The 72,089-nt window shown below is 45.0% G+C and overlaps 1 protein-coding gene across 1 annotated transcript; it reads right to left on the reverse strand.

Moving 5' to 3' along the window:
- Positions 1 to 24,290: 24,290 nt before the first annotated feature.
- Ankrd50 (ankyrin repeat domain containing 50) lies at positions 24,291 to 58,304 on the reverse strand. Its single transcript, XM_059265265.1, has 4 exons — positions 57,032 to 58,304; positions 35,667 to 35,896; positions 26,112 to 29,656; positions 24,291 to 24,712 (listed from the first exon to the last, which is right to left on the reverse strand). Exons 1-3 carry the CDS (start codon positions 57,541 to 57,543, stop codon positions 26,115 to 26,117), a joined length of 4,284 nt encoding a protein of 1,427 aa, XP_059121248.1. The 5' UTR covers positions 57,544 to 58,304; the 3' UTR covers positions 24,291 to 24,712; positions 26,112 to 26,114.
- Positions 58,305 to 72,089: the final 13,785 nt, after the last annotated feature.

Here is a 72,089-nt window from a genome sequence, read left to right on the forward strand (position 1 = left end):
CTCTTGTGTTCCCAAAGGAGAAGAATTCACACCAGGGCATGGATGGAACAGGGGAGCAATGTTTTTTGTTTTTTGTTTTTTGTTTTTTTTTTTAGTGTGAGAGTAAGCAGAAGAATGTACACATTCTGGAGTGGAGAACGGACTGAGTCAGTGATACAGAAAAGGTGGCCTCCAGCCCTTGGTGTCCTAGTCAGCATCAGCGGTCCACTTGGCATGAACCTGGAATCAGCTACAAGAGACATCCTCAACTGAAGAATTGCCCAAATCAGATTGGCCTGTGGCCAAGTCTGTGAGGCATTTTCCAAATAGCTAATCAATGAAGGAGGGGCCAGCACACCTTGGGCAGTGCCATCCTTAGGCCTGTAAACCTGGGCTGTATGAGAAAGGCAGCTGAGCAAGCCAGTAAGCAGGGTTCTTACGTGGTTTCTGCTTCAAGCTTGTACTTTCATAATCCTAATTACTTGGGACGCCGAGGCAGGAAGATCTCTGGAGTCAGGGATTTGGGGCCAGACCAACTTCTCGAGAAGCTGTTTCAAAACACAGGAGTTCCCATGCAGGTGGCTGATCCCTGGAGATTCTCCTATAGTCAGATGCACCCTGATCTTGGCTTCCTAGCCTGCTGTTGCTGAGGAATCCATCACCACAGTGGTTCATGGTCATCAGTGATGAGTTTGGGCTCCATGGTGCCTTCAGCTGCTCTATAGGTCTGACAAGTCACCCACAGAGGATGGAAACAGATGTGGGGTCAGTGCAGCGATCCAAAGAGGAAGAGTAAAGAACTCCATAAACATCTGAGGACACACTGGTCTGTTATTTGGTACTGAATAGTGGAAGCCAGTGGCAGACATCATCTTCCATATTCCTTTACCATATGCAGGCAAGAGAAGATTCTTATCTGAAAAATGAAAGTGGTCACTAAGCACAGGTGTGGAAGGAGAAATATTCTTTAATCAGAGACTGGAGAAGGCTGTGTTTAATATAAGAACCTAAATAATTAAAGAACTAGTCTTTCAAAGTATCTAACTATTAACATACCCAGAGCCTGTTCCTAATGTTCCTGGTATCGAGAGAGCAGAAGTAATTAATAAGTGAATAAATTCATACAATTGTCCATGTTTACATGGTTTTTATTAAAAGTCTAAACAATGACTTTTGTAACCTAATAAATTAATATATTTTAATATCCAGATCTTTTGATCAAATAAATAATAATTCCAAAGGAATCAGAAAAACTACAGACTATTCTTTTGCTCTAATAGCTTTGTTTGTCTGAAATATGGTATTCAAAACTACCAGCCTGTATGGACTAGACAATTCCACAGGGACCATGCACGGGGACACTCGGGGGATGGGGTCTAAACAATGCTCTAGAATGTGGCTCGTTTGCCACAGAAATTCAATCACTGCTTACACTGTTCATAGTTAACAAAAAACACTTGCTTGCTCACACACACACTTTGTTCTGTATTGATCATCCTCATGTGGAACAGGATCTGGAAAAACAATGGACCCCAAAGAATTCTGATTCCCCAGTTATCCTGATCCTGTACAGGGGAAGGGAGCCCGTGCCCTGGCGCCAGAGGAGGAAGTTGCCTCCCAGGAAAAGACTCTACACAGTTCTGGTGGTTAACTCTGTCTAACCCCTGTTTTTTACGTCATCTTTTCTGGAAAATTGTAGTGCCCTTATGAAAGGGGGTGAGACAGGGTCGGCAAGAAGTGTTTCTCTCTCCACTTTGGCAAAACTATAAATACCTCCATTTCTTTTGCCAATTTCTGTTTTCTATCTTTTGAAAACAGACAAAGAAAGGCATCAGGTTTATGTAGGAGTTTACAGACCTAAGCCCAGGAGTCACTTTACTGTATCAGCTATAGGAAAGCTTTCACTAAAGATGTTTAATGGTGAGAGGTTCTCACCCGCCACAACCGGAAAGTCAGTTACCCAAGAGCGAGGACACTATTCTCTTCTACCGTAGACTGGCCACCACCAGGTTCCTGAGTCTATGAAGAAACCCATTCCTTCCAGCTTTGCCTGCCATTCAAAGTGCTATTCTCAAATCAGGCCTGTGGTGCATGCCTGCAATCCCAGGGCTCAGGAGAGGAGACAGGAGGATCAGCAGTTCAAGACCAGGCTCATTTGCACAGTGTACTTCTGGTGAGATCTTGTCCAAAAAATAAAAATAATCATAAAATCTCTTCTTCCGAGTGAAGTATCCAGATGAGTTTTATTCTGTGGTCAATGTTGTCTGTGTCCTAAGAACATCAAAGAGGCACCGTCTGTGCTTGACGACACTGGGTTTAAGGAAGTTTGCTGGCTTCTCTGCTTCGAAGACTCTTTTTCTCTGAGTCATTGAGAATTAAAACCCACCTTCACACTGTCAGGTGTGGCCTTGCTGTAGAAAGCTGACTGCAGGCTGCCTTTGGTGCTGGGGGCTAGGGAGTATGCTGCCTGATGGGCCTGTGGCAACCTGGCCGTGCTCTGGGCCTCCATATGCAAACTTGGCCTCTCCCCTACTCTTCAAAATCTCATGTTTGGAACCCTACATTTTGGTAAGAACCGTATCACCTGCATATAATAGAAATACATCAAAATCAAGGAAAATGATCCAATTTTTTAAGCAGATAGCCATCTCTTTCACAGAAAACCGTTCTGCGCATTCCTTCACACATACAATTGTCCTTGCATGTGTTTAAATATTTTCTCAGGTGCTGCCTAGCGGCAAGAAAACCCTTGCACGTCTCAGGTAGAGCTCAGAAATAGTGAGCAAGCCTAAGGGGAAGAGAAAACTAAAGTTTTGACTTAATTAGCTCTCTAATTGTAAGGCCCAGCCTATTTGAAGTATCTGGAAACATAGTCAATTATGATTTATTTAAACTCTGCTTAAAATGCATTTTCTTTGCCTTCTAAAAACCCTGTCACAATTAAACCTTTTTTTTTTTTTTTCAAATGAGCAGTTTACTGGGTTAGTTTTAAGTTCAGATGAGTACAGTCTAGCTCGAGTCACAGTGTTGTAAGGTTAATCTCCAGAACTTGCCATTTTTTAGCACTCCCCAGTGCTATGAATGTAGGCAGACATCACATGGCCAGCTTTTAACATTTCTGCTGAGGATCTGAACCGGGAACTTCTTGCTTGTATAGCAAACGCTTTTCCCACTGAGCCAGATCCCAAACCTTTAGCCTTCCTTTTTAAATGAGATCCCAAATCTGCCCTGACTAGATCTTTGCTTCTTTCTGACTAGTTAACATGTCTACTGGGCGAGGTTTTACAGAAAGCATGGGAACCGAATGCATCACTTGTCCTGTGGGGACATTACCCAATGAGTAATGTCTTTAAGTTATTTGAAGACACAATCATCATCATTCTTTTCAGGGCTCGAGCTATACAGCTCAGTGGAAGAACACTTGCCTGGCTTGCACAGTGCCCTGAGTTCAATCCCCAGTTGCAAAAGAGGAGCTTAGAGCCAACATGGCCACTTTATCTATCACCCACTTTAGCAGGTCTCACTCCCACTCTGTACCCCCAGTTTGCAAAGAAGAGTGAATGCATGATACCCCATCTCTTCATCCCAAGATCCAGAGAGTAAGTCTGTTGGGTTCAGTGTGAAGGGGGCTTTTGTCTTCTTTCAAGCCTTGCAGAATTGATCCAAATTAAGTTATTCATCAAAAATCAGTTCAATTCTTAGATGCTCAGGGCACAGGCTTTAAGGATGAAGATGGGAAGGTATCTTCACAGCTTCTACGTGGAGGTTTCAGTGCTAGAGGAGTGTCAGGGCCACCAGAACCACTGTGGTTCATCACCATACCAGAGGTGAACACACACCCATGAGTGGTAGGACGGAACAGCAGCTGCCCAGTCTGTGAGGAGTAAGCTTCAGTGTGGAGACTGAAGCTCTTTTTTAAATCTGGGAACTGTCGGGGCTCATTTCACAAAGCTTGTCACAGCCTGATTCTGACTTATGGAGATATTTCAAATATCCTCTGAGAAAGAGAATCCTGTGTTGTTTGCTCCCGATGATAATGATGATCGAAAACACACAGAAAGATCCAGCTACCAGCTCTAGTCATGAACTGATGGCTACCTTATGCCTCAGAGTGCCCCTTTACCACCTAAACCCTGCAAGAATGCAAAATGTTCCTCAGCAACCACCAGTATAATGCAAGGAGCCTTTCTGGAGCCCACAGCTCCAGCCTCCTGTCCTGTGAACTCTCAAAGCCTGCTTATTTGCCAGCAGCTGGATCTTCTGATCTCAAAGATACATGTGCCCTGAGCTCAGCCTTTGTTCACATCAATTAAAGAGCCCTGGAGGGTCACAGGTTCCCCCTTCATGTGCTCTCCTGAGACATCTTCAATGTATTTACCTTAGAGAAACACGTGTGGGTATGAAAAGGAGTATGTGGGGGATAAAATCAAGGCTGCACAGCTCTAAACATTCTACCCTTCTCTCCTCCTTTTGTTTGTAACTGGGAAACATCACTGTAACTTTCTTTGGGAGATATGTGTTTTAGAAACTTGTTTCAGTCCCTAACCAAAACAGTACCTTGGCTGGGTGATGGTGGTGCGCACCTTTAATCCCAGCACTCTGGAGGCAGAGGCAGGTGGATCTCTGTGAGTTCGAGGCCAGCCTGGTCTACAGAATGAGTTCCAGGACAGCCAGGGCTACACAGGGAAACTCTGTCTTGAAAAAACAAACAAACAATCCAGTACCTGGATTCCATTCTTAAGAAAATAAGTATATTTAGCACATTTCCATTTCTTCTATACTCAAAGATAATCAAGTGTCTGTGGCAACCTCTTTTCTCCCTGTACATTAAAAACCATGGGACACTGAACTGACTGTCAAGAAAGGTCATACCTGTGCTAAAGTTGGACTCCAAACTTTAGCTGGAGAGCTGGAATGTTGCCAATCCAGAGACAAGAGATCTGGGGCAGTCTTTATCCCCTCAGTATTCATTCATTGCCCAACTCAGAGTGACCTCACATCCTTAACTATCTGTCAGAGCCTGTGGAATCCATCATCAGTAACTTAGCAACCCACCTGTATCTACTAGCCCCAAAGCTAAGAATGTCCTGAGCCAGCATCTGAGACATAGTGGAATTTTATCACTTTTTTGGTAAAAGCTGTGATTTATGGCTTTCTTTTGTTCCATGATCCTAAGACTCAGGAGCGCTGGTCACATTGGAGGGAGGCATTAAGACAACTAGAATGTGTGTTCCCTGGCTGTGACAACCAGAATGTGTGTTCCCTGGCTGTGGCCACTTGTGTCTTGCTCAGAGCAAACTCTTTCTTCTACCAAGTAGAAGATTTAGTTCTGGGTCAACAAAGCCAGGCTACTGCCTCAGTTTCTGGAACTGCCAAGAGCCCCCTAGAAGCTTTCCTGACTCCCAGATGTGTACCTGCAAAGAGCAGAAGACAGGAAGTCCTGGCGATGGGCCACTGTCATTGATCCTTTGTCACTTAGGGCATCTTTGATTCGCTGAATGATTCCTGTCTTGCAATGGCTCTTCCCATAGTCTTTCCCAGGATTAAATACTTTCCTTCTTAAAAAAACTTTCTAGGGAAATGAATGGGATGGAGATGCATGATGTGAAAGACACAAAGAATAAATAGGAAAAAAGTTTCTTAAGTTTTTGAAATGGAGTATTTAGCAAGGATTTAAAAAACATTATTACATTTATTTATTTATTGACTTATTTATTTATTTATTGTGTGTGCCTGTGCCCTCCCCGACACACACCTGGAGCTCAGGGGACCTTCTGCCACGTGGGCCCCTGGGGTTGCACTCAGGCGACCAGGCCTGACACCAAGGGTCCTTGTTCATGGAGCCATCACACCAGTGCCTCTCTGTGACAAAACTTAAAAAATAAGAAATTTAGCTGTGTCCATTTCTTTTTTTTCCATGTAAGATTCAGAAGAACTGTAACTTTTTAGTTGATTTTATGCATTCAGAGGTGTCGGAGGCCAGCTCCCACCTTTTTAAAGGGTGTCTATGAGGAGGAGAGAGGGATAAGAAACCGTTAGATAGAAAGATAGAGAAGAGGAGAAAGACAGAAACACAGGATAGCTTCGGGAGGACCTGGATCAAAATCCACTGGTTCCTTCTGCTGCTTCAAAAGGGCTTTTTATAACAATGCCAAGGGGTGGGGCAAAAGATCTCCCCCTTGCTAGATCAAAGCACACTGCACAGCCAAGTGTAGACCCTTCCAAACACCTGGTAACCATGCCGTAGTCAAATCATCCCCATATGCAGTCCCGCTGGGTAAAGCAAGCCCAGATTTTCAGACCCTGAGTAAGTTCTCACTAGGAAACCTCTGTGGGTCTCTACACAGAGGGAATACTAATTACCTTCACCTTTGCTTCTCACATTTTACTAGACCATTTCTTGAGACAGGGTCTCATGTAGCCCAGGTTGGCCTTAAAATCACTTTGTAGCTACGGTGGGTGACCTTGAACCTCAGATCCTCCTGTCCCCACCTCTCCAGTGCTGAGATTAGAGGGCTTGCCACCATGTCAGGTTAATATAGGGCCAGCAGTAGAAACGAGGCTTGGGGGGGTGGTGGTGGTTAAAATTCCCTGGCTTTGATCTGCCTGTCCTCTAATATAACAGTCAAGAATGACAAGTGCAGATAGAATCTGGCCTCTGATATGCAATGAACAAACTACCTTGCTCCTTAAGACATATTTTTCTTTTCTTTTTCTTTTCCTTTTTTTTTTTTTTTTTTTTTTTTTTTTGAGACAGGGCTTCTCTGTGTAACAGCCCTAGCTGACCTGGAACTGGCTCTGTAGACCAGGCTGGCCTCAAAGTCACACAAGTCCGCTTGCTTCTGCCTCCCCACTGCTGGGATTCAAGTCATGCACCACCCTTTCCGACTTCTTAATTTGTTGGAGATCGTTGCTAGCAGCCCCTTTGATGGCATTTTGTAAGGGTGAAATGCACGAGGGCTGTACAGTGCACCCTCAGCACAACACCTGGAACACAGCTCTTGGTAAATTACCTTCTTCTGTCCCTTACCCCTAGGCTAACACAGATGCAGACAAGAGAGTTCTCCTTTACAAAAGGGGAAGGGTAGAAAAATAGCAAGATCACTACATTAGCTTTTTACCAGAACTCGTGATTCTCCAAGGAAGGAAATTCTGGCCACCTTGGCAGGTTGTCAGGGGCTGAGCTGGGTGCCCTGGCTGTATTACCTGGGCCTGGTGCCGCCTATTCCTTGCAGACAGAGCCCTGATTGCCTCGAGCCCCTGCCTTCTGCCTGCTGTTCTGATTTCCCCAATTCCTGAGCCAATATTCTCCTTCTTCAAATCCGGGGCATCCTAGGAGGGAAACCCGCAGGGAGGCAGAACGGATTTAATTCAGTTGTCATTCATTTGCATTCTAAACTGCTCCTGAGTCTCTCTCTCTCCTGAAAGTGCTTCTGCCAAGAGCAAAGGAAACCAAGCTGGAAGAGCAGATGGCTCAATGGCCCATACTACAACGGAGTTAACTCCCTTAGTCTGGAGCCCCAGGGTAGCAGCTCCTGCTTCATACCCCCCTCTCCCGTCCCCCATGCATCACCTCGCTGTCTTAAAAGAAGTTTCCCTCTTGGAGAGTAGGCTTCCTCATTCTGTTAACAAGTGCCCAGGTGATGAACTTTAACGGAGAACAGATTTTCTTTGGCTCAGTTTTGGAGGTATCATTTGGTTGGTGTGCTGTCTGAATGAAAATGGCCCCCGAGGCGAGGCACACATATTTGAAAGCTTGGTCCCCAGTTGCTGGGACTATTTGGGAAGAATTGGGAGATGTGGCCTTGTTGGAGGAGGTGTGTCACTGGGGGGTGGAACTTGAAGTTTCAAAAGACATCGTGCCTATCGCATACACTGTCTGCTGCGTGGTTGTGGATCAAGATGTGAGCTCTCAACTGAGCCTTCCCTCTGCCACCCTGGACTTCAACACTCTCCAACTGGAAGCCAAATTAAATGTGTCTTTTATAGGTTGCTTTCAGTCATGATGCTTAATCACAGCACCAGAGGAGCAGCGAGGTTGGCTTGTCTGCTCTTGGGCCAGAAGAGGCAGCCCAATGCTGCTACCTCACTACAGTTAGGCCATCAAGGAGAAAGGGATAGGGCCCTGGATCCCTACAAGGGTGTGTCCTCAATATCATGAGGATCTGCCTCCTTATGGTGCCACCACCTCCTCACTGTGCCAAACAAGGGACTGGACCGTTTCCACAGAGCCTTCGGGTGGGGGGCATTTCAGATCCAAGGTACTACAGAGATAATCTCCTATGGCCAAAATCTAAACATGGGGTCTAACTAAATACACCTCATCAAATCTAAGTCCCACTCCTCATACCTGATCACTCTGGCACACCTGCAGCAAGACTTACTAATTCAGGTTCTCCCATCCTCGATCTTTTCATCTTAGCCACTTCTTATCCACCATCCTGAATCCCCAGTCTGCCAGGCCTTGGCTGTCAGTCTTACAGGTGTTATCATAACCTGAGGATAATGCCACATCTTCCCATTTTGAGAGTCTCAAACCTTAGTACCTCCTGAAACAGTACCAAGAGGTCTTTTTGCCCTCCTAACAAGGGTGCTCCTGGGGACAGAGCCAGGGCCTCACATGCTCTGAGCAATTGCTCCGCCACTGAGCTATATAGCAGACATCTACTCTTTTTCTTTAGCAGTTCATTCTTTAGTTTTCCAAGCCTCAGTGATCCATTTAAAAGAGCTCTCAATTCACCACCTGTGGCTTCATGTTCCCAAGCAGAACTCTTTAAGAGAAAGCTCAAGGTCAAAGTTAGTGTCGTTTGTCATCTGCTTTCATCCCATTCTCTTTTCACCCAGTTGCCTTCATCACCAGGGAGCTGACTAGTTTGGTCAGAAAACTCTAGCTTGACAGAAGCTAGCTTCATCAGAGAGCAGGGAGCCTGTTGAGAAAATGGCTCCCTAAGATCAGGCTGCAGGCAAGCATGTAGGGCATTTTCTTACCTAGTGATTGATGGGGGTGGTGTCATCCCCAGGCTAGTGGTCCTGGGTTCTATAAGAAAGGAGGTTGAGCAAGTCATGGGGAGCAAGCCAATAAGCAGCATCCCTCTATGGCCTCCAGGATCCTGCCCTGTTTGATCCCTGTTTGAGTTCATGTCTGATTTTCTTCAGTGATGGACTACAATGTGGAAATATAAGCCAAATAAACCCTTTCCTCCCCAACTCGCTTTTGTTCATGGTGTTTTATCACAGCAAGAGTAACCCTAACTAAGATAACCAGCATGGCATTCTTTAGTCATATAATTCTCTTCTCCCTCTAATTCCTAAATCACACATCATGTGATAATGTATCCTAAAAGCAATCCTAACTAGCAAAGGAAAAACTTCAGCATTTCCATGGAATTACCTTTCTCCATGAAATCTGTTGTCTTAGTGTTCCATCGCTGTGAAGAGACACCATGACCATGGCAACTCTTACAAAGGAAAACATTTAGTTGGGGCTGGCTTTCAGTTCAGAGGTTCAGTCTGTTATCAGCGTGGTGGGAAGCATGGCAGCACTCAGACAGGCATACTGATAGAAAGGAGCTGTGAGTTCTATATCCATATCGGCAGGCAGCAGGAAGAGAGACACACTGGGCCTGGCTTGAGCATTTAAAACCCCCAAAGCCCACCCCCGGTGACACACTTCCTTCAACAAGGCCACACCTATTCAAACAAGGCCACACATCCTAAGCCCTGTCAAGTAATGCCACTCCTTAATGACCGACCATTCAAATACATGAGCCTATGAGGATCATTCCTATTCAAACCACCACATCTGTCAAACAGCAGTTAGTGTTTTATGAAGGAATGAATGCTCCATTTAAACTCCTGGAGCTGCCTGCTGTGATCAGAACTATTACATCAGAAAGGCAACAGAAAGCCGGGCAGTGGTGGAGCACACCTTTAATCCCAGCACGCGGGAGGCAGAGGCAGGTGGATCTCTGTGAGTTGGAGGCCAGCCTGGTCTACAGAGCGAGTTCTAGGACAGTCAGAATTGTTACACAGAGAAACTCTGTCTTAAAACAAAACAAAACAACAACAACAACAACAACAAAAAGGCAACAGAAAACCTGGTGGAGTTAAATCAGAAGAACTTTGCTGTGGATATCGCTATATGTAAATAAACTCTGATTGGCCAATAGCCAGACAGGAAGTATAGGCGGGACTAACAGAGGAGAGAATTGAGGGAACAGGAAGGGAAGAGAGAGACTGCCTGGAGCCGCCGCCAGGAGAAGGAAGATGTAAGGTACCAGTAAGCCATGAGCCATGTGGCAAAGTAAAGATTAATAGAAATGGGCTAAATATAAGAGTAAGAGCTAGACAGTGACAGGCCTGAGCTAATGGCCAAGCAGTTTAAATAATGTAAGAGTTTGTGTGTTTATTTTATAAGTGGGCTCTGGGACTGGCGGGACTTGGTGGCGGGAGCTGGAGAAAAATTCTCCAGCTACAGAACTTAAGTACCAAGTACAAGTAAGTGTCTTAGCTAGGGTTACTCTTGCTATGATGAAGCACCATGACCAAAAGCAACTTGGGGAGGAAAGGGTTTATTTCATTCATAGTTTCATATAACAGTTCACCATCAAAAGCTGTGAATGCAGGAACTCACACAGGGTGGGAACCTGGAGGCAGGAGCTGATGCAGAGGCCATGGAGGGGAGCTGCTGACTGACTGCTCCTCATGGCTTGCTCAGTCTGCTTGTTTTTAGAACCCAGAAACATAAGCTCAGCGATGACCCCACCCACAATTGGCTGGCCTCTCCCCCATCAATCACTAAGTAAGAACATGCCCTACACGCTTGCCTAAAGCCTGATCTTACGGAGGCATTTTCTCAACTGAGGCTCCCTCCTCTCTGTCTGATGACTCTAGAGCAGTGGTTCTCAACCTTCCTAATGCTTCGACCCTTTAATACAGTTCCTCATGTTGTGGACCCCCAACCATAAATTTATTTTTGTTGCTACTAAACTATTGTAATTTTGCTACTGTTCTGAGTTGTAATGTAAATATCTGATGTGCAAGATGTCTGACATGAGACCCTGTGAAAGGGTTGTTTGGACCCCAAAGGGGTTACTACCCACAGGTTGAGAACCGCTGCTCTAGCTTATGTCAAGTTGACATAAACTCAGCTAGTACACTAAGACACTCTTTTTACTTGAGCATTTAAACTAAAACGCTTTTGGTTCAGGTAGCAAATGATGCAGGAAACGAGGTGACAAAAACAGCGGGACCGGGTGTTCAGGGCCACAGCAGGTGTCTGATATATTCAGCTCCTGTGGTTCTTCATTTTGCAAAAAGGAAGCTAAGAGAAGTTAAGTCATTTTCCAGAGGTCACATGATACAAAGTGGTGCAAAGTAGACTTTACATTAAGTCTGACTGAAAGAGTTCATGCCTCCCAAGCCTGCAGCTGGGGCGGGGATGAGCTTTCTCACCCTAAGCTGACTCCTGAGTCAAGGAAGAACTGCTCCAGCTGGTGGTCAAGGAGGCAGATGGGCCAATTTACTATTCAGAGTAAGATGAAGAGGGCAGCCTGCCGACCAGCCAACAATACTTAAACAGATGGGCCCTGATACAAGTCTGGCAGCTGCTTCACCATGCTTTTTAAACTGGGAGTCAATTCAGGAGGTAAATATATATGAGATGTCAGCTCAGAAACCTGATGTTCATTGGCTAGCTCAGCTCCCATGCCTCTGTCTCCTTCAGGAAAGCCTGGTGGTTAGTGCCCACGGCCAGTCTGGCTGCAGATGTTTTTGTTGTCTTTCTTATGCAAAAGCACATGTGGCCCTACACCGACTTCTTTTTCCTCCTAGGACGAAGTGTCTTTCATGCCCACTCATTTTTTTATTTTTCTTCCCTTAAAAAAATGAAACAAAACTCTTTAAAGTTGCAGCGTGCTCCATTATGTAGAGAATTAGTCTTCTGTAGAAGGAAATGTTCAGATTTTCTAAAGTTTCATTTATCTGGGGTGTCACTCCTGGGTAGAAGGCTTGCCTGGAACATGTGAAGCCCTGGGTTTTATCTGCAGTGTCTCCAACATACAAAACCAACAATAAAATGAAATGATTCCATTCTTGGGTCAGTAAATACCTTTTCCCAGACAGCAGTCCATTTCAAAGGACTCTAGTGTCCCTGAAAGGCATCAAAGTGGCATCTGAAGTGCCTTCTAAGACAGGGCATGCTGGTCACAGGGTATCTGTTACCTGAAGAAAGTTCATTTCGTTCCAGATGTTATCATCAGGTTCCTGCAGTTCCCTTTGTCTCCTTTGTCACATCCCTTGAGGTGGGACTTACTGTCCTTCACCCAAGAGGCTCCTGCAGACCTGACCTTTGTGTTTGAGCCTGTGAGTTATGTCTGTGCTCCCCAAAAGCACTGTGCCCATGTTCCCTTGGTGCTCAATTTGCTATGTCTAAAATTGGGGCAAGGGGGAAGGTGTGTAACTTGAACATTCTAGACATTCCAACTTTTCAACATAAAGTAAATTAGATCTTTAGCCTTTATATTTAACCTTGTAAATTGCAGTTTTGATGCTCAGTGGCTTATGGATTCTCCTATCATAGTTACCAGATGCTGTATGTGGTGAGTGTTGGAGCCCAGCCACCATAGACAGGTTCCTGGTGCTGTACATTGTGAATATGCATTACTCTCATTGGTGAATAAAAAGCTGACAGGCAAGTAGCCAAGTAGAAAGTATAGGCAGGACAGCTAGACCCAGAGGACTCTGGGAGGAGCAAGGGCAGAGTCAGGAGAGATGTCAGCCAGCTTCAGAGGAAATAGTTTGTATAAAAAATGAGGCAACAAGCCATGAGCTACATGGCAAAGCATAGATAAGAAATATGGGTTAATTTAAGTATAAGAGTTAGATAGTAACAAGACTGAGCTACCAGCTGAACATTATAAATAATATTAAGCCTCTGAGTGGTTTTTTGGGAACTGGTGGGCAGGACAGGAAAATATCCAACTACAATGGGTGAGGGAACACTTCTCTGTTTCTAGAGTGGGGAACTATATGATTCTGTATATGTGATATGGAACTGGTGCTGTGTGTGAATAAGAAATTATGGCATACAAATCTAGTCTGTAATCTTTCATAGCAGGCTGCAGAGTCAGTTCCTAGGATTCAGTAAGTGCTTGGTAACATAATATATCATTGAGATAAATTGGGTTTAGGATATGCTGGGTCTCAGAATCACTCCTGCAGGTAAATAACTACTGACAGCCCAGTGGATTCTGGATCTCTCGGGCCAGTTTCTTCTCATAGAGCTAGAAACTTTGCCATAGGGAGACATACTCTCAGTGCTCAGGAGGCTGAGGCAGAAGGACTGCTACAAGTTTGAGGCTAGCCTAGACTACACAGTGACCTCCAGGCCAGTTTGGGTTAGAGTGTGAGAACTTATCTCAAGAACAAAATAAAGCAAAACCACCACCACCACCACAAAAAAAAAAAAAAAAAGGAGAGAAGAAAAGATATTGACCTTTTAGATATATGTTAACAGTAGAAAAAACATTTTTTTTTTAGATTGGTCATCTTTAAGGCTATGTGTCTTGCATGTTGTGGCTAGATGCCCTACCTCATGGTTGGGTGACAAATGACTCCAGTTCGACGTGTCTTTGTCCTGTTTCTGATGTTGAAACAACTTTGTGCTTCAAGTGACAGGCAGGAGAAAGTAATGTCATCCCCACACCTTTAAAATAATGGAAAGTCACTGAGGATGCTTTGGAGGAAGGAAGGCTGTTGGAAAAGTCACAAGAAAGGTAGGAACACAGAATTTTCAGAGGGGGATGGAAAATCACTTAGTCTGGATTAAGACCTGTCCTACCATGAGACTTGGTGTTCTGAGTCACTCTTTTCCCTGAGGAAATAGAGTCAGTAACTCAGAAAACACTGGGGATTGGCTGGGAAGATTCTGATACCAATGGCTTTGGAATTCACTGATCCAAGACAAAATTCAAATCTGAAAAGTAGAAAATGTCTGTGTTAAGCAGGAGAACTGCCTCCATCGAAGTGGTGGATCCTATTCTCAACTTAGTAACCAAGTGACTGACAAGATGAAAACATTGGGATATAAAAACTTTACTCCCATACCTGCCCTCCCCATCCTTAGGTGAGCACTCTTATTTACCAATTGCTTTTCATCCTGGCCATTCTGAATCAACTCCAAGGCTTCATTCCCAAGCTTCCTTCCTCAGATACGTTCTAGAGAAAGGCTTCACGTGCATGTCAAAGTTTCCTCTCAGATATTAGAAGGTGCTACAGTCACTTGTCATTCAAGATTTGAACAAGGATGTGCATACATAAGAGGAGACATTTCACACACAGTTTGTAGCATGCCTTTATAGGCGATAATCTCTCTCTTATTTGAAATAAGCTTTATTTTATATTCCCACCAGCTCTTCATGGCTTAAATTTCACAAAGATTTAGCAGTTTTTATCTCCAGTTAAAAATATCTAAAACTTGTTTCAATAGAGCCATCCACCCACACAGGGGCCCACAGCTCCATGTCATACTCCATCCCACATTACCTCAAGATTAAGTTTAGAGGACCTTCAGAGTAAGAGCTTTTCTTCAGTACTGATGATTTACTCTTGAATGACTGGCTTCCTTTTAAAGCAGAGACCAAGAGCTATTTCTTGAAGTTTCCCTGAGAAACAGGTTGCATGAGAAATAGCTGCAGGCAGGGGAGCCAGGAGCCTTGCCCACACTTGCCCTTCTTCTCCCATTAGGGCTCTGGGGTGTCACTCTTGGTTCACAGCCTGCATTTGTAAGATCATTACTGGCCTGGGGGAAGGGCTGGGACCTGTAAAGGTAGAATGTGGCTTCTGTTCTCCCAGGAAGTATCTGGGAACTTGAAGGAAGGTGATTCCCATACTCACAGCTGGATGCAGAAAATATTTCAGAGCATGACAGTGACATTTTCCTCCCTCTTCAGAATCCAATGAAACTCCCTGCCATTGGGCTTGGGCTGAATACCTCAAGGGCAACCCCCTGAGAGCAGCCTCAGAGATCAGGGCTCCCTCACTCAGCAATATCAGAAACATCAGCGGGTTCTGTCACTAGGCAACAGGGTGAAGCTGACCTCTGAGAGCAAACCCAGTAAAGCTCCATTGGTCTCCATGTGACTCCCCACCTGCACCTCAGAGATATGGCTGTGTGCTTCTTCATGCTCTGCCAAACAGATGGGCTTGCGGAATGCCTGCTCTTTTCTTGCTAGGCTAAGCCAGCCTGGCAACTGGTGTTGAAGAACAACTCTGCTGCTAGTCACGACATCAGCACCTGCTTCTCTCTGAGTCTGCTCACCCCAGGTCTCTCCGCTGAGTCCCTGATCTTACACTTATCCTTTGAGCTTTGTTTAGTTCTGTTTCGGACATTGGCTTTCTCTTTCATCTTTTATTTAAATCAGATGGTCACGAACCACTATCTCTTCACCCACCCTAAGGCATCCTCTCACCTTGTTTGGGAAATGACTCTTCCCTCGTGTTTCTGCCCAGCTTATATGGTCATTTATTCTGAACCTTCTTTAGGAAGATGATTGTGTGAGAAGTAACATGTTGGAGATAAAGCAGCTACTTCTACGACAGTGCTCTTTCTCTAGGGCCCAGTTAGGGTTAAGTTCACTAGCAGCTGCTTTGCAAGACTGCGGCCTCCCACTCCAGGTTCTGAAGGTGTGATCTATAGCTACTATGAGTAACCGATACAGCATGCTCCTAGCCTGCATCCTGATTGATGTCATAGAACTGACTGGTTCAAGATCACAAGGCCTGGTGGGCTGTGAGCAGTAACATCCCTTGTTTCCAAACCAGCCTTGGGTCTTCTGGCATCTTCTGCTACATCTTCTGTGAGGATGTAGCAGGCTAGCAGGTTCAGGTTGAGTATAAGTTCAGACCATTCACCTTTCTTGAGATGCCACACTTTGCTTGAACAATATAGTTAGCTTTTTTCTATTTTGCATTTTCTTAGCATTTCTTTTTCTTTTTTCTTTTTGTTACTCATAGTACCTCGATTCCCTCTTAAGTATTATGTACTCAGCATAGAGTGCTATCTTCAGGCATTTAATTATTAGGAGCTCCAACCTCTGCTAGTTAAGGGACAGAGGCATGACCTCAGCTAACCTCGATAGAACTAACAAAGTAGCCAAGACAGGGAGACAATGGGTGCCCATTTACGGCGGAGTGACTCCCTAAACAAACTCTTCCTGCTCTTTCTGTGCATCCTTTCTCTGGCTCTATAGATAACTTGAATTTAGCCTGTGTCTGGAAAGATTCTCCCCATTTCCTATGAACTGTGTAAGTTCCTATCAGCCTCAGATACATTTCTTTTGGTCTAAGTTGGTTTCTGTTTCCTTCACCCAACGATTCTAGCACAGTCAGCCAGTACCCTAAGCCATCTGCGGCCACTTCCTATGGTAGGAATGTAGGTTTTGGGTGGTATGAACGGCCTCTTCCTGTAACATGGTTGTCCCCTCTACAATTTAGGGATTAGAAACAAGACACTACTCAAGGTATAGATAAGACAATAAAACACTTGTCACTTAGACCTTCTGGGTTTCCTTTCTGGTTAGGAACTTTTGTGAGAGCGTTCATTCACTCACCGACTGATATTTAATGAACACTTCCTTTATGCTAAGGACTATTGGAAAGATGATAGAGAATAAAACAGAAAATGTGTGTAATCTTGATGATTGTGTTCTGATAGACATATTTAAAAAGAAGGCAGTATACAAAGTACAATTGTGCCGCAGCCAGAATTACACATTTATTTATTAGATTTATTTATCTTATGAAGAGAAGTATATGTGGAGTTGCATGTACCAAGGTGCACATGTGTAAGTCAGGGGACAACTTTCAAGGAGCCAGTTCTCTCCTTCCATCGTGTGAGTACAGGGGATTGAACTCAAGTTGTCAGTCTTAGAAGCAAGCTGTTTTACCCACTGAGACATTGTGCCAGGCAAGAAATGACAGTGCTCTGTTTTTTTACTTTCTAGTATGATATCTAGTAGCTTTCAGTGTTCCATCAGTATTTATGGACTGAATAAATGGATCTGCCTTCCAGACAGAGGTGCTGACATTGCAATAAATGCATTGTTGGCCAAACACTGAGTGTCCAGAATGAAGATTAGCGCATCAGAATGCAGGAGAGGAGAAGTGAGAAGCTCTCAGGAGTACCTGAGGCTAATCTAATGGTTTCCATGGTTACTTCTTTGTCAAATCCTCAACACCCCATGGGTCACAAAAATCACTCTGTGAATTAAGAATTTTATCCGATGGTAAATATGATGACAGCTAATCAGAAAAAGTCCCAAGTATCAGAAATGCAAATAAAAAATAAGAAATATAAGACACACTCAAAGGAAATGTAAAGAGTGATCTTCTACAGAGAAAATGGCATAGGGCCCAGAGCTTAAGATAAAGTAAAATCAGTCTCCCTTGATTGGGCTGGATCATCTCATCTTGCCTTTTTTTTTTTTTTTTTGGTTTTTCGAGACAGGGTTTCTCTGTGTAGCTTTGTGCCTTTCCTGGGACTCACTTGGTAGCCCAGGCTGGCCTCGAACTCACAGAGATCCGCCTGGCTCTGCCTCCCGAGTGCTGGGATTAAAGGCGTGCACCACCACCGCCCGGCCTCATCTTGCCTTTTAAGTAAGGTGTTCTATTTATTTTATTGTCCATCCTGGTACATCTTTTCTTCTCTTATTTCACTAATGTTATTTCATTTGTAATGTGTGATTAGACCCAACTGTTTCCATTTCAGTTTCTATTCAGATGCCTGCAAAGGAGTTATCACCTGGTCTTGGATACACACCTAGATTATTGGCAAACAGAGCTTCTGATAGACATGCAGAGAAAGGGTTGGTCCACCAGGAAGCTATTGCCTTTGATCGGGAGGGGGCTGAATGCCTATAGTCAGCCTTACTGCGTCTGACAGTGTTTGTCCTCTGTGCTTGCAGGATAACAAGCAAATGAATCATTTTCTCCAATACTATCAGTGGCTTCTAAATTCTTCTTTATTAAAAAGTCAACTGAAGTCAACTTAATGGTTGCCAGCCAGTTCAAAGATTTTGGGACCTGGTATCGGCTAAGAAGCAATTAAGCAGCCAGGCCCGGACGTTTAGATGAGTAAGTGGTGAGTAACTACTGTGCTACCTTGCTTCATGCAACACACACAGAGAAGGGCAGATGGGAAGGCAGGGATAGAAAACATACACTCATTTGTGCTATGACTTGGGTTCCTGTTCGAGCATGGCTAAGCCAAGAATATGTTCTGACAGGTGGCCTGAAATAGCAGGATTTAAATGTGTCTCACAGCACACAGCTGTTTCTGAATGAAAAGAAAACACTACAGAAAGGAATTGGACACTTACTCCGTGGAGATAATGCAGACACACTGGGATAAGGAAGGCTCGATTTCCATCTAAGAGCAGATCCCAGTGTCAGCAAGGAGAGTCTACTCCAGATAACTCAGAACCAGCAAAGACAAAACACACTGCAGCAGCATTAAAAAGAAGAAAAGGCCTCTGGCTGGAAGGGGCAGACTAAGGTCGATGAAGGTGGAGATACAGCGAAAGAGGAGGAAATTATTTTAGAAAGGGGAGGGGCAGGATGGGGCTTGCTAATCCTGTGGGGGTTGATGAGAGGGAATGAGTTGGAAGAAATAACTGGAACGGTGAGTAAGTCTGAGAAGAGCCCTGGGTGCCTTAACTTTGACATTGCCTTAGAAATGAGAGCTCCTACAGCCCCTTTCATTAAGTTAATGCCTGATCTTGTTTTCTGAAATAATCTCAATAGACTCTTAATATGTTATCATGCACTAGTCTGATCCTTCAAAAGAGAAGCCAGCTGTGTAGCAATTAGTAGTCACAGAGTAACAAATACCTATTTTTAGGCCTACTAACACAACATGGAAACAAAGTCCAGCAAAGGTAAATTGTGAGTTCAAAGCTCAAGCATTTGCTAGAATGAACTGCACAGAGGAAACTGGTTGACCCAACCAGAATGGGTGTTTGGTTCTCTGATCATCTTGCCAGCCCTAAGCCAGGCTTTTTAAGAATCAAGGCTTAAGCCTCTCTAGAGATCACAGGAGGAAACTGATTGGGAGTAGGCAATGACTCTTGAGAGGCTCAGAAAATATTCTCCAACTCAGGTATGCTAGGGACTTTATCAGATTCATCAAAGCACCTCAGACTTGCTGGGCATGGTGGCCTATACCTAGAATCCCAACATTTAGGAGGCTGAGGCAGGAGGATCTAGGTCATTCTCTGCTACAAAGCAAGTTCAAGGCTAGATTGGGCTACATAAGCCCAACTAAAAGAATAACAAAATCAAAATTTATTCAACTATACGTAAGAGTGAATACTAGTAGATCTTGCTTTAAAATACATTTAACAAGACTTGTGCCAAAGCAGACTGTATTTCTGTATGTTAACAGGGGAAAATGAAGTTTAAGATGGCATTTATAACAGTATCAGTAACCAACAAAGCACTGGGGAGCCCTGCTAATCATTGTCCATAGCTTTGTGTGGAAAACTAAGACATATCATCAAGTAAAGATAAATAATGAAGGAAATGAAGAGACTAAAATATATAAACAATTCAGTTAACGAAAGCTTACCTGTGGAGTCAATATCTGAAATAAAACCAGAATTTCTATACATTTTATTTACGTGTGCGTGCACAATTCATATATATGGAGGTCACGGCCACTGTGGGAGCCTTTCCTCCTTCTACCCCGTGGGTTCCAGAGGTTGACCTCAAGCTTGGTGTAAGCACCTATACTCTCCCAACCATCTTGCCAGCCCTAAGCCAGGCTTTTTAACAATCAAGGCTTAAGCCTCTCTAGAGATCTCAGATGCGCTACACCACCAGAAACTAAGGCAAGCTTCCGGGAGAAGATGTGAGGACTCTCAACATCCTATGAAAACGTAAGAAGCTACTGAGGGTGGTAACTGCCAACGGATGATGCTGGTTAAAAGCTACACATTAAAACACAGTAAGGAAAGTGGTTACTCTAACAGGAGATGCCGGTTACATCACTGATTCAAAGCAACTAAGATATTGGAAGAAAATAGAGGACAACAGTATCAGGACCTTGGGATGAGAAGAAACAAATAAGGATCTCTTTTTGTTAACATATGCCAATTAGAGCAAGAGGGCAGAGTCTGAGAAGATACTTCCACATATTTGCATATATCACCCAAAGGATATATTGAGAACAGCAGAGGGGCCTGCAAACCAGGAAGCCCAAGGGGGTTCATGGGTGAGTTCTCTCCAAGTTAGAATATAGAATATCCTAATATGCTCTTATGCAATGCCTAATATCATTAGTTACCTGACAGATACAAATTCAAATATCAATGCACTATTAATACATGGCCAAACGAGGCGGGGTGGTGGTGGAAATTAAGTAACTGTTGGCAAAGATATTCAGTGAGATTCCTGTATAGAGTTGATGGAGTGGAAATGGATAAAACCACTTCGGAAGACTGAAAGCAGCTAGTAAAAACAGTCTTATTGAAAACAAATACATACACCCACGATACAGGCAAAAGCCTATGTCAGTGGCAGCATTTTAAGAGGCTCCAAACACAATGAGTATCCAGTGTAAAGGGTGTTTAAAGGATGGTACATTCGGTCAACAGTGGGCTACTGTAACATTCACAAAAGGACAAACAGGGCTGAGGAGCTAAAGCACGTGCTGCTCAAGTGTGAAGGCCAGTTCCAGTCCCCAGGAGCCACATAGATGCTGGGTGGGCGTTGCTGCCTGCCCATTTGTAATTCCAGCACTCAGGAGGCAGAGATGGGATCCCCTGGGGCAAGCTGGCTAGCATTGGTGAGCTGTGGGTTCAGTTCAGGAGATCCTGACTCAGACTAAGATGAAGAGCAATCCAGACTCCAGATGTCAATCCTGGGCACACAAGATCCTACAGACACACAGACCCTACAGACACACATGCAAACCCAGCTGCATTGACACAGGCAAATACATACAAACCCCACATATATGGTACAAATTTCTAATTATCTTATTTTAATACTTGGTTGTTTTTTTTTATGGAGAGTCTGGCAGGCAGCTGTCCTGTCCTCACAGTAACATTAGTACATATGTTGCATGATGAAAATTTCCCAGAAAGGCAGCGTGATTCCTGCATGCATCTCACTATCAGCTGGCATCTTTCCAAATGCTGACCAGGCCCTGCAGAGTCCCTGCCCCGTCTCTTTCATCCATCAGCTGGACTTGGCCAAGATATGTTTTTAAAATTGTGGAAGTATCACTTATTTCTGCTCAAACATCTCCTACATTAAAATTGCTTAGAATGTTTTTTATTAACCCATCAAATGCATAAAAATATGAGTAAGTGAATGATTGCAGGAAATGATGAGTTCTAAGGAACTACATTAAGCCATAAAGTCATTAAGGCAAAAGAATTGTTAGCCTTCTTAGGAACCTCGCCTGGAAGAAACAGAACATATACAAACACATGGGCTTGCTGTCCTGGTCAGTGCTGGCTTTTTCTGGGGTTAAACAGTGTCCAGAGAAGGGACTCGTGCTTACCAAAGGATGAACACACAACTTTTATTTAGAAAATGATCCATTTCCCCAGAAAACTAAATAACTATCCAGGGTAAGACTGTAGTAAAACCAAGAATCATGCATGTACACGGCTTATCTGGTCACAGTAAAAAATGGACAGGGAAGAGCAACAGAAAACTGAACACTTATCAAAGTTGTGGAACAGATAAAGGCCACATCTTGTTCTCCTAGCTTCCTTCAGCCAGTGTTATAGCTCATCGCCCATTTTTTTTTAAATTATAAACTTAAAACAAGTTCTTACTGTAGGCATATCAGGCACACGCTGCTACTTAGAGTACAAAATTGAAACAAGGCATCTTCTGTAAAGCAAATAGATTTATTATGCACGTCATGTACATCAGGATGTTTTCGCATAATATAATACAAGGAATAAAATAAAACTTTACACTGTGAAGTTCAATGTACATTTCCAGGTTATTTACACACCCCACCCAGAGCGAACAATGGAAAGAAAGCATTTGTCTGCCGCTATATTTGGGGAAAGTGTTGACGGACGGAGGGCATTCAGCAAAACGAACAGTCGCACAGCCAAACAGCACAATGACTCGCTCCTGGTCTCTGAAGCAGGTTTTGGTTGAGGAATCTGGCAGGGGCGGGAGAGAAAGGAACAAAGGTATTCGCTGTACACTGCAGGGCGCTGCTTCGGGTCCTCTTTCCCCTAAACTTTCCTGGACCCCCTCCAGATGTCTACTTTTCTGACATTTTACCAAATCTGTCATCCAGTGACACTGACCTTCTGGAAGGGGTGTGAAGGAACATTACAAAAACGTTATAAACAAGTGACATCCCAAACAGCTGATTTACAAAATTTAAACATCTGAATTTCAAAAATAGCTATTTATTATTTATTTGTGGGACTGTTTCTTATCTTTGTAACAGAGCAGAAGCCATCGTTTTTCCCCAGTTGTGGTACTAGCCCCCTCCCCCACTCCAAAATGAACAAGCACTGTGGGGTGGCTGCCCTGCAGCCCTCAGTCAACCTGACCCTCACCAGAAGTCATTTTTGTTCTTTTCTAAATCATAGTTGACAAAAAAAAAAAAAAAAAAAAAAGACCTACCTTGAGGAATACTTATGAGCACCCTATTTTTCCAGCGGGCTCTCCTCCTACCAACTGTCCTGTGTGTATAAAGATGGACACAAAAGCCCTTGGAAAATACAGATCCCTACTGCGATGAGCTGTCTTTGCCCTTTGGTCACAAGGTGCAATTTTGGAAAAGCAATAAAATTAAATAAATATGATTTCAATAATTCAAAGTTAATAGAAAAACTGGCAGCTTTCAGAGTTCTCTTCCTTAAAAAGAAAAAAAAAATACACCTAGTAAGAAGTCCAAGACTCCTCTTCTATGGTAAATGTAGTGTGTGTGAGATGGAGTCACACTGGTTCTAGTGTGATCATACAGGGTGTGATCATACTCATCAACTCATCAACAGATTCAGAAGCACACTTAAGGCTGCCTTGCAAGAGTCCTGTTAAGTGTCATTAATCAACGTCCCATAGGGACAAGAATTCAATCCTTGAAACATTCACATTTGACCTGTCAGTATCAACCATGCCATCACCTTAACTTTGAGTGACTCCATCAGATATCCCTCATGCTGGTTATGACTGACAGATGACACACAGGAAGTGAGTTAGACTGACATTGAAAAACAAAGCAAGGAAAGGCTTACACAAAGACTGAAGTGAGAAACACTCATCACAAGCAGTTACACATCTGAGCTTCCATGAACAACACAAACAGTGCCCTTCACACATGATGACCATTCCTGGCCTCTCGTTAAAACATTCCAAAGTTTTCAGTAGTAGCAATGGTTTTGTGCTCAATTTCCAAATTCTCTTTCCCCAGTCCTCCTTAGCAACAGCATGAGGAGAACACAGAATCTCCAAGGCCTGGGAGATGAACAGGAGTACAGTGCTCAAGGATCAAACCATCCTTGGCTTCTAAATTATCCGGCCCATCAGTTGCACAGTCCAGATAAGCTGCTCCATGTTCCTGGTGCCGATGCCTTCCGTACCCATGGCTTCCAGCCATCCTATGTACAATCGTGCAAAGATGAAAAAAGGAAAGAGAATGTGGCCAGAAAAGTGCAAGCCCATCAGTTCTATCAAATAACAAAACATATGTGCTCTGACTAATGGTTAGTGGTGTCACTTGTGATGGACAGCACATTGTACATTCAAGAACATCCATCCTACTAAGTCATTCAAATGTACCCAAATGGTTCTGACTGGGGCTAATTTAGTTATGCAGTAACTGGCAAGGGGAAATAGCTCAGAGCAGTGAGCTTCAATTACAACGACAGATTACATTTCATTTAGCTGAAGGAGGTGAGGGCTGCCGGTGAATGATTCAGGGATCAGAGTCATCCTTAGCTGGACCTGGAGCCTCTGTCTGCACATGTGCCCCCAGGCACTAACTGCTCTGTCCCTGAGAATGTCCAAGCTTCAGGAATGATGGTCTATCTACTTGCAGGTGGACTGACAGGCATGTAGAAGACAGCTCAGAGCCTCTTGTGCCTATAGTCGGAGTGGCCAGCGGTTGCCTGCTCTGTCATTCCGCCCTACCCAGACGGTACTGGAGTGACTCTCTACACTACCAGAATTGATGCCTGTGGAAAACTCATCACAAAGTCATTTTTTCACCTCCATGTGGCATCAACACAGAAACTCATTTTTATCCAATGCTGAAGGTTAGCAGACAGAAAACAGTTGCAAGAATTGTTTTATTGAGTAACATTTTTAAATACACAAGAACCAGGCACACCAGACAATGCGATGGGACTGAGTACACGCCACAACGCAAAAAACAATAAATACGGAACACTGCCTTTGAGGAGACACCTGACTATGGCACATGCACATTTACCAAATGGGAAAATACTCAAAACCGGGTTTGGTTGTATCGAACTGCAGTTTACATCTCCATTTCTTCGGTGTGGTGGAGACTGCTTCAGCATGGGGGTTATGCTGAGAAGGGCAGCCTTGCTGGGTAGGCACATGACAGTAAGTCAGGAAACAGTACCGAGGGAGTCACAGTCTGGCCAGCACATCCTCAGGTGTCTTGCTTCCATCTGGCAGCTGAATGGCCATTCTGACCACAATGTCTTCTGTTTTACAGAAGGGGAAACTAGAAAAAAAACAAAACAAAAAACCTATTCTTTTCTTGTAGTGACAGTTTTAAGATCTTATAAAAGAAAATTATTCTACCAAATATTTACCTTCTATCATATTTTTACTAATTGACACAGACATAATACTTAGGTTTTATAAGAGATATGAGTTTGCCTGCGTATGCAAGGAGCGGGTGTTGTACCATCAGAACCAAGTATTTGGAAGCATATTTCTGAATGACCTTGGATTGGCCATCCATCTGTTCTCATATTAGGATGTTTAGTGCTAGAAGATATTTGTAATGATGGTGAATTTGTCAAATTCCTAAACTGTATGCCAGCTTGCCTGAATGTGACCATCACCAGAAGTCAGGTCTTCTGCAAAGTCACTGGACATTAGAAAAGATGCTTAATGAAATCTTCAGTTGATTTATAACATGGAAAGGTGCCTCTGAGGAGCACCCAAGGTGTACAAATGAGCTCCTGCTACTTGTCTACCCATTTTTACCTATGCAGTGAAACATCCTCTGAGATGGAGGATAAAAAGATTCTTATTTAATAAAAAAAAACTAGTGATCTGAACATAATACATGGTTTCCATATCTTGCCCCTAAGTATGTAAATAAGTAAATGATAACCCATACCCTTCACCATGGTCCACACCTGTTCATGTTACCTGCCAACACTACTAGATTTCTACGAGAGTTGTTGTAATAAAACTTGATTACCAATTTAAATCAATGGTCTGTTTCTGGGTAAACCAATGAAATTAATGTTTGCCAACTATCCACTAGGCACAGCCCAGTGCTTCAAAATCAAATAATAAATACTTAGAAAGCATCCCTGTTATCTATCAGAAATCTCCTGGTAGCAGGAAATGATGATACAGGAAAAAACTCTTAATCTAGAATTGATAGACTATATATTCATCTGTTCATCTACTTATCTAATACATTTTTACTGAAAGACTACCACAGATTCAAACAGTATTCCAAGCACATGAACTTAGCATCAAATATAAATACATCCCTTCAGTCTAATATTCTGAGGGGAGGAAGGAAGGGGAGATAAAAGAGTAAATAAATTAAGTATATATGTATGTATGTATGAATCATCAACTGTGTATCACCTGTCACCCATTGTCTCTATCTCTATTACCTATTATCTTATTATTTATATAGCTACATATCTCTTACCTATTACATATCTCATCATCCATGTATCTACACATTACCAATGTATCCTCTACCTATGTCTATAACCTGTCTACATATCAGCTATCTACCTATCATCTATCTACTATCTATTACCTATTAGCTATCCTATCATCTATCTATGCATCTGTATATGGTTCTATCAATCCTTTGTTCCATACATGCTTTGGATAGGTGCTAGAGTTTGGAGAATGCATCTTACCTCTCACAAGGGTGTTTCCTTCTTATAGTTGAAGCTGGGATCAGAGCCCTCAATCTGAAGCTTCAGGGCTTGTTTAAGGTTCAGCTCTGTCTCTGAGGGAGGGAACCCCTCCAGCACCTCCTGATGTCCTCGCTCCTGCACTGTTCGAGGGACGGAGACCCTGCCCAGAAACACCTGGTTGCTCTGCAGATGGTAATTGGGGTTCGTCATTATCCCATTCCTCTTCTTCTGCTCACCGCTCTGCTGGTGGATGAGAAACTGTGACTGGGCGCGGCTCCCATCCTGAGATGAGGGGCCCACAATTTTACACTGAGATTCCCCCGGCGTCTGTTTAGGTGGGCTACTGCCAGACTTAGTGACAGGTCCTCTTTTGTCAAACTGAGTCATTTCATATTCTAGAACCTTTGGCTGTGAGGAATTATTTTGTTTACCTTTCTTCCCAGCTGACCCAGACTTGCTGGAGTTTTCAGATTTGCCTCCTTTAGTTGATTTTGTTGACTTCAAACTTGGTTTTACTTGGCTCCACTCGAACTCACTGCTGGGAGAGTTATGGCTGTGTCCTAAGGACTGGGTTGTGGAGGAGGGGGACACGACTGACTGCCTGCTCCTGCTGCGTGGCAGCGAGTGCTGTTGGATCTGCTCCGTGAATGACAGGCTGTGGAAACTGTCAATGGGCACCGTCTGAGCCGTGGCTGTGGAGGAAGTTGTTCTCAGAGATGAATTTTTTGAGCTTTTCAGGGAATTGTTGGACAGAGATGACTTCTGCCGATCCACAGTCGAGTCTGGAGACTCTGACGGAGAGCTGAAGGCATGAGCTGGCCCGTTGGGCAGGCCCCGGAGGGAAGGCTGCAAGTCCCCTCCACCAGTACCACCAGAGCTGTTGGACCTGATGGTCAGAGACTGCATCTTGGACGGTGCCGACTGCGGAGGCTTCTGCTCCATGGTATGGACAGGGGAAGGAGAGCAGCCATTCAGACTGGAAGCACCGTATTTCTCTAACAGCTTAATGATCTGAGAATGCCCGTTTTTGGCTGCCACTCTCATGGCGGTACGACCAAACTGGTCAGCGTGATTGGGGTCAGCGCCATGCTCCAGCAACACCTGCACCACATCTACATGTCCCTCCTGGGCCGCGATGCAGAGGGCTGTGGCGCCTTGGTTGCATGTGTGGTCAACCATGGCGCCATGCTCTATCAGAAGCTGGACCACTTTGACATGGCCTTGCCAGGCAGCAGACTGCAAGGCTGAGCGCTTCTCATTGTCTGCGGCATTGACATCAGCATGGCAGGCAATAAGCACCCGTACCATCTCCACATGACCCTGCCAGCAGGAGACGTGCAGCGCTGTCCTTCCCTCTGCATCGCTGGCCTCCACATTTGCACCATTTTCCAGAAAATACTCGGCCATTGTGAGCTGGTTCTCTAAGGCCAGAATGTAAAGCGTGGGCCGCCCATCAGCATCTTTGTAGTTCACATCAGCCCCATGGCTGAAGAGCAATTCCACGATGTCCCGGTGTCCTTCCAGAGCAGCAACACGCAACGCATTTCTCCCGTCATAGCCTCTCTGGTCTATGTTGGATTTGTTCTCCAGCAGGATCTGGACACAGTCATAATGGCCCTCCTGTGAGGCCAAAATGAAAGGGATGCGCCCGTCATTGTCAATCTCATTTGTTCTAGCACCTTGTTCGATGAGAGCTTCACATATTAACCTGTGACCCTCAAAAGCTGCCATGTGGAGAGGTGTCCAGCCAGCATCATCTCGGTGGCTCTCGTCCAAGCCTCTGTCCAGGAGAGTGCGCACCACCTCCACATTCCCCTGGGCCGAAGCTATGCTGAGGACTGTCCGGCCTTCACTGTCGATGCTGTCCACGGCTGCACCCCAGAACAGAAGTGTGTTGACCACCGAAGCATGCCCCATGGAAGCTGCAGCCAGCAGGGGCGTCCGCCCGTTGTTATCCGTGTGATCCACATCTGCTCCTCCTTCTAGAAGCAGGTCCACCACATCCACATGGCCTTCATAGGCTGCCACCAGCAGGGGGGTCATGCCATCTTTGTCACAGTGATCTACCTCAGCCCCTCGATCAATCAAGAGGCTTACGACTGACGCGTGGCCTTTGCTCGCAGGCACACACAGTGCGGCCACCGAGAGCGCTGTTCTGCCGTCCACATCCTCGTGGTTTACCTCTGCACCATGGTCCAGCAGGTGCTCCACGATCTCTCTGTGACCCATGTATGCTGCAGCTATCAGGGCAGTCCTCCCTTCATTGTCAGCTTTGTTGACCTCAGCACCATGTTGTAGCAGGTTCAGGACGATGTCCTCGTGGCCACCCCAGGCTGCTGCACGCAGAGCCGTCCGGCTGTCCGCATCTGCACAGTCCACCTTTACGCCAGCGTAAAGCAAGGCAGACACAACCTCAGTGTGGCCCCCCCAAGCAGCAGACCTCAGCGCTGTCCAACCGTCCTGATCGGTATGATTAATATTGGCTCCACACCCAATCAAACAGTTAACCACCTTCGTGTGCCCTTGTCTAGCAGCTAGAGTGAGTGGTGTGTGTCCATGGGAGTCTTCGATCTCTAAATCAGCTCCCCTGGAGACAAGCAAATTCACAACATCCAGACTGCCACTGTATGCGGCATTGGCCAGCAGAGTTCTCCCATTGGAATCACACTGATTGACAGAAGCCCCATTATCCAGTAATGTCCGAATGGAGTCCTCTCTCTCAAGGGCTTGCCGGACGATGCAGGAAGTGCGATCGTCCTCGCTGTTGACGTGAGCACCAGCTCGGATCAGCAGCTGCAGCACCTCTTGCTCCTTGGGTATTAAGGTGGACAGGGAGTCTTTGACCGGGGTGCCATTCCATATCATCCACAATGCCAGTTCGGCTGGTTCCAACTGCAGATTTGAATTAATCAAGTGCAAGGCAAATTCTTGTGCTTCCAGGGGGGTCAGGTTCCGGGCCTGGCAGGTGTAGCTCATGGCCAGCATCCTGTGCCCTTCTGCAGCATTACACAGGTACTTTTGGGTGCAGTGCTTCACGTCCAAGAGCCACTCGGCAAAGCTGTGGTGAAACAGGATCTTGGTGCTGCCCAACCCATCCACCAAGAGCTTGGAGAGGACATCCAGCTTGCGCTGAAAGTCTTCCAAGGTTAGAGACATATTTTTGGTCCACACGGCATGGTATAATTCTGTCATGGTCAGGGGCCGGCAGGCCGCAAGGATCACGTTCAGAATGGGCTGAACTTTGGCAAACTGTTTTCGGACAAAAAGTCTCTGGCAGAGCCAGAGATAGAGACCATTCAGAGTTCCTGGGATGTCTCGGATCTCCCGAAGCATGATGAAATTCTCTACAACTCCGTCCAGCACGCGCTCTAGATACAGGAAACACCCACTGCTCTTGATGTGCAGCTGGTTCAGAGTCTCAGCCGTCTCCTTGGTGAGGTGCTGCCTAAGCGCCTCCTCTTGATCCAGGCGGTGGAGGATGTACTGCTGTACATCCTTGACGATGTACGCCTTCCGAAGGTCATCCAAACTGATCTTCCGGAAACCTGCAGAAGACGGCCAGTAAGGCTGAGTAAGTAGAATATAGAGGTGGGCACGTGTGTGAAGAGAATGAACCAATACAAATAATCTGACTCATGGGTTAATGCCAATAAGAGAATTTACCAATACCTGCTAGTATGCAAAGTAGTTCTTGTCATGTGGAAACACGTAAGAGACAAAGCAATGATTTCATTTTCCTACCAACAAATGTGGCTAGTACCTGGTTCTTGCAGCTTGATGCCTCTCAACCCCTTTGCAAGAAGCATTAAGTGGAAACAGATAAACATACACAGCTATAGAAGTATCTTGTAAAGACAGTCTGAACAGCAAAGTTGTGAGAACCAAATAGGTTTGTTTTTACAGGATGATCTTTTTCACACAAATAATAGCCATTTCTGCCCACCAATTTGACTGCGTATCAACCTTAATATGAATGGTTTGGATCAAAACAGTCTATCACCAGTCACTCTCTTTATATCACATTGCTTTATGATATCAAATTAAGATAATTAAATCTCAGGCTGTCAAGAAATAGCTGGAACCAATTAAGATGCAAATTTCCAAATTAATTTGTAAAACTCTAGCATGAAAAAAGTAAAGCCACTTACTGAAAGTCAACCAAAGCTAAAACCACATCAGTGGTGGCTACTCTAAGTTCTTCAAAGCAGACTATGACAGCAGCTTCTAAAGCAGAAGTTTTCAACCTGTGTGTCGTGACCCCTTTGGGGGTCACCTATCAGATATCTTGCAAATCAGATATTTATATTACGATTCATAACAGTAGCAAAATTACAGTTACGAAGTAGCAATGAAATAATTTTATGGTAGGGGTACGCCACAATAATAAGGAACTGTATTAAAGGGTCTCACATTAGGCAGACTGAAGACCACTGCCCTAAAGGGACATCAGTGTACAGACTTGGATTTGTCAGGTAACTATTTGTCTCATGGAAGTAAAAGCTACCAATAAACTCATCAAGGCTGGTGTGTGTTAGGAATGGCCACCCCCAAACCACTGGAGAGCAGAACAAGACTGCAGGCGACCCTTACAGAGAACAGACACTCCAGAAGAGACCATGGCATGTCTGCCAACAGCAACAGCCTCAGGTACAAAGATCCACGCTGTGCTGGGGATTATGTGGGTCACACAGGGCTTGGTGAGTGTGATAAGTTGAAGGTGACCCCGACATCTGCCTTGACCAGTTGGACTGAAAAGCTATCACTGAAAAACAAACAGGTCTGGAAGAAGACTGATCACTTCAACTATCTGAACCCAAGCTTGAAATACTTGAAGGAATTTCTTTGAAAAGCACAACCTGCCAACAACAAACAAGATGAAATAACACATGTGCAAAGCCCTATATTTTAGAGTGAAATCTATAAACATGCACTGCACATGCGCACGTACAATACCTAAATCCTCCACCTCAGAAGATACATTTTGAAAGAGGCTGACCTAGGAGGAAGGTTTAGAATTGAGTTTGGCCTGAGTCTGGCCCCTCCCCCTTTCCTGACCACGTTAGAATGCTTAGAATGCCCTTAGCAGCACAGCCTGGCCTTGTTACTGCCTAGTGTGGATGGATGCACTTGAGCTTATCTTCCGTAAGGTCAATACTCAGCTGTCTAATGAGCTCATGGGTGTGCCTCATGCTGTCCCTTTAGAAAACACACTTAAAAGTCAGGCAGTGGTGGGCATGCCTTTAATCCCAGCACTCGGGAGGCAGAGGCAGGTGGAGTTCTGTGAGTTTAAGGCCGGCCTGGTCTACAGAGTGAGTTCCAGGACAGCCATAAAGGAACCCTGTCTCAAAAAACAAAACCAAAAAGACCCAAAAACCCACACTTTATTTTGCTTTCATTTAGTAGCTGTATTTTAAGTGTTAGAGTTTCTGTAAGCATAATTCGGCCAGTGGCATCTTCGTTGATCCGGCTGTTTACTGACAATTGGAGAGTTAATTATTTTAATTTGATAACATAAAATACACCCCTCTCAACCTAAAGAAAGGCTGAGCATATCCCCAGGAATGTCTGGCATCCCCACATATCCTAGCCCTTTGAGATGACTGGCCTCCAAACCTCTTCCTGTATGTTAACTTCCTAGTTGATTTACAAAGTCACTCAAACAGTTTAGGGTAAAAAGGAACCCACCTGTGGAGGTGGTGCATGCCTGTGATCCCAGTATTGGGAAGCTGAGGCAGGAGGATTATGAATTTGAAGCCAGCCTGGGGTACACAGCAAGTACTAGGCCTATGGCTAATAAATGAAACATTACTAAATAGGTATGTAATAGTGTTTTAAAGTTTCCAAAGTAATGTGCACACAGACTGATCTATGTGAGAGATTATATAACCCATTATGAATAAATATCTATAATTTAAGGTAATTAACTAAGATCATCTGATGAAAACTTGAGATAATAAAAACAGAATTGGGCTAAGCCTCCACAGTGCCAGGCCTGATGCCTTCAAAGTGGGCTAAAGAAAATGCAATGAATCAGCTCTCCTTGTGTTTGCAAAGTACTGGGGACTGAATGCTGGGCAAGGGCTCTACCCATGGGCTACGTGCAACTGTAAGTTTTCACGCACACACCTACCATGTGCACTGTGAGGGAGGTTTTCCTACCTTATAAGTGAGTTAAATTCAAGCACAGAGAGCGGCCTGAGTCACCCACCATGAGCATTGACTGAAGGGGTCAGCATCAGGGCTTTGTGTGATGCTGACAGAGACGGAGAGAGGAAGAGGTAGAACACGGAACTGAGGTTACACAAATGGATGTGAAATGCTTACAATCTGAAACACAGTCTCTCCCAAATCTAAAGAGTGATGTGGATTTAAGAAGAATTTATATTTACCACCAGTAACAGTTTAGTAAGACAGAATTAAGGGCCCTGGGTGGGCAGCTTGTGCCAACAACCCAACACTAGGGAGGCAGAAGCAGGAAGATTTTTACAGGTTCAAGGTACACACAGTAAGGTCCATTCCAGCCAGGGCAAGGCTTAGTGGAAAAAAAGAAACAGAACAAGAGCAGAGGTTTAGTTTAGCTCAGTAGTGCAAGCTAGGCCAGCATGTGCGAAGCTCTGGACTGAGCTGCAACACCTAAAGAAGACTAGACTCACCACTGACCACCTTGAGCACTGAAAACGACTTACTTATTGGGGTATTAGGGATGGAATGGAGCACCACACTCGTGTAGGGAAGAAGTGCCCACAGAGCCATACGCCTTCTCTTTTGATCAGTCTCTCACTGGCCTGGAACTCACCACACAGGCGAGGCTGCCCAGCCAGTGAGCTCCAGAAGTCCACTTATCCCTGCCTCTCCAGTAAGGAGGCTATCACACCCAGCTTTTTTATATGGGTCCTGGAGCAGGTGCTCTGACAAATGAACCATCTCCCCAGGCCCACTAAACCACTTTTCTATTTTTGGGAAAATATTTCAGTGGGTATGAAACTCCTTGGAGTTGGCAAAACAAATGGGTTTGAATCTGCTTACAAATCAGTACACAAAGTCAGTACCCTGGTGCTCAGTCAGAAACCTTACAGGATCCAAGTCTGTGCTCACACAGTCAGTACCCTGTCTTCATGGAGACTACATCCTAGTTGAGAGGATGGCTGGGAAATACATAAAATCAGAGAAATTTTCAGTGATACTAGATCCATGAAGAAAATAAAACCAGACAGAGTGAGTGTGTGACTATGTAGGAAGGAGCCACAAATAAACAAGGATGGAAAACACAGTCTGTGTGTGAACGTCCTATTTGGGTAGGGACCTGAGTAGGGGGATGGCAAGAAGTTCAAGGAATGAACATTTTATCAGAGTATCATGTGCAAACCCATAATGGAGATGAGGCCAGCTGGCTTTGCAAACGCTGGCTGAAGAGAATGCAGAGAGAGAGAGCACTCATGCTGAGGCAGGCATGGAAATCACTGCATGCACAAAAGACTGGAATACAGCAAAGTAACCCAGGTCCATAACAGATACCCTCCCTAACCAAGCAAGTTCAAGTGGACTGGAGGACAGAACGTCATAGGCCATGCCATTCTGGCAACTGAGCTTGGGTAGCTTATCCAAAATGCCCAGGATGGGAAGTAGTTTAGATTTTTTTTTTTTTTTCAGATTTTGGACTATCTGTACATACAGAAGGAGAACAGAACCCATCTGTGTCCCATGCACATCATCCACACAGCTTGAAGTGCAGGTGATATTTTAAATACCCCACAAAACCAATTCTTGACCTGGAGTTTGGATTTTGGAGCACTTAGGACTTTAGGTCTCAGACTAATGAGGATCAGCCTGCAGTGAGAACACAAGGACAATCTGGATGCTAAGGAACAGAGGAACCAAAGGATGAAGCAGAGGCCCGTTGTCTTACTTTGGGTTTCTACTACTGTGATGAAACACCATGACCAAAAGCCACTCGGGGAGGAAAGGGTTTATTTCATCTTATAGTTCGTCCTCTATCATGCAGGGAACTCAGGGCAGGAACCTGGAGTCAGGAGCTGACTCAAGAGATCATCGAACAACACTGCATACTGCCTTGTTCCCCGTGGCTTGCTCAGCCTGCTTTCTTTATACAACCCAGGACCATCTGCCCACAGTGGGCTGGGCCCTCCAACATCAATCATCAATCAAGAAACTGCCCCACAGGCTTGCACACAGGCCAATCTTGTTCTCAACTGAGGTTCCATCTTCCCGAATGTCTCTAGCCAGCACACTTGTTCACAGGAAAGAATATCCAGCAGATGAGGCCAGAGGCCAAGGCTTAGAAGCAATAATAAGAATTCAGGTCAAAACTGAAATGTATAACAAATGAGAATAAGAGCAGTATGTATGAAGCCCTTACCATGCCTCAGGCACGTCTAATCTCAGAGCACCCCACTTTACAGACAGGAAACAGGAGGTTAGGCAAGCTGCCCAAGGTCACACAGACTAAGCACTAATGTGGACACGTTGTAGTGACTCATTTGTGCACACAGAAGACTACAGCTTGGGGCTGGAGAGAGCTCAGGGGTTACAGCATGTGCTGCTTTTGCAGGGGAACTGAATGTGGTTCCCAGCATCTCCATCGGGCCGCTCACAACTCTCTGTAACTCCAGTTAGAGGGTCCGTGGGACTTGAGTGCACACACCCACATACATACACACACTTAAAAATGAAACTTAAAAGTTCATAATGTTTATAGAACATAAAATGAGCTGATGATACTGGGTGACTTGGATGGGGAGAAAAGAGACCATGCCCTCAGCCACACATAGGAGCTGCCGCAGAGCACTGGCTCCGATCCCGTTCACCAAAAGCTTTCACTGCTGTGGCTTAGATTATATGAAGCTCTCGACTTAGCCCTGTCATGATGAAGGGAACACACATGAGAACCTCTGGCAGAACTTCAGGAGCCACTGGGGAGATACTGATGAATGACTAATGAGCTGTAAAGGGCACAGACCCACTGAGAAGTAGCCCCGCTAACGAATCACTAAGTCAGGTCTTACATGGGGAGTAGGGAAAGAGCTTTTTTTTTTTTTTGTATGTGCACACATTCATGTATGTGTACACACATGTGGAGGCCAAGGATAACCCTGGGTGTCATGCCTCCTTAGAGCCATCCACCATTTTTTTTTTAGACAAAGTCCAGGCTAGGTTGGTGGGGCAGCAAGCCTAGGGGTCTGTCTGTCTGTCTCCCCAGCACTGAGTTAAAGCATGTGTCACCATGCCTGGCTAGGCTTTGTTCTTATTTTTGTGTATTGGGGTTCTGTTTGTATGGCAAGCATTTTACTCATTGAACTATCCCCTCAGTCCAGGGAAAGAAGTCTGGGAAAAGCCACTGTAAGTGATTTTACAACACACCACACTTGATTTTTAATGTGATCTTGAGGTATGGTGCAAGAGACTGAGAGGGCTTATGTGGCAGTTAGGCCTCCACCCTGTACTCTGCTCCCTAGAAGGAACCCAGGAGCAGGAAACTGGAGCCTGGCTCCAGCTCTGGAGCACACAACACTCTGGACGTCACACAGTCTTGCTCACCAGTGAACATTTTGGTGACAGCTCTGCTCTGTTTCCGGGCAGAGCACAGGAGCAGTAGCCATGGGGGAAAGAACTCGTGGTGACCAGCCAAGAGCTCTGCCACAGTCCCGGAAAGGCTGGGCGATGTCTGCTCCCCTTCCATCACATTGCAGCCTTCGTCCACGGAGTCAACCAGCAGGTAGAGGCTCTGTGAGGGCGGCTTCATCCCCAGGAGTGGGAGCAGCACACACCTGTAAGACAGCCACAGGACAGGTCAATGTCATGGACAGGGCACTGAAATTCATAGTTCGCATGTTGGCATTATTAGTTATAATGTTATAAAAATAGAGATTTCAGATAAAAATGCATCTTCTAAGTAGTTCATTTCCCAATAGCATCAACTTCCACAGTACAGTGTGTATTGTGCACTTGCCTGTGTACTGTGACTCAGTGTAATTAAGGGTGGTAGGAACTAGATAAAGCTGGACTTCAGTACCCTTCCTGGTGGTCTGAGTCAGTAATAAAATGCTTAGATTGTTCCTGTGCTGAAAACAGACAAACTCTGAGGACACCATAGGAGGAAGAAACCTATTGTCCTGGTCTGGTTTTTAGTCAACTTGACACATGCTAGGGTCATCTGGAAAGAAGGAGCCCCAGCTGAGAAAATGACTCCATTACACAGGTCTGTGGGCAAGTCTGTATGGCATTTTCTTGATAATCACTGATGTGGGAGGACCCAGCCCACTGTGGATGGGCAGGTGGTCCTGGGAAGTCTAAGAAAGCAGGCTGAGCAAGCCACGATGAGCAAGCCAATAAGCAGCACTCCTCCACAGTCTCTGAGTCAGTTCCTGCTTCCAGATTCCTGTCTGGAGTTCCAGCCAGGGTGATGCTACTTGGAAGTCTAAATTGAAACAAAGTAAACAGTTTGCTCCTCAAGTTGCTTTTGGTCGTGGTCTTTGTCACTGTGACACAGATCTAACTGGGTCAGAAAATAGTACTAAGAGTGGGGTATTGAGGTGTTAGACTTGACCATGTTGTTTTGGGAGGATTGCACAAGTGTTTGGAACTGTGGGCTGGAAAAGCCAGAGTTGAGAGCTTAATGAACTGTTGTGGGAAACTGGAAGACAATATTGAGAGCAGTGCAGACAACGGAGGCCTGCCTTGTGAAGTTTCAGAGGCAAGCAAAGACTACTGGAACAGCTGGTGTGAGGCTTTGTAGTAAAAATCTGTGGTGTTCCGTCAGCTGGAGCCAAGTCATCAGCCATCGTTAACAGGAGACCAGAACTACTAAAGTGAAAGCTTTGCTTCCCTGGGACAATCAACACTGGTCAGCTGAGGCTGAAGAATCAGCTGTGATAAAGAGAGACCAGCATCACTGAGGTGAAATCTTCTGGAGAGTGTTTCCTCAGGGTCAGCACAGAGAAGCCGTGGTCCAGAGATGGCCAAGTCTGTGCCTTGTGCTGAAAGCTGAACTTGGTAAGGGGTAAGAGTTTCCCAGGGGGTACTGTTTTTGAAGGCATGAACTTGGTAAGGTGTAAGACTTTCCCAAGTGGTACTGTTTTTGAAGGCATGAAGGCATGAAGGCATGTCACGGAAAACAGATGAAACCTGGTCCTGTGAGAGGCCAAGAGAGGCCACTGGCGAAGGTACTGCCTCAGCTGCACCAGGCTTAAAAGGGTCATGTAGAGATGAGGCTGGCACAATGTGGCAGGTCAGAGTCCCTGAAAAGAGCTCAGGAGAGGCTGCTGGTAAAGGAATAGTCCAATTGCAATGAAGACCTCAGCATTTTTGAGATGCCAGTACCATGAGATGACCACTAAGGATAGCAGCAGCTGTGGGGGGAACGAGCCTGAGTCTAGGAGACAAGCTGGGTGTGCTGTGGATGACAGAGCTGGAAAAGTGGAGCTGCCTGGACTCCTTGGAGCCTAGAAAACTGCAATTCCCAGATGCCCTTTAAACCAGCTACACTGATGGAGTTTGGTTCTGCTCTGAACAGACTGTGATTGTGCCCTAATTCTTCCCTTTTGGAGTCAGAAAGAATCTAACTTATTTTTGATTTTACAGGTACCCACAGTTAAGAGACTGTCTTAATTAGTGGTTACTATTGCTATGATGAAGCACCATGACCAAAAGCAATTTGGGGAGAAAGGAGTTTATTTCATTCATAGTTCCATATAATATAATTTATCATCGAAACTAGTGAGGGCAGGAACTCAAGCAGGGCAGGAACTGATGCAGAGACTACAGAGGGGTACTGCTTACCGGCTTGATTCCCTAGGTTTGCTCAGCCTGCTTTATTATAGAACCCAGGACCACCAGCCCAGGTATGGCACCACCCATGATGGGCTGGCCCTATCACATCAATTATTAATTAAGAAAACACTAAGAAAAGCCTATAGGCTTGCCTACAGCCCAGTCAGATGGAGGCCCATTGTCAATTAAGGACCCCTCCTTCTCTGATGACTTCAGCTTGTGTCAAGTTGATATAACACTAGCCGGCACAGAGACTGGGTTTTTAAGTAGATTTGGATATGGATATTTTAAAGAGACTGAATGTGCTGGCTAGTTTTATGTTAACTTAACACAAGCTAGAGTCATCTCATTTTCTCATTTGAGAAAACGCCTCCATAAGGTCCAGCTGTAGGGCATTTTCATAATTAGTGATAGACGAGGGAGGGCCCAGCCCATTGTGGACAGGGCCATCCCTAGGCTGGTGGTACTGGCAAGGCATGATGAACAAGCCAGTAAGTAGCACCCTTCCACAGCCTCTGCATCAGCTCCTGCCTCCAGGTTTCTGAGCTGTTTGAGTTCCTGTCCCGATTTCCTTCGATGATGAGCAGTGATGTGGAAATGTAAGCCAAATAAACCCTGTCCTTCCCAGGTTGCTTTGCTCATGGTGTTTTGTCACAGCCACAGAAACCCTAAGACATTGAATGTTTAAAAGTGTTAGACTTCTTTTTAAAGACTGTAGATTTTTTAAAGTTATATCGTTTCATATTGCAATATTAATAGTGACATGACATTGTGGGGACAAAGAGAAATGGAAAGGTAATGGTCTAATAGTTACATGTTTGTGTGTCAAGCTGACAAGGGCTAATTGTTTTAGTTTCTTATCAACTTAACACAAACTAGTCATTCCAGGAGGACCCCACCTGAAAAAGTACCTCCGTCAGACTGTAGGCAAGTCTATGGGGCATTTCCTTGATTTGTGATTGATGTGAAAGAGCCTAGACCATGGTGAGAGGTGTCATCCCTGGGCCTATAGTCCAGGGAGAAAGCAAACGGAGCAAGCCAAGGTAACAAGCCAGGAAGCAGCATTACTGCTTCCGTTCCTGTCCCAATTTCCCTTTATGGTGGACTACACGGTAAGCTGAAAGCCCTTTCCTCCTCAGGTTGCCTTTGGTTATGGTTTTAGCACAGCAAGAGAAAAGCAGCTAATAGAATTTAGAAGTGTTTCATGAACAGTTCTCACAGGAGACCTGCACATGGAGAAGGTCTTAACCCATCCTCAATTTAAGAGACCATGAAGTAGTAATTTCACCACTTTTCACTGCAGAGTGCACACCACAATGAAGCCATCTGTTTCCCATCTACATTGTATTTATTTAGATCTGCTGAGATCATCTGCCAGGCTCTGGGGGGATGTTAAGGAATGAAACCCCTGTTCTCTTGATGCTTACAGTCCAAAGAGAAAACAAAATGACATTCAACAAGCCTACTGTACACCCATTACTGCACCTTACCCTATGTAGTATTTTGTCTGCTATGAACATAAAGGTTGATTCAAACAAACAAACCAGTAGCACAGGTTAGTCCAGCAGTTCCCCAAACACACGACCCAAAGATCCCTGTCCTTAGGATCAACCACTCAGAGCCACAGGGTCTGAATGAACTTCAGTGTTTCTACAGTTTCCCCTATAACCCACCCCACACTAGAAACACTCAGGTGCATGCAACCTGGGAAATAAACAAACTGCACACATCACACAAGAGGCAGCCACTGCAACAGAAAAGGAAACAGAAAACAACAGGCTAAGGGATTCACAAGCCTCCCTTCCAAGAGAATGGACCAAGATGCAAAAAACTTTGTGTCTGAGTATAGCAAAATGACTTTCCAAGAAAGCAAGAGTACAGGGATGTGATCTAGAACCTGGCTGTGGGAAACTGTACCCAAGAAGGAGTGCAGAGGAGATTCTGGGAGTGACAGAATTCTCTGTACCACTGTTGTGGAATATTTGAGCAAGCTGTAAAGATGTATTGCTGTTTTACTTTGCCTGCCTAAAGCACCTGATTGGTTTAATAAAGAGCTGAATGTCCAACAGCTAGGCAGGACAGAATAGGAGAGACTTCCGGGGAGAGAAAGGAACTCTGGGAACAAGAGACGAGAGAAGCCAGTGAGACACAGAGGGAGGCAGACATACATTATGGAGAAAAGATAAAGAATCACATGGCAAAACGTAGATTAATAAAAGCAGATAATTAAGTTACAAGAGCTAGTTGGGAACATGCCTAAGCTAAAGGTCAAGCTTTCAGAATTAAAGTCTCCATGTCATTATTTGGGAGCTGGCAGTCCCCAAGTAAAAGTCCAACACAATAAAGTCCTACTATATACCATCACTGAGTCTACGTTTGTCCAAATCATAGAACTGTACAAGAGTCACTATTACTGACTAAAAACTAAAACATTAGCATGATATATAATAAAGTATAATAAACCCCTCCTGGTAACGTGTCCCTTGGTGTGGGCATCTGAATTCTCAGTAGTCGGCTGACTCTGCTCTTCACATACTAATGCTCAGCAAGTTGTTAAACAGAAAGCCTTTGTTCATGGGCTAGCCTGGCTGGGCCTTCAATCCCATCATTACTCCTCAAGCTACCAAAGTCCACCCTGCCCTGGCAGCATGCTGAGTCCAAACACAGGTTTCTGTTTCCAGCCTCTGACCAATAATTGCTACTTACCCATTCCCTGCAACTCTGCAGGCCTGCCTGTGGGCCTTTGAACAGACCCTCTCTTGTGCCAGAACCCTGCTTGTATGCCTGCTACCATGCTCACTCTCCTCTCCACCCCCAGAGCTCAGCTCAAACACACACACAGAAGGCTTGGGATTGTACTGCTCACTCTGCAACCTGACACAGGAAGGGTACTACAAACACACACTGCTCAAAAGCCCTCGACAACTGGGACTAATCAGGTCACCAAGGAACTGTTAGTGTAGTGTCTACCTTCCTCATCTCTAGGGAAGAGAGGGGATGGCCAGGGGAATTCACCTTTTCTCTACCAAGAGCTTACCCAGGACCCTGTGAAGAGTTACTTATGTTTGCTGGATGGATGGAGTGGTCTGATATATTTATAAACCATTTATTTATAAAGATTTTTATCCCAAATACATAAAAAATTTACAACACTCAAGAGTAAGATGCCTATAACTCCAGTACTGACAGAACAGTGTTCTTCATTCCCGAATGTGAACACAAACGACTCACTGCTGGCTTCTACTCAGCTCCTGTGGGCTTGTGGTGGTTGGCTTTATGTGTCAACTTGACTGGGCCACAGGATGCCCACATGTGGTCTTCTGTTCCTCCTGGATGTTTCTAAGGTTTGAAATAGTGGCTCTCACCCAATCATCCAAAAGCTTACTGCATGAATGCGTGAGTTGGACATCAGTTTATTCTTTCTTCAGGTTCAAAAAAAATCAGCTGTTTGGGTCTTGAGAACTTGTACCACCCACTGCCCTGACTCAGGTCAGCTTTCCTAGGTCTCCGGCCTGCTAGCTTCCCACCTTGCAGTTCTTAGCATGCATCACCATGGAGGCAAATTCCTTATAGTTAGTCGGTTTATTACAACTTCTGTGGAGCATTCTGAGGGCCTACTCTAAGGCCATTTTACATGTTCCTTTCTATGTACTCTAAGGATTTCTATGTGGATTCCTTAACTTGGACCCACACAACGTGTTTCTACCACCCATCCGCCCCTTTCTACAGGGTGCTGTGAAATCACTTCATTCTGTCTACAGTACTGGAGAAAGGCTCATTTTGTGTTTAATGAGCTTTTAGGTTTAGGTTCTTGAAATAAACGAATGAAACTGTTCCTACAAACACACTGGCCCTACAAAGATAAGCAGTGTCATATATTGTAAGAAGGGAACTCAGCTGCAGGGCATCTGTGATCCATAAATTCAGCAGAGCTGTTCCAATCAGTAACAGTGGGGAACTTGACCTTCTCAGACATGAGAAATGTCCTAAGAAATACCTGATGCCAACTCTGGGAGTCCAGTCTCAATAAAGCAGAAACAGAGTGACCTGATTCTTCCATTTCTGACAAACACTTATCGTCATTGTTAGGACACAGAGGCTGGTACAAACCTCAGCAGGCAGGATCTTGAATGGTCCTGCTGCCCCAATGGAGGGAAATGCAAATTCTGGAAAAGAGTGTGTGTGCACATGCGTGCATGGGTGTGTGCGAGTTTAAACATATAGTTTAAAGGACATTTACAAAAACCACACACTCAGAACTAGCAAGTAAGAAAACGAAACCCGTAGCTAAAAATGGGACGAGGCAAAGAACAAACAAAAACCAAATCAAATGATACAATTATTTCAAGTAGGTTCCATTAACTTTGTAAATACATTAAAAAAGATCAGGTCCTACAGTGACCTACCACAGGCTCCCTGTGCTGGACAGTTTATGTCAAAGTGACACAAGCTAATGTCATCTGAAAGGAAGGACCCTCAATTAAGAAAAATGCCTCCATAAGATGGGCTGTAGGCAAGCCTGCAGGGCATTTTCTTAATTATTAATTGATGGGGTAGGGCTCAGCCCATTGTGGGTAGTGCCATCCCTGGGCTGGGGGTTCTGAGTTCTAGAAAGCAGGCTGAGCAAGCCAGTGAGCAGCACTCCTCCACAGCCTCTGCATTAGCTCCTGCCTCCAGGTTCCTGCCCTGACTTTCCTCAGTGATGGTCTGTTACCTGGAAGTGTAAACTGAAATAAATCCCTTCCTCCCCAAGGGGCTTGGGCCATGGTATTCTATCTCAGCAATAGTAACCCTAACTAGGGCACTCCCCATCCCCACAGCCCTGGTGCTGTTAAACAATTCCTGGTATTTTTACTTACAATAGGATACCAGAATCCTCTATTAAACTGGGGTGGACAGACATTAAGGCCATTGATCTATCTACAAGAGAGAGTGGAAAGTGGGGCAGCACAAAACTTTGGAGCCCAGGCATCTAAAAGCAAACTGTGTCTCAGTATTAACTCTGCTTCCTATGTAACAGTATTGCTGGATTCTACACATAAACACACACTTCTGCTGTGGGCTCAGGCTTGTGGAGGGGACATGAGAAGGAAAAGGGATGAGGATGGGAAGAGCCAGTGAGGTCCTGTGGATTCTGAACATCTGTGGTTCTGCACTCACTTTGTTACCTGCTCGTCTCGCAGTGAGAATATACACAGCTCTGTATGTCTCTCCACACACTCACAGCTGAGCCAGCCCTTCTCTGGGCTTCAGCATAGTCCTCCTTCAGTGATGAGTGCACTTCTGTTTCAAATGGTGTGATCATAAATTCTGACTCATAGGGCTGAGAGGATGGCTCATGAGGACCACAGTTAGAAACCCCAGAAACCAAGTAAAGTATGCATCTCGAAACCCCAAACTCCTAATGAGAAACGGGACATGAAGACAGGAGAATAAGTTCAAAGGCCAGCGAATCTGGAGTGCACAATGGCAAACAAGAGGAAAATGAAAACAGACACCAAGGGTGTCCACTACCCTCCACATTTACACCATGGTGTCCATAACTTGTAATTGGGCACTACGCTAAGCTGCTCTGATTCCAGGGGAGTGTGAAGAACCAAGATCCTCAAATATTTAGCATCAAAATCCCACACAAGACACTGAATTCTGGGCTGACAGGTCTTTGGGTCACCAGGGCATGCCCCTGAAGAGGTCACTGGGACTCTGGCCTCTTTTTCTCTTTAAATATCCAGCCATAAAGACAGTACTTGTGCTTTGAACATGTCCCCCACTGCTTGCTAGCACCCCCAAAAGAGGCCTAAGGATTATGGGCTCACTGGTTCAGAGACCAGAACTTTAAAAGCTGTGAGGCTTTGTCTTTGAACTGCTTTTCCCACAGACATGTCAGAGTATGATATTACCAGATGACCCCCTTTGAATCCTAGAGTCCCTGTAAAATTTGGTATCCGAGTATTTATCCATGTATGAGCCGAGGACCTGGCCCCAAGTAACATGTGAGGGTCATTTACCTAGCAGGTTAATGCTAAATCTAGCATGTTCTAAATTGTCTTAGAGTACATACTGACATACCTGCCAGTCATTTTATTAATAAAATATTCAATTCTTAGAACAAAACAAAATAAAAACAACAACGACAAAACAAAAAACCCAGGCTTTAATAAATTTTTTTTTTTTTTTGGAGGAGGGGTTATTTGCTTTTTACAGAAGGTTAAAAATACTAATAATTTTTATCTTGTCTTCTCTTGGGAACAACAAACTTAGATTGTGTTTACTTTTCTTAAGAAGAAAATCATCCATCCAATAAATTAAAGCATTCGTAAGAGGGGGAAAAAGATGATGATGGTAGCTGGTATTTCCAATCAGTCAGGGATATCTATTCACTCACCTAACCAACAGTGACAACAACCAGGGGAAATTAAAACGATGTCAGCGTGTAGCCAACCCACAGGAGGAAACCTGTTTCTGAAATCTTGACCAAAGCAAACATGGAATATGATAGCATAAAGAAAAACATACAGAAGGCAAAAGACTTATGGAGAGCACACACACACAAATCTCAGGAAGGCTGGAAGTGAACGGAAAAACATCTATGTCAATGCTAGAATCAACGCAGGGTAGTGACTTTAAGTTTCAAATTGCTACCCTCGCTAGGCGGTGGCACACACCTTTAATCCCAGCACTCGGGAGGCAGAGGCAGGAGGATCTCTGTGAGTACAAGGCCAGCCTGGGCTACAGAGTGAGTTCCAGGAAAGGCGCAAAGCTATACAGAGAAACCAACCCTGTCTCAAAAAACAAAAAACAAAAACAAAAAAAAAAAAAAAAGATCAAATTGCTACCCTCATTCAAAGGTAACACTAATGGCGACACATGGGTGGTGGGTGGACAGCAAACAGAACAGAGTCTGGGGAGCCAGACAACAGAAGAGGGGCATAAAAGGCAGGATAGCCAGCGTGGCCACTCCAGACCAGACCTAGTACTGATGTCCAAAGAGCCCAAGTTACAACACAGCCCAAGAGCTTAGAACAGTCACATTAATATTCATAGGAACAAAAGTAGGGATGGATTTATGTTTAAAGAAACAACACAAGGCACAAATCCACAAAATGGGAAAGCTGCAGGGCATTCCATCCATGGTGACTCTGCAGGGTGAACCTGGTGGGTAGCAGTAGCACAGGGCTGCCTGGGCCACCAGATTATGACACCTGCATCTAAAGACAGGAAGCCCAGATGAACCACAGCTCCAGGGAACAAGGGCGTTTTCAAAGATGGGGACTGGCCTGTTTCAGGATCAGTTGATGATTGGGAGGCGTGAGTGGTCACAGGTGCAGAACAGGAAGCAGCTGGGCCCACCAAGCGACTCAGCCAGGAACCAAGCCCACGGGGCTGGTAGAGGTCAGTCAGGTCCACTTTAGAGAGCAGCAAGTCTGAAGTGTCCACACACAGATTGGTTTTCCCCAAGGTGTGTTTGCAAAGTCCTGGTCGCTGTTTACAAGGCTGAGGAAAGTAGGCCAAGTGTGTCTGCAGGCCAGCAGGCCAGCTCTCAGCCTGCATGCTGGAAAAAGAACTCGGCTCACTTCAAACACAAACAAAACCCTAGAGAACTGGAGGAATGTGAGGCTGGAAAGGGCAGGATGCTACAGAGCTAACCAAGCATCACTGAGGAAGACCTGAACCTCTGAGCCCCAAGGAACTGAGGAGCCTCCAGGACCTGGTCAAAAGTGTGGCAAACTATACCAATGAAGACAAGTGGATCAGGGGTTTGGCAAAGACCACAGAGAAGTCCCAGAGCAGCCGAGTCCTGATGCTAGCCTCCCACTGGCATTGCTGGCCCGAGGAAGGAAAGGTCCTCACTGATGAGAGACACCATCAAAGACACTGCTATCACCCAATACACTGACACACACTTCAGTTTTTATTATGGGTGGGGGAAGGGCTCAGTGGTTAAGAGTGCTTGCTGCTCTTGCAGAGGACCTGAGTGCAGGCCCAGCACCCATGTTGGGTGGCTCATAACTACCTGTAACTCCAGCTCCAGGGGATCCACCACCATCTTCTGTAGGCAGTGCACTCACATGCACAAATCCACTTCAGGCACACACACAAACACATAATTAAGGAATAAAAACAAACCTCTTTTTCCCATTTTATTTTATGTATATGTGTGTTTTGCCTGCATGTACATGTATGTACCATGTGTCTTCTGAGACAAGCCACAAGACCACAGCTTCTCCAGCTTCTACTAGATGTCACTCAAGCATCACAGTAAAAGCTTCAGTGTCCCAAGTCCTTACCCCTAGTGGTCATCCAAGATGCCTGTGGCTTCAGCTTTCTCATGCTGTGGCTACTCTCAAGACTTGCCTGTCACCCACTGCCATGCACAGTCCTCAACTCGCAGGAATGCTTTACAACTGGAACTTTTGTGCATGGTCCTACCCTCCTACTGCAGTGATTCCTTCTTCACGCCTTAACAACCCCTTAGTCAGAAAACTCACCAGGTTCTGAGCCTCCTGCTCCTACTCTGCCTGCTCATTTGTGGCCTTACATGCCAGCAGAGTCCCTCACAAGCCTCGGCTGGATCTGAGCTGCTAGCTCACCTTCTGGGCTTAGATGCTGGAGTTCAGCTTTCAGAACACACCCTCCAATGTCCGGCCCTCACTGGGCCCCTCCCTTCAGCTTCTATTCAGCAGTAACTCAAAATTCCAGCCTTCCAGTTTCCCAGCCAAGATCCCAAGAGTCAGCTCTTGCTTTATTTCTGACATAACTCACATCCAACAAGCTCTCAGGTCAATCTGAACAAACTCAGACGACACTTCTCCTGGGTCCTTCACTTCTCCCAAGTGCAAGCACCTGCACATGGATCATAGCACTGGCCATTTACTGCTTTCCTTGTGTTAGCCCATCTACCCTCTTCTCAAGACATCAGTCGCTGTGACCTTATGAAACCAACAGTCAGATTATTTCTGTCTAAAGAGCTTCAAGGGCTTCCAATCTCCTCAAGGAAACACGAATGTCCTGACAACCATCTAAGGCTCTTTCATGCTCCCGGCTCTTTCTGCCTCCCACTGCGAGCGCTCTCCCAGCCACACAAGCACACCTCTGTTCCTAGACATTAAGCCAACTCCTACCCAGGCCACGACCTTGTACTTGGGATCTCCTCGGTCTGAAGGGCTCTTGTCAAACTTCCTTCTAAACATCCTAAGTAGCCCTATGTGAAAGAGCAACCTTCTCTCTACTTTCCCAGCCCTCACTCCTGCCCTGCTTTGGTTTTCTATAAAACACTGTTACCTGGTATCTTAACTTCTGTGCCAACCACCTCCTTTAGCTATAAAACAAAACAAAACAAAACAAACAAAAAAACCAATAAACACACAGGGTATTTGCCACATCTGCTTATTGCATATCCTAGGACAAGACCTGGTGCATTCCTCACCCCCAATATGCATTCAAACAAACGAATGAACCCAAGTTCAACAACGGCCTCAGCAACACTGCACACCTAAGGCTACTCTCGGGTGGACCCGAGGTTAGTTCTCAGCACCCACACCAACTGGCTCACCACTGTCATTCCAGCTCCAAGAGATCTGACTCGCTCTTCTGGCCTCTTAGGACATCTACACTCATGTGGCACATATGCACACAGACACAAACACATATACATAAAAATAAAGTCAAGTCACACAGGAAAATGCTGCCTAATGATACTGCTACATCACACCATCTGCACAGTGCCTCTCTGGGATGTGGTGATATTTTATTTGTGCTGAAATGAGATTTTATTTGTATAATAAATGCAAATAAAGTTGCCTGGGGGTCAGAGCTAATAGCAAGCCATAGCAGAAGTCTGGCAGTGGTAGCACATGCCCTTAATCCCGACCACATGACAGGCAGATCTCTGTGTGTTCAAGGACACCACCAGCATGGAGACACACACCTTTAATCTCAATACCAACCATAGAAGACCTGGAGGTCTACATAGACAGGCAGTGATGAGGAGGTCATGTGGTTGAGTTTACAACCAATGAGAAGGCAAAACAGAAAGTCAATAAAATGACAGATACACAGGAAGTAGGTCTCTTTCTCAGGGGAAGGACGACAGCGAAGGGTAAAAAGGTGGTTTTAGTCTTAGCTCTTAGCTACTGCTCTGACCTCTTTGGCTTTGAACTCTGCATTTGGCTCCGTGTTTCTTATTTAATAAGACCGTTACATCTACACTGAGACACCAGGTATCCCAGGCCTCAGACCTCTCAGAAAGGCACAGTGAGGTGAAGAAGGACCTCCTTAGTTGTTCTCACTTTCATTCCCTCCGAAAATGGGAGTATTCTGGCTACAGCAGGGAAACGATGTAAAAGAGATTTGTTCATCTACAACTGTGTAATACACATAACTATATGCATAAACTGTTTCACACAAGAAAATGGAGTATTTTAGAACCAAATGTGGTTAAAATAATAAAATTTATATCGATGTGGCCAAAATTAGAATGTTTTATATTAAAACAAGTAGTTGGCTATTAGTTTAATAGTGATTGCTCTTACTATAGTCTAACAACCTCATACTCTCCTTGCTCAAAACGGTAGGCAAAGAGTCAGTTAAAAATACACAGAAATAACCCCAGATCGTGATCATTAAGAAACAGAAAGAAGAGTGAGATGGTAGTATGTTCAGGGCAACTGAGGGTGGGAGCGTAGCTCAGACAGCATACTAACTTGTGTGTGCCCTAAGTGTGAGCCCCAGTACCACAGAAAACAGGACCGGGGCTGAAGGAAGGCTTCTGAAGGCTCTGAGAAGGCCACATCACAGACACACAAGTAGGTCCAGAAGGAACAGCCATACAAAAATGTGTTGGCTGTAAAATAACCTATCTCAAGGATGGGATAAAGACAGTGTGACTCCAAAGCAAGGAAGAGGGTCAAGGCACTGAAGGGCAAGGTCAAAGGCCAAGGCCAGCAGGAGACCATGGAGAGCTCAGGTTTTCCTCTCAAGATGGAAGAGGCGCTGTCAGATATAAAGGGGAGAGGTAACATGACCTGATATTTTCTCTGATGGTCCACGGAAGGCTGCTACAGTTCTGGTAACATAGAGGGATTTAGCCATGGTGGGAAGTGGAGACAGGAGGTGTTGGCTTAATCATGGAGGTAAAACAAGTTGCTGACAGATTGAGTATATGGATGAGTGAAACTGATTAACCCATGACTGCCAGATTTCTAATGAAAACAATGACCTCCCATTTGAAATATTCCTTTCTTCTTAGTTTTGCAGTTATTTTCATAATCGTGGTCTATATCACACACCCCGCCCCCAAGAACAATTATGTATTCTCTCCTTTGTGTCTATGTGGGTGTTTTATCTACTTCAGGCTTGGGGTCAGGTTGCAGCTGGCCTGTCTCTCCGTAACTGTCATCCCTGGACCAGCAGGTCAACTAGAGCACATTCTCACCACAGTTCTGTTACCATGGTAATGGCAAGAAGTACCTGAGGAAAAGCTGCACTGAAGCCTCTGTTAAAGCCACATCTACCACCATGGCACAGGCCTCAATCCCAAGAAAATCAGTGACAGGCATGGCTCTAGAACTCAGCTGCTTGAACTGTGGAGTGCAACTCCATATGGGGTCCCATAACTTTCAAAGAATAACTTTGTAACAGGATAGATTTCCGAACACCACGACTCAAAATTAGCTCAACATAAAATGCAGAATAAATCCAGGTGTGTCTGGGAGCTCAACTGTGCTGTGTTTCAGGACTTCACTGCAGCCTTGGCTCTGAACATGGGACACAGAAACTCCACACTGCAACACTGTTAGACCCAAGTGTGGAGGCCCACAGAGGCTATCTAGTGAGACCTTACCAGGGTCAGAGAATCTGAGCTTGCTTTACGCAGCAGGGCTGCATAATGGGATGACTTGACCTTGGGTGTGTTTACCAGGTGTTTGGAAAGGTCTACACTTGGCTGTACGGTGTGCTTTGATCTTGCAATGTGGAGGTCTTTTGCCCACATTGCCCCTTGGCATATTATAAAAAGCCCTTTTGAATAAACCTCTGGGCTGTTGGGTATTGACCCAGGCCCTCCTGAAGTTATCCTGCATCTCTGTCTTTCTCCTCATCTCTATCTTTCTATCTGACATTTTCTCATTCCTCTCTCTTCCACCTAAGAACTCTTCAAAAGGTGAGAGCAAGTCGCAGCTGGACTCTCAGTCTCCCATACCCAAGGCCTGAAACACTTCAGCTTGGATTTGGGACTTGCATTATGGAATCACCTTGTTTCAGCTCCACCGACAAACTCTTCTGCTCTTACAGAAACATGGTGGCCTATTATGGAAAACAAAGTCTTTCCATGCTTTTCTACTTCACTCCTTGGTCCATAAGCATCAAATTAGCACATCTCTGGATTGTATTTACAACATCTTTTTTTTGCATTTATTTAATAAATGTATGTCAAGTATGTGAGACGTGTGCATGTACACACACACACACACACACACACACACACACACACATACACACACACAAGGGTTAAAAAAAGAAAAAGGAAAGACACCTTGGAAGAGTAAGTTTGGACAAAGGTTAGTGAGGGATGGCCAAGCGAAATGACAGGTACAGATCAGGATTAACTGTCCATCTGCTGACATGTTAGAAAGCTGCACTGTTGACCATGTCACTAGGTAAGATAGAAGTGTGTACATCAATAACATGTGAGGGTGCTCTGTAAGGAAAACCTGAGAGAAAGCCGAGGAAGAGCCACCAAAGAACGGTCATAGGGGCTCCACGAGAAAGAACAATGAGAACCTCTCAATGACATCAGCTGTGTGAAAGGCAGGTTGAGCCACGAGCTCAGAGGCCACCAATCATACACCCAAATCTCCCTGTGAGTATGCCTGACAGAAGTCACATTCAGTAAGAACTGAGTGACAGAGAGGAGGAAGAAGTGCCATTTACAGGTACAAGTTCAAGACACCCTGAGTACAAGCTTGTAGAGAACACTCAGGGAGTTTCTGACATATACAAACAAATGCAACTGTCTGCATGTAAGAGTGCAGACAGAGTCAAGCAGAGCACAGCAGCCCCACATGCAGACAGCAGCTGGCCCAGACTCCACATCCTGACTGTTAGAGAACCTTCCCTAGCAATGAACAAAAATCTGGATGTAAATGTTAAATCCGGAACTGGGTAAAAATATTCCAACTTGTAGGGCACAACTTTCTTCTTTTTGGTCTGAAATAAAAATGAAAGTTATCCAAAGTAAATTAAAAATATGGACACAGGAGCAAAATGCCATGTCAGGTGTTATATGAGTGCTGGGAGGCCGAGGATTTGGAGCAGCTACAGAGAGCACTTGAGGTGCTCAGCTCTCAGAGTCCACCTTGGAGCAAGAGAACAGAACTGAGGGAGAGAAGTGGGAGGCTCAAAAAAATGGAAACCCATCCTAGAGGAAAATCATAGAGTGGGGCTGGCGAAACATCTCAGGGATTAAGGGTGCTTACTGATCTTCCAGAGGACCTGAGTTCAGTTCCCAGCACCCACATGGCAGTTCACAACCACCTGTCACTCCAGCTCTAAGGGATCCAACTCCCTCTTCTGGACTCTTTGGACACCTGAACTCATGCACAAACCCATACACAAACACACACATACATATCATTAAAAATGCTTTTAAAAATAAATAAATATTTTAAATGGTAGAGCAAAGGTTGAGAATGGTCTTGACCTGAAAGACACCTACAAAGTTTTGTGTACGAAAATAAAATTTTTGCTGTGTTTAAACATTTTTATAGGGATCTTCAATTTAGAAATACTTAAGAATGAAAAATGAAGAGGGTGGAGAGACGGCACAGCAGTTAAGGAAACTACAGAGGGCCTGAGTTTGATTCTCTGCACCCACATCTAGTGGCTCATAACCACCTATTACTCTAGCTCCTGGAGACCCGACAACTTATTCTGATGTACATATACACACACATTTTTAATTTTCAAAAATACTTTAAAAAAAGAATGGAAAATGACAGTTATCCTAAGTAGCATTAGTTATAAAAAAACAAGTGACAGAAACAGAATATTTTGTCATGAGCACACACAAGGGAAGAGGAAAGCAGGCCTTCAGCCTTGAGTCCTCTGTTGAAGAGGTGAGATGAGATATGGGGATCTGGCCACTAAATTACCTGATGCCAACTCACACAGAAGGTTACTAAATTAAAAATCACTACATTAGTCTGTTCTGCATTTAAAACTAGCCTTAACAATACAATATTTTTGTTTTTAACTCATTCAAAGGCTTCAGCCTTTCAGTTATGTTAGGGAATAATTTAGATAGGCAAGCAGCATTATGCATTCATTAAATGATAATTACTTAGCAGCTGCTGACATCATGCAAAATGCTAACTAAGCACTACAGTAGACAGGAAAAGTTCCTCAGGCACGAATGACATCATGAAGATGGTGAAGAGAGGTGGGAACAAAGGATGCCTGCGTGAGTAAGAGACCCCAGGTAAGAACATGGAGATGGCAGATGAAGTCACCCGACAGATTCAGACCTTCCAGGATTCCTGTTCTGCTGGGTGGGGATGGGGATTGATCTCTCAGCTGGAGATCTTCTTTTGTGAGTCCACTGCCCTTGACCACTAACACACTTAACTGCTAAACTCTCAGTACCTAGAGCCATTCACCCATCTTTAATACTTCCTCACAATTCTATTCCACCTACACTTAATACCAGAGGGAAAGGGAAACCTGCGAGTGTCATCCAGAAATAAAGGCAGAGATAGAGATGATAGCTTCTGGGCACCGTGTCCACCTAAATCTGGAAGGTCTAGCTGGGAGTTTGTAGCCTAGTGAAATGACATCTTCTGTCCTGCTTCTAAAGCACACAGCAGCTACTACCCGCAACACCTCACTACAGAGATAGTTACATTTGCTCACAAATAACTGGTATTTACTAATGGTTACAGGGCTGATGGAAAGCCCTGCATCACTTGTTCTAACACTAGAGAAGAAGCCATGTTGAAGGCAAAACACACAGCTTTGTAATGAAAACCTGAGGGGCGGGGAGGGGCAGAAAGAAAGCAACCAGCCATCAGTTCTCAGCACAAATAAAACTGAAAGAATTATAAACTTAGTTCCTTTGAATAACAGAAATGAATTTTTTAAAAAAAACCTGTAAAAATATACAATTGATAACTAAATGAAAATGAAAAGAAACAAGCAATAGTATGTTTTTATGTCTCTTCATTAAATGAAATAATCCTGTGTGTGGCACAGTGTTCATGTGCCACAGGGGCACTGTAACGGGTTTTCAACCTTAACCTCTCTTCATAGAAGCGGGATGGGCACCACTTAGAATTTAATCTCTCTGATGGCATACACTGCTGACTCAAAACTCGGCACGACTCTCACTGTCTGCTCATGAATGAATGAATGGGTGAATGGATGAATGAAGAGAGAAGAACCTTGGACAACTACATCTGAGAGGCAGCATGCCATGACTGAGGGGAAAGTAGCTGCATGTGTCACCAGATGAAAAGTCACTGCAATAAACCCAGCCATACATCACGCCATGTAAGAATGTACCTAGTGGTACCACACAGTCTACATGGACTAAGTAAAATACAGGGAAAAAGTTAAAAAGTGAAATGGAGGGGACAGTTAGGTGGATGAAGAAGATATGACTGACTCTCCCCTCAGCCAGTTCCCCAGCTTTTTTCTCTTCAACTATAGACTGCTGTCCTGATGTTTCCTGTGTATTCACAAAGCCATTGACGCTATCAAGATTTATATGTTAAGAAAGTGATGCTACAAAAGCTGGCTTTGAAAGTTTTACTGAAAGGAGAAAGAATGATTATATTTTTCTAGGCTTACATTTATATTTTATTTAATCCCGCATCAATTATCTAATTTCACACCATGCTGGCTAGTTTTGTGCCAATGTGACATAAGCTACAGTCATCTGAGAGGAAGGAACTTCAATTGAGAAAATGTCTCCAGAAGACTGGGCTGTACGCAAGCCTGTGGCACATTCTCATTACTGATGATTGATGGGGCACAGCCCCACCCATTGTGGATGGTTCCATCTCTGGGCTGGTGGTCCTGGGTTCTATAAAAAACCAGGCTAAGTCATGATAAACAAGCCAGTAAGCAGCACTCCTCCATGGCCTCTGCATCAGCTCCTGCCTCCACGTTCCTGCTGTGTTTGAGTTCCTGTCCTGACTTCTGTTGATGATGAACACTGATGTGGAAGCATAAGCCAAATAAACCCTTTCCTCTCCCAGTTGGTCATAGTGTTTTGTCACAGAAACCCTAACTAGTAACCCTAACTAGTACACATCCCCTTAACTGTCTACTACTATTTCTCCCCAAATAAAGTAGCTACTTGGAAACAACAGCCCTCTCCTGGGTGACCTGTTGAATGGTGTCTATTCAGGTCCAAATCAAACATGTTCCTAATAAATTTTTCTGAAGAGCTCAAAGTGACTTGTCTGGGTTCACTCTGTACTGCTGTAACAAAACACCAGAGTGGGAAGGGTATAAATAATGGGCTTACTGGATTTCCTACAGTTCTAAAGGGTGGGAAACCCACGATGAAGAGACTTAGCTCATGAGGGACTTCTTGCTAAATGACGGAAAGGAAAGTCAAGCAAGCAGACACACAGGAAGCATAGGTAAGACCCTCAAGAGGCAGCACTTCTGTCAATCAGAAGGGCAATGTGGTTGTGGTTTTCACCTAGGGCCCTAGCTTGGCTTCCCTCCCTTCGATTAGCTAGTAACTTCAAATCAGACAGAAAAATAAATACAGACTAAAGTTTGAATAGGAGAAAATTTCCTGAATATTTTTAGGAAAATCAATGATACTATGAAGAATGAGATGCTTGGGATGAAAATACATTTAAAAAAAGGGTGGGGGGAGGCACAAAGTTACCACACAAGAGTTTGAACTCTTAGGTATCAGATGGCACACTCTAGAAATAATTAAGATGTCACCCAGACAGCTTATGGAATTATTTAAAACCCAGCTCCTTAATTATTAAGTTACCTTCAGAAAAGGCAGTAAGGGGGAAGAGGGGTGCTTATGTACCATCTGTAAGGCATGCAAGGCTTCCACACAGGGTGCCCTCCACCAAACCTACCAGCTGCCTGAGTCTGAGCCACAGGCTTGTACTGACTTCCTCACCAGCTTACAGGCAGTAGCCCTGAATGTGATGGCGAGCAAAACAGAAGATTTGCCCAGTGTTTTCCTGGACTGGATTCACATTAACAAGTCTAGAAGAACGCCACACCTCTCAAACCCTAGCCCAAGCTGACTTCCATATTTAAACTATTCACCTTCACTCCTCACGGTGACTCTACCTATATGACTACTTTCCAATACTGTGATTAAATGCCTAACAAGAAGCAACTTAAGAGGAGAGCGCTTTGGGTACACAGTTTGGGAGCTCACAGTCCACTGAAATGGGAAAGGCATGGTGGCAGTAGCTTGGGGCAGATGGTCACATTACTTCCACGGTCAGGAAGCAGAGAGCAGAGAGGAAATGGGGTGGGGCTACAAACTTCACGGTCTATCCCCAGGGACCCACTTCCTTAAGTTGGGCCCCACCTCTAGGACTACACCTAACTGGCCCAAGCTTTGAAACACAAGAGTCTATGGGAACATCTCCCATTCAAACCCCACTCTGTCACTCTATGGGCCATCTGAACATGGTACTAAATACACGCCAACACCTCCCAGCTCTCCACCTTTACCATCTACAACTTCTATTACTCAGAAGTTCATCAAGCAACTCTTCTAGTTACAATTATATACAGATATATTTCAAATGTCAGGTTATGCTGTTGTGTGAGATTTTGATGGTGTTCTGACCAATAAAGCTTGCTTGGAGTCAGAGGGCAGAGCTAGTCACGAGCTGACCAAATTTAACCATAGAGATTTTGGAGGACTGAGGACAGATAGGACAGGAAGTAGTAAGGCGGGGCAGAGAGGGATCTTGGCCCTTTTGGAGGAAGGAACGGAGCTGGTAGGAGAGGACTGGTGGCTTCTCTGCTTCTCTGGTCCTTCAGGTTCTTACCCCGATATCTGACCCCAGAATGTTTATTGATAAAGAATATGTAGGTTAACGCTTCAGTATGTAACTTAACCTGTTCAACCTCAGGTAACTTCCTTCTGCTTTCTCTCCCTCAGCTTCCTCATCAGGAAAATGGACTAAAGGTTCCCACGTCACACAATTCCTAAGAAAATTACATGCCTTACTATTTGTAACACACTTAGCATTAAGTTGTTGATTCCACAGTGTGGGCTATCATTAAATACTTCCAGTATCACCTGCAAAAGTTGTAGATTTCAGGACATAAAGCACACTGCTTTTGTCATCCTTAGCAAATCCCTCCTCCAGACACACAAACCTCTCAGTTGAGAGTGCAGAGCACTTTACACAGACTTGGCCCTGGAGGAGGTAGGCAGTGTGTTGGAGAAACAGGTACACTACAGCAAAAGTGAGGCGCAGAGGACACCAGGACTGTTTCTCCATGAGAGAGACGGACTAGCCAAACTTATCTCCAAGGAATGGCGTTTCCTGGAATGCAGCTTTGCATCTGAAACCATTTTCAAAAGCAACATGTTCCCTTACCCCAACCCTTCTATCAGAGATTCTTACATGAGTAAAACAATGTTGTCTTCAACACTTAAAGCATAAAGATGCTTCAGATGTTCACTATTTTATAAAGATCGCCACAGATCACTCAACCTTTCCTGTAGTAAATAGGAGAATAAACTCCACCACATAAACACATTTCCTGAAGACTCTGTTTTAGAGAAAGTACCTTTCGTAGTTAAACAAACTATAAATACTACTATGAACAAAAGCTGGCCTCCGTGAAATCGCACCCCACTGTCCCAGCACCTAATAGTTGTGTCTTAGGACAAATTCCCCTCCCCATCTACAGGCACTGTTTAAGAAAGGAGCATTCTGTTATTAAATGAGCAAAACTAAGCTTCACTTCCAAGCCACACACTGTGCAATACAAAGCTTAAGTCTGGTTCTCTTTTCTATTAAAACTAAGGCGGTGTAGTGAGAAACAGTGATTTACGTCCAACAACTGAGCGGCATCTCAGCCTTGGATGCATAGACATGCAAGCACAGCTACCTTCTCATGGTTACCTTTTAAATGCTTCCGCTGGGTTCCTCTCACACTCTCCAGGCTCCAGGAGACTTTGGACAGCTGGATCTCTTAACTTGTCCTCATAACCTTGGAGGAGTCCACTTTGGCAGATCTGGGCTACCAGACCTCTGATAAACCCTCCAACACACAAAGTGTCCGAGTCCTGGGCTTTGCAGAAGTGGAAAGCCAGAGCCTGGCGGTGCAGACCTCTCTGTAGGCTGGCTGGTGAGCTTGGCCACAAAAGCTCAGTGCACAGGGCTGTTTTCCCACTGCCGGGCCCTCCCACCAGCAACACACCCCAGGAGGCCCCCTTCCCAGAGATGGCACTAGCATTATTCCCAGCATTCCCGACGAGGGACTGCGTGTTGGCTGCAGTGGTGCAGCAGCTTGACTTCTCCTGGAGGCAGTGCTGAAGTTTGTGGAAAACCCATTCCCGACAGTAAAACTGCTTCCCTTGCAGGAGACTCGTTTGGGCCATTTTGCAGACTTTCTCTTCCCAAGGATTAGTCATAATAGATTTTGTTTTGTTCTTAAATCTTCAGTGTGGGCTAGAATCCGGATTCATTGCCACAGGCTTCACGTCCATTTGTGCATAACTTATATGTTAGTTAACTGGGAATGGCCAGTTACAGTAAAATTCAACAGCCCCAGAGTTCATTTGGCAAAGGAATGTGCACGTCTTTATTTGGTTCCATAGCCTTAATTAGCAAAGGAGATATTTATTTAATTGTCAAGCAGATGTGAAACTGGCTTGTCCCAAAGCTGGGCAACACCATTCCTGGATCTCTCGGGGTCACAGAACTCTGTGGCTCAATCTGGAGTTCATGTGATGGTAGATGTTTCAAGTACACAAATGAGAAAACACATCTGGAAACAGAAGCAAACGGCCAGTGCTTGGATCTGTAGAAAACGCCCCCACAGCACTGCAAACCTCAGTGCTCTATCTGAAATCAAGATGCAGAAAAGCCATCCATTATGTTAAGTGGCACCAGAGAGATTGCATTTAGACAGTATGTAGGTAGCGCTGTGCCTCTCTCGCTGAAGGATGAGCATTCCGAGCCTACAGCCTAGCTCTTGCCAGTTTCAGACATCTGACCACTGCCAGGGAACTGTTTCAAATTAGAGTCTCTTATGTGGCAAAAATCACAAACCTCTGTTGACACCTTCTTAATGGAAAACATTCATAAAATAAATTTTTTGAGATGACAGATTCTTAATAGACCTGTTTGTAGATTCCTTGATGTTCCCATGTCCAGGTAGTCAACAATTCCCAAAACTAAAATGAAGCAAACAACAATATCTTTAGTGCCAAATGCTGCGTTAAAACCTATTTGTTACAACTCACCCCATAAAGCACTTTCAAAAAGTTACATGATTACCCCTTAAATAAACCCATTTTCCTTTTTATACTCTTTTCTTCTCCTATGGGTATGCTTCTGAGACAGACTTTAACAGAATTAACCCAGATTTTAAAAGCCTCACTGTCGAAACGGAAACAAAATGGTACTTTATGCCACCTACAGCAACACCCTGGATTTCAGTCCAAAAGCCCTCGCAGTGTAGCTGTGCAAGAGCGCCACTGAGGCAGCTCGGGCTTGCCCCGTCCGGCGGGGCTTCTTTGTTGATAGTTTGCAGACCGTAGGGGAAGCACCGGGCTGCGGCTGCACCGGACCTGCTCCCGCAGAAGGCCGGCTGAGCCCGGGCAGGCAGTCCCCACTCGGGCCCAGGAGGTCGCCTGCTTCCCTTCGTGCTCGCGGCCGCAGCTCCGGCCCCGGCTCCGCTGACAGACAAAGGCTCGGAACGAGGTGCAGCCCGGTGCGGCGCGGGCAGGGCGCGGCCCAGGTCCCGCCGCGGGCGCCGCCTCCAGCCCCGGGAATCCAGAGAGGGTCTGACCCGCCCGGCCCGAGCTTCGCTGACAGAGGCCGCTCCACCCGGCCCGCGGTTACCTCAGTCCTTTCAGCTCCACGCTCTCGGGTTCCCCGCCGCCGTGCCGCCGTTCCGCCGCCCCAGCCCCCGGTGCGCTCCGCCTCGCTCCTGCCTGCGGCTCCCGGCCGCCGCCAGCCCGGCCGCCCCGCACCGCGGCGCTCCCGCCCAGCCCCCACAGCCGCCACCGCCGCCGGCGCAAAGACTGTCTCCGCCAGCGCCAGCGCCCCGCCCGCCGCGCAGGCCCCGCCCCTCACAGACACCGCCCACCCCGCCCCGCTGCACGCAGACCACGCCCTTCGCGGACCACGCCCCTCCTGATAGGTCACGTCCCACATAGACCCCGCCCTGCCCACTCAAGCCCCACTCCATTGGCCCGTCTCTCGCAGGCCCTGCCCAACCTTTCTTTTCCCCACAGGCCCCGCCTAGTTCATAGCCCCGCCTCATCTGCCAAGCCATTCCCTTCAGGCCCCACGGGCCATGGCCCCGCCCCACCCCGCCCACCGTCCTCTGCACCCGCACCGAGCTAGAGCAGGCAGTGGTGCGGCGGGTGACTAGGGGTAAGGCGGCGTCCTGGTCCCCAAGCTCGGCTCCGTGACTGCCTTTGTGCGGTGGGTCCAGGGGCTCTCCCGTGCAAAACCGGCCTGTCGTTAGCCCCCCGTGCCTTGCTAAGAAGGAGGCTCAGTTAGGCCCGCCCAGGCTGAGGGGCGGGGCGTCTTCTCGCATATGCTTAACTCCTGCACCTGTAGTGCTGCGCACCTTGTCCAGGTCGCAGCGAACCTGCAGAAATGGGTACATTCTCCAGAGCTGCCGGAAAGCAGATTTTTACAAAGCTACAATTTGGGTAAACAGCTTTAGTCATTACTTAGCCTGTGTCTCCTGCAGCATAGGGCAAGATGGTAAGTGGAGAGATTTTGATGTATTTGTAGACTAGTTTGTTTTAATTTACCCTGTATATGTAATTTCCAGTAAACTACTTGCTAAGTTAATTAAAGGAATAGTTTAGGCCTGGACCAGAAGCTGGAGAAACCTGGTTTAGTCGGCCATCCCCATTGACATGGAATACTGTTTTTGAAAGACAGTCTTCCTAGGTAGCATAGGCTGGCCTTGCGCATAGCTATCCTGCCTCTACCTCACTAGTGCTAGGATTACAGGCATGGATCATGTCTGCTGAAAGACTGTCATCAGCTATAACAGTCATAGGCCCTTTGGATTTTAATTTTTCACTTTATGTATCTAACAATTCACTTTTATAATTTTGTTTCTCCTAATAGAAAAACTAACAATAGCTTACATACAATTTTATCAAATTTATTTTTTTATCAATTACCTAAATCCTGGAAATAACATTAGCAGATATTTGCCCTTGGTATATACATTAGTTGGGCTTTGTTTGAGAGAGGGTCTCACTGTGCAGCCCTGGAGGGCCTGTAACTCCCTGCGTAGACCAAGATGGCCTCACACTCAGAGATCTGTTGGCCCCCATTTACTGAGTGCTGAGATCAAACGTGTGTGCCACCAAGCCCGCTGGCTCGCATATATTGTTTAATTTCTTAGCCATATTTTCTCTAACAGAAGGTCTTTCTGGGAAAAGAAATTTAAAAAATAGTTTCCTTATTATTTTTTAAATTTTCTTAAATCTTCACAGTTGCATAAATTTGAAATTATTCACACTTTCAAATACATTTCCCTGTAGACTAATTTTTCTTTTGTCTTTTATTGGTTGTTTTTCCCCCATTAGAGATTAGTTACTCATTAAGCTCAAAGCAAACTGGCTGAATAAAGTATAGTCTCAGTTTCTAATTTATTTGAAAATGACAATTTTTCATTCCAAATCTTTTCTTACATTGTTTTTGATCCATATTCAAGGTTATATCCTTCAACAAATATGGTTGAAACACAAACTCATCACACTTTTAAAATTTATGTTTATATTAATGTTTTAAGATTTATACACTGTAAATTTATATTTCTTTTTATTTTGACCATTTATGTATAAAATAAGGTTTCATTCTGTTAGGAACAGCACCTCTAACCAAAAGATTCACCCCACAAACAAAGGTATTAAAAAGCACAAATAAAATTTCAAAATGGGGTGTTAAAGAATGGTTGTTCTATTCTTTGGCAGAGAAAAATATCCATTTCTATCTAAACCCTGATTTCAGTCATTTCAACAGGCAGAGGTCACAAACATCAATAACTGAGATTTTAGAGATTTTAAGTAAGAAGCTTTGAAAACGTAGAGGACTCCTGCCCATACTCTGGTGTAGATCCTCGGGTTAGCTCACAAAGCCAGGCTTGAGCATCTTCAGATTATGCCACAACTTTCAAGAATTCTGTGGGCTGTGTGTTTCCTTACCAGATGACATGGTCTTTACTGCTCATTTTCCAGAGAGCTTATGTGCTTACATTTAGTTCCCACTGAACCTCAGGAAGGAACACACTGCAGTGGTCCCAAGTGTGGGAGCAGTGGCTGAGCACACCACAGAACAAGTCTGCAAGTGTCTAGCTACACTGCCTCTGTGTGTGTGTGTGTGTGTGTGTGTGTGTGTGTGTGTGTGTGAGAGAGAGAGAGAGAGAGAGAGAGAGAGAGAGAGAGAGAGAGAGAGAGAACGCACTAACTACGCCCATAAAGCTATGTTTTGTGTTTTGAGATAGCTCACCACCCTAGAAAGAAAAGTGCTTTTCATCGGGAAGGACTAGGGAAGAAGTTGTCCCAGGTGGCCTTTCCCATTTCCCCACAAATTTAAGGAACTCCACACATAATCCACAGATTATGCCACATACTGCTCAATAGGGCAGAAGCTAAAAGTAAAGTAATGAGAGCGCCACACCCATCCCACATGACTTACAATGTTGCTGTTAGTACAGGATTGTTTACACAAACATGGGGCATGCTGGTTATGCTAGCTGAACTTAACAGAAATGGAGAGCACAGAAAAGATTTTTTACCATGTAAGAGTATGGTAGCTCACACTCCAAAGCTTGAGACAGAATTACTGAGAGTGTGAGGCCAGTCTGGGCTGGTTGGTAAGACCCTGCCTCAAAAGACCAAGACAAAGAGACTTGAGCTTAGAAATGGGATGTCTTGTTGTGGCTGTCCTCCTCAGTGCCTTTTGGAGGAATGCCTCTTTGAGCTTTCCATATGGAAGGCACTTGTTGCCTACCCTGTCCTAGAAAACATACCTAAAGTGGCCTTTGCTTATGAACCATACAAGGTACAGATGTTTTCCCTCAAAGGATAGGAGAAACCCCAGATAAGTTGTGTTTTGCAGATTACCTCTTTTGATTAGAGGGGCTGTTCCTAACTGAATGAAACCTTATTTTTTATACATAAGTGGTCAAAATGAAAAGAAATATAATTTTGCAGTGTATAAATCTTAAAACATTAATATGCCGGCTCAAGGGAATGAAGACCTTCCAGCTGTGGTTAAGCAGCTGATTGCAAGTTTTGCCTTTATTCTCTAGGCATAAATTGTCAGTAGACCCCAGTGTTACCCTACAGTAGAGTTAGTCGTATGAATTTAAAACTTCCGCCCCTGTCCAACTCTCAAGGCAGAAAGGAACTTTTAAACAGCAAATTAGGGTCCTCTCACCGTATGCCAGCCATTGAACTTGCCTGCAATTTTAATGATCTTCTAACTTCAACCTCAAAGTCACCCTCCGCCTTCCACAGAGTCTCATGTGCTCATAAGCATTCTCGGAACCACATTGTAAATATCTGAGAACCTTGGAAACCAACTTAGTAACAGATGACCTTCATGAGTCCTTAGATAGGGCCTGTGCCATATGTTCCTATAGAACCATAGCACTAATCACACGGAATTACAACAATTTGAAACTAATGTTAAATGTCATCTGTCAAGGTGAACTTTTGTAACTTTATTATGTCTGCTACACGTCCTCCAGTGAGATGGCAAGGAAACATTGGCTAAATTAATCACTTCATTAGCTTGCATAAAATTTGTTAACTTGAGTGTGCCCAGGGAAATGAAAGACACTGTTTAATCACTTGTCCTCAGGCTGTCTGTGCTCCCAGCAGCACACCTTCCTTTTTCTTTCTCCAGACTGCTCTTATCTGCTGAGCCACCTTGATAACTTCAGGATGGGAGCTTGCCTTCACTCGGAAGACTAATGTGATGTGCTAGAAAACACAGAGGTAAACTATGGCACTCACGCATCTATTTAGACCTTCTCTCTCCAAGGGCTGGAGAGATGGCTCTGAGGTTAAGAGTTAAGAGGCTTGCAGAGAACCAGAGTTTGGGTTCTAGCACCCATGTTGGTTGGCCCATAACCTCCAGTTCCAAGTGAATCTTAGCCCTCTGGCCTCTGGGGACACCTGCAGTCACATGCCCATGTATACACACACACACACACACACACACACACACACACACACACACACACACACACGATTAAAAAATAGAGTGGAAGACAGCAGAAAGTTTCCTAAGGTCTCAGAGGCTCCTGTGGGTCCTACAGCCCCTGTTCTACACAGCACTGAGAGCTCATGGAGGTGGCTGTGATGATGATACAGATGACAGAGACAGCCTGCGACAGCAGGAGGCCTTCAGTGATGTCTGCCAGAGAGTCGTGTTCCTTTTTGTTTGAAGTTAGGCCACAAAGTTAGCCACAAAGATGTAATTCATAATTTTCTTAACCAGTCAGCTGAGGTAGGTAGCCTGTATTTTTGATTAGCCTAATATAATATATCATCCTTCTTTTAGGGGGTGTTAATTTTTTTTCTAACTTTCATTGAATGTTGCCTCAGCCTGTTCTGCTCTGAAGAACGCTTCTGGAAGATAATTGTAATTGAAATTCCAAGTCAACACTGAGTTAGCTAGACACTATCCAGTCAGTGGTGGCTGCAATGCCAGAAACGTGGAAAATATCTTACAAAGTAAATGCAAAGACTCCCTTTCTTCAAAAGGGGGCAAAAATGGCACCAGCCCCACCCCACCTAGCTACCTGGGTCTTCTAGGTAAATTCTAAGATGTACCCTGCCTCCTGCAGTGGGTGTCCTTAGACCATCCTCTTGATGTATCCTATTGGCCACACTAGAATGTGACAGCATGAGAGGATGTCAGCTCCAGGATTTTCCACCTAGGAAGGTTTGAGTTTAAGAACCATCACTAAGGAAGGAGAGATTGAGGCTGCCCAACGTCCCAGGACACAGTGAGGCCCCCATGTCACTACCTCCAACACCATTAACTACACTGAGAGCAGTGACAGGATTGTCCAGCCGAGCCTAGGAAGCCCCGGGAACTGCAGGGCTCACAAAATGGCTTCAGTGTTACGCCTGTACCCTGGCTGGGTGATAGGAGAGTTTGCAGAGTCACCCACAAACACGGGTTGAACATAACAATCCAGGATCCGGAATGGAAAACACTCCAAACACGCGAAGTGCTGAGATGAGTGCACAAATAAGAAACTCCACTTGTGACTCCACAGGGTGGGTCATAGTTGCAGTTCAACATTGCTGAGAAAGTGGGATAAAATCCCATCCAGCTATCAGGATAATATGTGTTTGAAACAAAGGAACTTGGTATTTAATTGTTGGTCACTTTTTTTGTCACTACACAAAAGTAACTGTCAAAAGCAGCTTGAGCAAGTATGATGGTATGTTTCCTGTCCACGTGCAGGAGAAGCACCTGGGAAATAACCCTCTGAGTGTGACTGTTGGGGGTGTTTTGATTATGTTAATTGGGTTGGGAAGATGTGCCCACTTCAGGTGGCATGCACTGCCTGACTGGAATCCTGAACTCTACAAATGGAGAACACGAGCTAAGCACATATTGTGTGTTAAACGAAATAACACATAGCAAAATAGTCACATTTCCTCAGCTATTTCTAGAAAGTCGGTCGTATTTCATTAATTTGGCACTTTCTAAAGTTAAATTATTTTAAACTAAGAAGGTTAAAAATCAACTAATTTTTAAACTTTGGGTATTGGTTGGAGTGTATTCCATCAAATAAGAAAGTCAAATTCCTAATATCTATTGTTAAACATTAAACAATGGGTGCCGAAACCTATCTGAAGATGAATGTTTTTCGAAGGTAATTTACTGTATGACTTAATAGTTGGCACTGGCTGTATCTTCCTCAGGTAAGTTTGTTATTTGATATGATCTTGGTACTGTGAGCATGTATTATAACACACGGTAGTTTAATTTGGCTGAGTTTCAAGTAAAATGAGTGAAGAGTATTTTATTCTTTACATCCGTACATGCCTTCATTATTTGCTTCCGGAAGATCTTAGAAAAGTCACTTGCACAAGCGACTGGCACTTTCTGGGATTGATAAGATACAAGCCGGGCTTTGCACGTGTCCGTATAGTACAGACTAGAAACTCTCCCGCAGTTCCTGAATGGCCAGAAGAACCAGGTGCTACCACTTGATAAGGCAAGCCTGAGCTTCGAGAGAAAACACTGCAATCAAAGTGTGCCCCGGGGAGAACGCAGAAACCAAAAGTTCACTGCAGGGAACTGTCCTAATTTGCTTTCTGACGCCATGGTAGACACTGACCAAAGGCAGCTTAGAGAGGGGAGAGTTTATTCGGCTTACAACTTATGTGCATCCCAAAGGGAAGCCAGGGGAACCTGGAGGCAGAAACTGAAGCAGAAACCATGGAGGAATGCTGCTTACTGACATGCTTCCTGGTTCTGTTTCTCTCTCTCTCTCTCTCTCTCTCTCTCTCTCTCTCTCTCTCCCTCTCTCTCTCTCTCTCTGTATGTCTCTCTCTCTGTGTATGTCTCTCTCTCTGTCTCTCTCAAATAAATCTTTTAAAAAAATGTGTGTGTTTGCCTGCATGTATGTCTGTGCACCATGTACACAGGCTCTGGTAGGAAGCCAGAAGAGGGCATCGGATCCCCCAGGACTGTGGGTGCTGCAGATTGAACCTGGGTCCTCTAGAAGAGCAGCCAATGCTCTTAGCCTCTGAGCACCTCTCCAGCCCTCAGTTAGCTTCCTTATATAGCACAGGTCCACCTGCCTTGGAATAGTATTGCCCACCTGGCCTGGGCCCTCTTGTATCAATTAGCAATCAAGAAATGCCCCCACAGTTATGGCCACAGGCCAGTCTGGTTGAGGCAGTTCTTCAGCTGAGGTTCCCTCTTCCCAGGTATGTCAAGAGGATGATCAAGATTGGCCATCACAGGAGTTACTAGAATGAGTGCCCATCAAGGGGATTTCAGTGACTGAAGCCTGATCGTTTTCAGGAAGTCTCTCTGCTTCTGTACTGTTCCGGGTACAAGGTAATCTGCAGAAGGAAGTTTTAGTGTGCCTTTGCAGGCTTGGATACAGCAGTGGCCACAGGCAAGGATTGGGCAGTGACCCTGGGAACTAGGTGTAAAGTAAAGCCTGGCCTCAGGAAACTGCCAACAGGAAATGGGACCTGAAGGCAACAGCTGTAGGATACTGAGTTCTCCCAATCACAAGACAGGAGCCAGCAAAGGAGTCCCACAGCCAGCACCTTAATTTGGACTTTGTGATACCTTAAAGCTAGGGTCACCTGAGTCTGGCTGCCATTCTGCTGTCCAGAAACTGGGGGGGTGATAAGCAGATGTTGAGATCCTGAGTCTGTGATAACTTGTTTGCTAGCCATAGAAAACTGATCGATAAAGCGCCACAAGGCCATCACAGAAATTTTCAGATGTGTGAGAGGCCTTGGCTGTCTGGGTGTGAATCAAAGCCACTAGAATTTTAATAATAGACAAGGCTTAGAACCTTGGTTACTAGAAACACAGATTAAAAACAAAAGCAAACAAATAAAAGCATTGCCAGAGAAGGGCTCTGAAGGCCCTGAGGCCTGAGGAGGAATGTGCTATCAGAACCGGAAGAAGGAGCATTCTTGCTTCATGGTGGGGGCAGGCTTAGGGACATTAATTTCTTTGGCTATTTAGAATGTGCAGCCTTGACATGGTAAATTTCGATGCAGAGCAGAGGAGATTGCTAAGTGTCAAAGGTGAAGCCTTGCCCTTTGCTTTACTAGAGAGAGCAGCTCAAGAAAGGACTGTGAAAGGCTAACAGAGACGTCATAGCTTGGGAATTCCGCAGCTTCAGAATTGGGGCTCAGACAAAGACCGAACGTGTGGCTGATAACCCCAGAAAGAGCAAAACCTTGGAGGATGCAACACCAGCGTCCTGTGGTAGCCTCTCCTGTCCAACCGCAGCACCCCTAGGCAGCAGAGGCCAGAAAGGAGTCGTCCCTGTCTCAGAAAGATGAGCACAGCTTTGTGTCTCACGGAGTAAACCTGGAGACATCCACGGGAAGCCCAGAAGGTGCTCGAGAACTTGTTATCTCCAGGAAGTCATCTGCCTGGGCCTGAAAGGGACAGAGGCTTTAGAAACTAGCATAGACTTAGGAAGCCGGGGTCACCAGAACAGCTGGGGTCACCAGAACAGCTGGGGTCACCAGAACCACTCAGCTACGGACACAAATCACCTTTCATGGAAGAGGAAGAGGGTCAGAGTGAAGATTCTGGAAAACAAGGACCAAAACCACAAAGGATGTTCCCAGGCTTTTCCCAGATGGGCTTAAAACTATTCTAAGTTTCCCATTTTTAGATGAGAATGTTTATAACTCTATTCCCCCCCCCCCCCCGCCCCACTCTCTCTCCTCCTTCTCATCTCATCTCCCTCTCTCCTTATCTCCCTCCCTCCCTTTTTTCTTTTCTTTTTTTCTGAGACAAGCTCTCACTATGTAGCCTAGGTTGGCCTCTAACTCACCAAGTTCCTCCAGCCTCAGTCTTTAGGATTATAGGTGTGTGCCACCATGCCCAGCTTGAATCAGTTTTTAATTGCCCTATAACAACCTGCCACACCTAGAGTGATTCAAAGCAGTTGAAAAGAGTGTCCTGTAGCTCCAGGGGATTCAACACCTTCTTGTGGCCTCCAAGGGCATCTGCAATACTCACCCAGACATATTCACACACAAGCATTAAAAAAAAGGAAAAAAAAAAAAAAAAGGAAAAAGAGGCATTGGTCCCCTCACCTGAAATCAAGAGCACAAGGCAGTGTTTTTGTGCTGGTGCCATCTTGATTGTGTGTGCCTCGGCCCATGGACTCGCCTTCTTTTACTGCACCAAGACTGGATATTTCATGAAAATGTGAAGTACATGGAAATGCAGAAAGTGGACCTTTGGAAACTCAATACAAAAATATGCATATATGCATAAAGGAGATATTATTAATTCATGCATGCATGCATGCAGATGCATAAAGGGACGTCTTACCAACTCTCTGTGTAACTGTCCCTGCTGCTGCAGCCCCTCTACGATAGGAATTTTCACCAGTGCTAAAGCCTGGGACTTCTGAGCTTGATCCTACCGTGTGCATTCTCTGCCTGAGCCATGCTTCACGCACGCGGGCACACACACGCACGCGGGCACACACACACACACACAATCTCTGATCCTCAGGACCACTGGTGTCTTCTTGTGTTTTCATCTCTCCTCTGACTTAAACCATGGCTTCATCTGAGGGTTTTCTCAGGCTAGAAAGCAGAAGGGTACACCTCTGATACTCCTAGGTGTCCTTATGAATGGCACCTTTTCCCTCACTCCCAAATGCTTTCATCGGGAGCCCTGATGTCCAGCTGGATTTGGAGATAAGGCTGTAGGTGGCGATTCAAGTAAAATGTGTTTATAAGGTCTAATGCAGTAGGGCTGGAACCCCAAAAGAAGAGGCAGGGATGCTTGCATAGAGGAAACAGTAAGTGAGGGTACCCGCCAATGTGGCCATTGGCAAACCAACATCAGAGGCCTGGCCAGATTCCAAGCCTGCTGGTGCCTAAGTCTTAGGCTTCTGGTTTCCAGAGCCACACGAAGATGCATTTCTGTAGGTCATATCACCGTCTGCTGCTTTCTCTGGTGGCAGTCCTAGCAAAGGAATTCAGGGACTGCATAGCTCTTCACGCACAGTTCATCTGTTATCTCTCAATAACAGAATAAAATCCAAACAGAATCAGCAAACACTCAGAAGCACAGCTGGACGTGTGAAGGCAAGATTGTGGGCATTTTTCCTCAACTTAAAAACTTGGGAAAGGCCAAGTTCAGTGCTTCCAGCTTTCAAGTCCTCAGTTTGTCATCTAGCTTCCCCTGCCCTACACTTCTGATAAACACTGCTGTCAGCAATGCCTCTAAAGACCTGTGCCAATTTCCAGGCCTCCTCCAGTTTGTCTTGATGTCTCAAACAATGCCTTTATATTAGCTACTTTCCTGGTTGTAACAACATACCTGACCAAAGCTACTTAAGGAAGAAGGGTTATTTTGGCTCACAGAGTCCATCATGGCTGGGGAAGTATAGTAACAGAGGCGTGAGTCAGGAAGCAGACAGTAAATGTGAGTGTTCAGCCTGCTTTCTCCTTTTTATTTAGTCCAGGGCCCTAGACCAAGGAATGGTGCCACCCACAATTAAAGTGGGTCTTCCCACCTTAAATGACCTAACCAAAATCATCCCTCGTGCTTTTCTCCTAGGTTATTCCAGATCTTGTCAGGCTGACATCCAATGTTAGCATCACACTTTTCCTGAGCGAGGGCCCTGTTGGTGGAGCTGATCTCTCCTGCAGTCATCTTTTGACCCCACTTCATCCATGGTGCCTTCAGTGTGATCTTCGCCAGGGTTCACCATCTCATTTTCTCTTCTCTGGACACGGTCACATTCAGACGTTCAACCTCTGCTCCTGTCTGTATCCAAGGATCCCTAGAGCAGGCCTGCCGCGTCCACCTCTTCTGCACCACGCTCTCTGATGCTAACTTCCTCTTTGGTTTTATAGAGGTTTGGAATTTTATGTGTTTAGGCATTGACTGCCAACGATAACTCTGAAATAGAGGAAATACAGAATGGGGATAATGGAGATCTTAGAATTGGGGCAAATAACTTTGCAGTGCAACCTTGCTAGAGATAAAGGAAAGTAAAACAAAACAGAGCATGCTGACTCTTCAAGAAAGAAGCAGGAGGACTGGATGGCTGCCAGCACCAGAAGCCCCTAGGTTTGTTATGCTCTTGGCTGGAAGCCACGGGGCAGGACTTAAGACAGGAATCCTCTGTCAGGGAGACAGGTCAAAGGAACACCTGTAGACATTTTGAAGTGAACTCTAATGAGCAACTTCTTAAGCCAGTCACTTGTTTTTCTCTTTCCATTCTTTATGTCAGGTCACCAAGCTTTTATTTTTGTTTTTCGCCTCAGCACATATTTATACTTTAATAGTTATTGAATAATCATGTTTATGTAGCTTACAAACCGTGCTCCTATGGGAATGTACTTGCCCTATTAAAACAAAGAGTGTAAATATATTATGTTTAAATGGCCATAAGCCAATTGCATGCTGGTACAAATAATGTAATTTTATAAAAGGTATTTTTTCAAAGCAAGAATAGCAAAAGGTTGTAAGAAGACTTCAGCACTCCCCTTTGACAAATCTCTTTAATATGAGACGTAATAAGAGACATCTGGGATCTCTGCCTGCTGGGAAATACACTCTTGTGTTGACCTGTTCTGGCTCATATACATACAGCAGCCAAGCTAAGCACAAATGTAGTTAGAAAAGGCACAAATTATAATAATTTTTCATAAAATAGTTAATGTTCAGCTTCATATTGCACCAAAATTTGGCTAACAGCAGCATCTTAAACATAAAGTTTAAAAATGGGATCTGGGGGCTGGAGAGATGGCTCAGAGGTTAAGAGCACTGACTGCTCTTCCAGAGGTCCTGAGTTCAATTCCCAGCAACCACATGGTGGCTCACAACCATCTGTAATGAGATCTGGTGCCCTCTTCTGGCCTGCAGTCATACATGCTGTATACATAATAAAGAAATAAATCTTAAAAAAAAAATGGGATCTGAGTTCAGGTCAATTAATTGACTGATTCAGTTAAATCTGGTTGGTCTGTCTTGTACCAGAGCAATATATTTTATTGGCATATTACCATAAACCCACTTGGTCTATCTTAAACTTCAAATGGACATTTTTTTCAGATATGATTGCATTTATATGATTAGGCAAATGTTTGCTGAGGTTGGTAGACACATTCCCTTATAGAAAGGATACCCAGACTAACAAGAAACAAGACCCCAGTTCTTGGGATCCCCAGAAAACTCATTCAAAAGAGAGGGAAGGGAGGTGTGTGGGGGGGAGGAGTATCAAAGGGAGCAAGAAGGGAAGAGTGGAAGAACAAGGCGTGCACGTATAGAAACATCAGGAAGAAAATCATCAGGAAGAAACCCTTTACTTCATACCTTGCTTTGTGTGCAGCCTTTTATTAAAAACATTAATTTAATAATATTGGTCAAGTTGACAAAGATGGCCTCTAGCATTCCAAGATAAATATAATATATATGAATGTTTTGTCGGCTTTCAGGTTTATGCACCAAGTGCGTGCCTGGGGGCTGAAGGGGGCATCCGCTCTCCTAGGACTGGAGTTACAGACTGTTGTGAGCCTTCTTGTGTGTTCTGGAAATCAAACCCAGGTCCTCAGGGAGAGCAACAAGTGCTCTTACCCATTGAGCCATCTCTCCAGCCCTAGCCTGAGATTGTCACTGTGCTTTGAAAGCCTACATTTTGTCATCGGCAATAAATAGTGCCACTTGTTTCCCTGACGGTGACAGGTATGTCTTTCATTGTTGAGAAAACCTGCTCTACACACCCCAGGCTGGAGACCGAGGTGTGGCTGCCAGCTGCCTGTCAGGGTTAAAGACAGCGTTCATGAAAACTGTAGCACTGTTAACTGCTTAGAGCACACTGACCGTTTACCAAGACAAGGGGCTCACACAGGTATGCAGCAGGAAATGCACCCAACTGTGAGGTTTTAGTAACAATAACCTCTGTACTCTCCTTGACAGTGATATTAAGTCAAGCTGCCTTTGTTTCTACACTCTGGCTGCGCCTTGGTGAGCTGTAGTGACTTGTGTTCCCACTGGGTGCTCCTGCCAGCTGGATCTGGAGAGGCATCGGCCCCCTAGAACCATCAGTCCAACATGGGTGCAGAGAAAAAGCAAATTTCTTTTTCTTATTTTCATGGATCTCTTACTAGTGTATTAGAGACCTTGAATGTGGTGTAGAGTCACATGGACGTGCCTAGTATACCGCCCCCCCCCCCAACTGTGATCACTGTCTCCATTAATGTCACCATGT

Source organism: Peromyscus eremicus, chromosome 6 (genome assembly GCF_949786415.1).
Source record: "Peromyscus eremicus chromosome 6, PerEre_H2_v1, whole genome shotgun sequence".
NCBI lineage: Eukaryota > Metazoa > Chordata > Mammalia > Rodentia > Cricetidae > Peromyscus > Peromyscus eremicus.

Excerpts from the sequence above, each read along its gene's own strand:
- Ankrd50 (XM_059265265.1), bottom strand. The coding sequence starts at position 57,543 with ATGACTAATCCTTGGGAAGAGAAAGTCTGCAAAATGGCCCAAACGAGT. Across the intron at positions 35,897-57,031 it reads CCAGCGGAAGCATTTAAAAG|GTGTGTGCTGCTCCCACTCC; the intron begins GTAACCATGAGA and ends GCTGTCTTACAG. Across the intron at positions 29,657-35,666 it reads TGTCACCAAAATGTTCACTG|GTTTCCGGAAGATCAGTTTG; the intron begins GTGAGCAAGACT and ends CGTCTTCTGCAG.